This window comes from Muscardinus avellanarius, assembly GCF_963383645.1.
Source record: "Muscardinus avellanarius genome assembly, chromosome: 21".
Taxonomy (NCBI): Eukaryota; Metazoa; Chordata; class Mammalia; order Rodentia; family Gliridae; genus Muscardinus; species Muscardinus avellanarius.
The window spans coordinates 2,130,274-2,199,147 of NC_137807.1; the positions used below are offsets into that span (position 1 = coordinate 2,130,274).

General features: G+C 56.8%; 3 protein-coding genes across 18 annotated transcripts in view; 2 read left to right on the forward strand and 1 right to left on the reverse strand.

Annotated features, from left to right (window-relative positions):
- Window positions 1–1,314, forward strand: part of OGFOD2 (2-oxoglutarate and iron dependent oxygenase domain containing 2) — a gene marked incomplete at both ends in the record, with an annotated part of 3,380 nt that extends 2,066 nt beyond the window's left edge. Inside the window, 3 exons of one of the 4 annotated variants that reach the window (XM_080717489.1) lie at window positions 411–538; window positions 719–976; window positions 1,051–1,314. In XM_080717489.1, the coding sequence (XP_080573615.1) occupies window positions 411–538; window positions 719–976; window positions 1,051–1,314 (650 nt within the window). Of the gene's footprint in view, window positions 1–410; window positions 560–718; window positions 981–1,050 lie in introns of those variants that run through there. The other 3 variants (XM_080717492.1, XM_080717490.1, XM_080717491.1) reach the window with 3 other exon arrangements.
- A 1,602-nt stretch (window positions 1,315–2,916) lies between these two features.
- Window positions 2,917–4,465, forward strand: ARL6IP4 (ARF like GTPase 6 interacting protein 4; the record flags this gene model as incomplete). Of its 8 annotated transcripts, none has more annotated exons than XM_080717884.1 (5): window positions 2,917–3,076; window positions 3,416–3,736; window positions 3,811–3,928; window positions 4,262–4,331; window positions 4,409–4,465. In XM_080717884.1, 5 exons carry the CDS (start codon window positions 2,917–2,919, stop codon window positions 4,463–4,465), a joined length of 726 nt encoding a protein of 241 aa, XP_080574010.1. The 8 variants fall into 8 exon arrangements, with proteins under 8 accessions (XP_080574010.1, XP_080574014.1, XP_080574011.1 ...); XM_080717888.1 differs by having other exon boundaries at window positions 3,416–3,666; window positions 3,885–3,928; XM_080717885.1 differs by having other exon boundaries at window positions 3,440–3,736.
- Window positions 4,466–7,590: 3,125 nt separating this feature from the next.
- PITPNM2 (phosphatidylinositol transfer protein membrane associated 2) lies at window positions 7,591–40,174 on the reverse strand (the record flags this gene model as incomplete). 6 transcript variants are annotated; one of them, XM_080717642.1, is made up of 25 exons in its annotated part: window positions 7,591–7,914; window positions 8,001–8,129; window positions 8,205–8,388; window positions 8,758–8,907; window positions 9,015–9,163; window positions 9,270–9,386; window positions 9,614–9,730; window positions 9,984–10,132; window positions 10,786–10,941; window positions 11,782–11,946; window positions 12,713–12,862; window positions 13,499–13,669; window positions 15,277–15,455; window positions 15,797–16,026; window positions 17,360–17,479; window positions 17,592–17,781; window positions 19,264–19,511; window positions 22,365–22,435; window positions 22,576–22,680; window positions 25,182–25,277; window positions 25,979–26,290; window positions 30,415–30,642; window positions 32,153–32,274; window positions 33,086–33,300; window positions 40,097–40,174. In XM_080717642.1, 25 exons carry the CDS (start codon window positions 40,172–40,174, stop codon window positions 7,591–7,593), a joined length of 4,155 nt encoding a protein of 1,384 aa, XP_080573768.1. The 6 variants fall into 6 exon arrangements, with proteins under 6 accessions (XP_080573768.1, XP_080573769.1, XP_080573770.1 ...); XM_080717643.1 differs by lacking the exon at window positions 12,713–12,862; XM_080717644.1 differs by lacking the exon at window positions 10,786–10,941.
- Window positions 40,175–68,874: the final 28,700 nt, after the last annotated feature.

Genomic DNA, 68,874 nt, shown 5'->3' on the forward strand with positions numbered 1-68,874 from the left:
GTAATCCCAGTACTGTGGAGGCCGACACAGGAGGCTGGCAGGTTTGAGAACAGCCTCAGCAACCTAGTGAGACGCTGTGCAATCCAGTAAGACCCTGTTTCCAAAATAAAAAAATAAAACCGGGTTAGGGTGTAGCTCAGAGGTAGAATGGTCCTGGGGTTCCACCCCCAATACCACACAGACAAGACCAGGCCTTAGCCTGGCAGCACTCGGGAGGCTGGGGCAGGAGGATCGCGGTTTGTGGACAGCCTCAGCTAGTTGGCGAGGCCCTGTGCAACTCAATGAGACCCTGTTTCAAAATAAAGAATAAAAAATTGGGCTGGGGGTGTAGCTTGGAGGTAGAATGCTCCCGGGTTCCATCCCCAGTAGCCCCCCAATAAGACCCGGCCTGTTTGTCCGTCCCTCCACAGAGGAGAAGCGCATCTACCGGGTGCCCGTATTCACAGTGCCATTCTGCCAGGCCCTGCTGGAGGAGCTGGAACACTTCGAGCAGTCAGACATGCCCAAGGGAAGGCCGAACACCATGAACCATTATGGGGTGGGTGAGGCCTGGCCCTGGGCACCTGCTGGAGAGCGGGGGCGGCGAGCGTGGGGAGAGGGCTCCGGGTGCTGCAGGCAAGCTGCACACTAGGACCACGGTAGACCACCGAGAAGGTAAGCGCTTGGGACGAGTCCTCAGTAAGGGGCACGGCGGGGACACTCACCCGGCGCCCTCCAGGTGCTGCTGCAGGAGCTGGGGCTGGACCAGCCGCTGGTGACGCCGCTGCGGGAGCGCTTCCTGCAGCCGCTGATGGCCCTGCTGTACCCAGACTGCGGTGGGGGCCAGCTGGACAGCCACCGGGCCTTTGTGGTCAAATACGCGCCGGGCCAGGACCGCGAGCTGGGCTGTCACTACGATAACGCCGAGCTCACCCTCAATGTGGCCCTGGGCAAGGCCTTCACGGGGGGCGCCCTGTTCTTTGGGGGCTTCTTCCAGGTGAGCACGTGAGATGGATGGGGCAAGGGATACGGTGGACGTGAGTGCCCAGGCCTGAGCCCTGCCATCCGCAGGCCCCCGCAGCCCTGACGGAGCCCCTGGAGGTGGAGCACGTGGTGGGCCAGGGTGTCCTGCACCGCGGTGGCCAGCTGCACGGGGCGCGGCCCCTCGGCACTGGGGAGCGCTGGAACCTTGTCGTCTGGCTCCGGGCGTCGGCTGTGCGTAACCACCTCTGCCCCATGTGCCTCCGTGAGCCGGACCTGGTGGACGACGAGGGCTTTGGCGACGGTTTCACCCGGGAGGAGCCCGCCACGGTGGACGTGTGTGCGCTGACTTGAGCCCGGGATGGCCCAGTAGGGGTGGCGGGGGGCGCGGCGGCCGGGGGCTCTGCCGCCTTGGGCTGGAGGGGGGCAGAAGTGCGACCACGGTCACTCCTGGGATCCAGAGGGCAAGTCAGCTTCTGGGTCATTCTTTCAGGACCGGTGCCCCCGGCGCTGTTGCGAGAATCCGATGTACTGACATTTATAAAGCGACTCATAACAGCCCTCCGTGCTTGCTGCCGTCATTTCTGTCAGAGCTCCCGAGCGGGTGGCTCTGTGCTTGGGTGAGGTCCGCACGCAGCGGTGCTTTGTTGGGGCTGACAACGTAAAGGATTTCCCTATTGAAGCCTTGCGTTCTGGCTTTCCTGGGAAAGAGCGCAGGTGAGACTCTCCTCCGTTCTTACACTGCAAGAGCCAGCGGGGGCAGCCTCACCTGCACGCCCCGGACGGCGGAGTCAGCTCCTTCATTTGGTGTCTGGACCACTGCAGCCCTTTATGGCCACTGGAGTTTGCCTGTTCTGTATTTCTGGGTTAGAAAACCAAGGCGTCCGCAGACAAGCCAGGGGAGAACTGCGCGCAGGAGGGTCGCCTTCTGGGAATCAGGGAGACTGGTGATGGGGGCGTGCAGCCAAAGAAAGACGGTTGTGATGCTGGGCGTGGTGGCGCTTGGGAGGCAGAGACAGGAGGATCGTGCAGGTTCGAAGTCAGCCTCGCTGGCTTAAGAGACCCTTTTTCCAAATAAAAATATAAAATAGGTCTGGGAGTGTAGCTTGGAGGTAGAAGGTTTCCAGGAACTCCAGTACTACCAAAAAAAAAAAAAAAAAAAAAAAAGACAGTCGTGAGCCAGGTATACACATGCTTGTAATCCCAGTACTTGGGAGACTGAGACAGCAGGATTGCAGGTTCGCGCCCAGCTTCAGCAAATTAGGCTCTCAGCAACTTAGACCTGGCTTCAAAATAAAACAGGGCTATGGGGTGTAGCTCAGAGGTAGAACGCCCAGGAGTTCAATTCCCAGTACCACCATCACCCCCCACTCCCAATTAAAACAAAAAAAGCCAAAAGGCAGTCTTGGAAAACGGCGCAGCAGCCGCAGGGACAGGCGTCCGGGGCCTGAACGCTCGGGGGCGACGGGCTGGAGGCCACTGCCGGGTCCCGGTGGAGAGCGCCTGGTCCCCAGCTCGCCCGAGGCGGAACCCCGGGCTTCAGAACCAAAGTGCGCGGCGCCCCGCTTCCCGCCCGGACGGCCTCCGCGAGCACGCCGGGCCGGAAGTGGGCCGGAAGTCGCCCGCCGCGCTTCCTCCGGGGCGTGGGCCGGCCCGAGGGCCCGTGCAGGCGGAGGCAGCAGCCGCAGGCCGCGGAGGGAGCGGGGCTGGAGGCCGGGGGCGCGCGGGGGAGGTGTCGGGCCGCCCCTCGCGGCGGACGCGCGCTGCCCGCTCCCGGGGCGCGGGGCCCGGTGCGCAGGCGTCCCGCGTCCGGGTGGGGGCGGGCCCTTAAAGGGACCGCTGCGCGGGGTCCCGGAGTTGGCCGCGAGCCCGGGGTCTCCGGGGGCGGTGGCGGGTGCCCGGCGCCCCGAGGACCGCGACTCAGCGCGTCCCTTCCCGTCTCCGGTCCGCGGCGCCATGGCGCACGTCGGCTCTCGAGAGCGTTCGAGGAGTCGCAGCCGGTCCCGGGGGCGAGGGTCGCACAAGAAAAAGAAAAAGAGTAGCAAGGGCGCCTCGAGGGACTGCTCGGCCTCCGGATCCCAAGGTCGCCAGGCCGGCGCCACCCCCGGGGCGGAGGGTGAGGACCGCGGGGCCGGGAACGGGGTGCAGCAGCTTTCCCGGAGGGAGCTCAGGCCCGCGCCCCGGGCGGCCGTGGGGGCACGGGAGCGAGCCGCGGTCAGGGGCGCGGTGTCGAGCCTGCACCGAGAGACTCGGCGGGAAGGAGGCGGGCTCCTGGGTGTGGGTTGAAGAGCGGGCTCAGGCCTCACCTGGACCCCAGAAGGCGCTCCGGGGGTCGGGCAGCGGGTCTCTGTCCTGGCGAGTCCCGCTGGGAGGGTCTCGCCCCCACGGCGCCCCACCCTGCCCCAGGTCAGAGCCAGGGGGCCAAGGTGTACTTCTGGCCCTCCTGGCCTCCCAGCCTCACCTTCTCCCTGCACCACAGAGAGAAGCAAGCACGCGGCCCGGAGGAGACCACGATCCAGCTCCTCCTCCTCCTCTTCTTCCAGTTCTTCCAGCTCCTCTTCTTCCTCCTCGTCCTCCTCCTCTTCCTCCAGCCATGGCCGTCGGAAGAAGCGGGGGAAGCAGAAGGACAAGAAGAGGAAGAAGAAAAAGAAGAAGAGGAAGAAGAAGATGAAGAAGAAGAGCAAGGAGAAGGCAGAGGTGCAGCAGGCCGAGGCTCCGCCCGGCCCCTCGCTGGACCAGTGGCACCGACCAGCCCAGGAGGACGACGATGGTCCAGGTACCGCGCCACCCGTGCACGAGGGCCGGGGCCGCCCTCCAGGCCTGCCCACCACCTCCCGCCTCCCCTCCCAGGCCTGACGGATGAGCAGAAGTCCCGCGTCCAGGCCATGAAGCCCATGACTAAGGAGGAGTGGGACGCCCGGCAGAGTGTCATCCGCAAAGTGGTGGACCCTGAGACGGGCCGCACCAGGTGGGGGTGTGGTGCCTGACGGGCCTGGGCTTTTAGGAGGAGGGGCTGGCTGCGGCTCCCAAAAGGCCCAGGGTGGGGGATGGGACATCTCAGCCAGTCCACTCTTTGCCCAGCGTGAGCAGTTTCAGGGTCTGGCAGGGCTTTTTAAGCAGCCCCCGGCCAAGCCGATGGTGCACGGCGTACCTGGGCCACCTCCATCCCTGTCCCAAGGGTGTGGGGAAGGAGCACCCCAGATCCCCCTGCCTGGGTGGGGCTGCTCTGGGTGGTCGGGTCCTGCCTTTGCATTAAGGACTCCGCCTAACTCTTGCTGAATGGACACTCTCCCACCCCCAGGCTCATTAAGGGCGATGGTGAGGTTTTAGAGGAGATCGTAACCAAAGAGCGACACAGAGAGATCAATAAGGTTGGTGTTGCCCCTCTGCCCCGCGTGCCCTGGCTCTGCGTCTGATAACCGCCCCGCTTGTGTGCTTTCTTCCCCAGCAAGCCACCCGAGGGGACGGCCTGGCCTTCCAGATGCGAGCGGGGCTCCTTCCCTGAGGGCCCGCGGCAGAGGCTGGTGGATGGTGCTGCGGGCTGGACTTGGCCTGGGGCACGGGGCAGCGAGGCCGAGGGCTCCGCTTGCCTCCTCCCCCTGCGGCCTGGCTCGCTCCCAGCCCAGCCTCCTCTCAGGTACACGGGTGGAGGACAGGTCACCGGCCTCAGCACCGGCTGAAAGAGCGCAGTGTCCCAACATTAAACATTTCCTGGACAGAGACTTCTCCCATTGTTGCTTTTTGCGCTCGGGCTTGGGCTCGGGCTCGGGCTTGGGCTCGGGGAGGGCGAGGCTTAAGGCTCAGCCCCAGGGACTCCAGGGAGGAGTCCCTGGCAGTAGTGAGCACAGGCCCCTCCTGCGGCCCACTCGGCTCTGCAGGGCTCGCTGGAGAGGCGCGGCTCTTACTCCACAGAGGACAACAGTCAGAGCCGGGGCCGGGCCAGGTGGGGGCCTGCAGAGCTCTCCAGGCAGGTGTCACGAGGGCCGGCCCCTCCCCACCACGGCTTCCCGTGCCCACCTGGGTGCCAGCGCCCACCGCCACAGGAAGGAGACCCAGAGACCAGAAGGAAGCCTTCCTGCTTCTTTATTGGTTAACAGATAGTGGGGCTGTATACAGAGCACACTCCGGCCCGATGGTGCAGGGTCAGCAAGGAGGGGAGTCAGGACAGTGTTCACACGTGGCCCAAAGAGACAGACCGCACGAGGACAGACAGACGGAGGGACGCACAGGGGGCGGGGTGGGGGAAGGCTGTGATGGGCGGGGCGGCGGCAGGCAGCTCAGCTGAGCCGGGAAGGGGGGGCTCTCTCTGGAATCCCTCCTGGCAATCCTAGAGAAAGCCGGGCGGAGCTGGGCTGAGGCTCATGGGGGGCGGGAGTGGACTAAGGCTTATGTTCTAACAGGCCTGGGGGTGGGGTGGCAGTCAGTAAGGCCTGCCTCACCCTTTGGTTACCACGGTCAGGCCTGAGCCCTGCAGCTCAGCACCCAACACTGTAAACATTTTTGGTATTTAAAGGACTTTGCCCTCCCTCTCTCAGTATCTGGAGAAGCAGGGCTTCCTCGGAGGAGAGGAGAATGTGCCGGAAGGAATCTCACGGGCAGGCGGGGGAAGCAGACCTGGACACAGAAGAGAGGCTGGGAGGGGAGGCGTGCCCATCTCACCGTCTATGGCTGCGGGCCCTGGGGAGGCCCAGGGGACTATTGCTGTTGTCCCTGACATGGCTGGCGACTGGGCAGGCTGGGAAGCTCGGAGTCGTGGGGGCTGCCCCTGGGGAGAGGCCGAGCCCACGGCCTCCTGGGGCAGGAGGCTGCCTGGCCTTTATTGCAGGCGGGCCCAAGACTTCCGAGTGCTTCTCCGGATGGCTGGTCACCGAGGCTTAGGTGAGATGGGGTGAGGAGCCAAGAGGAGACACTGGCCACAGGGGCCCCTGGCCGGGGCTGTGATTGTCGGGCCAGTGACCCCCACTGGGGAGCAGGGGTATTACACTTTCACTGTAACAGTAAAATAATCATTGCTTTATACATAAAGCCTAAAACAACAAAAAAGTTACATCTTAAATAGGAATAAACCCTGAAGGTTCCATCCCCCAGACATTTTTCTCTGCACAAAATAAATAGCTTTCCCTCTGTATAGGCCACTTTCGCAGAACATTCACACGACCCTGTGGCTGTACATTATCTACACGCGGGGGACAGGTGGGCATCGGCCTGCACACTCCTCTCCCAGCCCGGGCGGCCCCGAAGCCGGGCCTGGGTTGGCCGCTTCTCGGGGATGGAACCAGCTCGCGGATGGCTGGCCGGGGCTGGGGGTTCCCCCGTTGCAGGGGAGGCGGCGGAGCCAAGGGCCACAGCCGAGGTCGCACTTGGGGCGGGGAGGGGAAGGCAGGTGCTAGAACCACGTCCAGGTAAGAAAGGAAGTCATGGCTGCCTGCCCTTAAGCTAACAAGCGAGCAGTGCCTTAGATTCGGCATTGAAACGGAATTGGCATTAAAAAAAAAAAAAAACCTAAGTATGTGCCCCACCCGCCCCAGAGTAGAAATTCAGTGGAATCGACGGGTCAGGTGAGGCGGAGAGCCCACAGCCCGCGGAGAGGGCCGGGCAAGGCCCACGGGGCCCAGAACCAGGCTGGACTCCTTCACAGTGCTGGACGTTCTCGACGTGGAGGGGCTGCGCCTGGTACTGAAAGAGTTAAGAAAAGGAGCAGCCGAGGATTGCTCGTTTAAAAAAACCTCATAGAAATCAGGTCAAGAAGTAGAAAGGCATAGAAACGCGGGCAGGCGGGCGGGCGGGCGGCGTGGTGTGGGGCCTTGGCCAGTGGCAGGCGAGGAGCAGGAGACACCATGCCCGCTCAGGCCCCCTAGCCCGAGGTGGGCCACTAGGGGGCCGGCTCTGGTGCCAGTGGCTGGAAATGACTCCAGGTCTGTGACTGGACTGGGCTCCAGGTGGGGCAGGCGGACAGGTGGGCCGGGGTCCAGGGCCGCCATGGAGCAGGCGGAGCTGCAGAAATTAAGATACGGCCTTTCTCTCCTGCTTGCACAAGGACTGGCCACACGGGAATCTTCAGTGCGGTGAACGGTCCCGGATCAGCAAAGACTGAATTTCCATGCATGTCAACGCATCTGTCGCCAGGGGAGGTGGTAGCGGGTCTTCACCCCCAAACTCGGTGCACAACCGGCGAGGCCAAACAGCTGAGAAATCCGAGTCCACAACTGAGAAGCAGGCTGGACCCCTGGTGGAGCTGCTACTGAGTGGGAGGAGACCGGGGGGGGGGGGGAGGGCTAGCAGACAGGAAGGTGTCCACGCCTGGTATCGGGGCAGACAGACGGACGCAGGGCCAGGTGTCCAGGGACGCCTCCCAGGCCAAGTGGAGGGTCCTGGCTCTTCTGTCCTCCTGGGCTGGTTGTCCTGCCGTCTTCCATGGGAAGCTGGACCACTCGGCCCTTAGGACACGAGGCAGGGCTGGGAGGATCGTGTGGCATGGCCCGTGCACTCCAGGGGCCCCAGGATGAGCTAGCTCTCAGGCCCACATCTGCGTATCCCCAGTCGCCTGCGTGTGTGCCCAGGCCAGGCCTCCCGGTGGGGCCGGAGCCCTGGCCTAGCACCATTGGAGACCACAGCCTCGCCAACGGTGCCCTACTTGGGGCCAGTGGCTGTCCCCGGCTCCAGCCGGCTGGTCATGGCGCGGCCCCAGCAGCTGGCTGCCACGCTCATGCCGCGCAGGCCCCGCTGCTCACAGTCTGCCTGGCTCTGTGTCCGCTCGTGCCGGTGGCTGGGGCCACCCGGCTGGGCCGAGATGGTGCGCAGCAGGTGGTTCCGGGAGCGCAGAAAGTCGCCCTGGCCGGGAAGACCAAAGCTGCCCTTGCGCAGTGCCATCCGGGTGGCCGTGTTGCGGGCCGGCCGTGCCCGGTGGTTGTACTTGAGTTGGGCCAGGTGGGCTGCGTAGCCGTCCGTGATGAACTGTAGGGCAGCGAGGGGGAGTGGGCTGTCAGGGGCCGGGCCCCCGGAGGAGCCGCTCGCCCGGGGACCCGGGGCGCGGGACGCACCTGGCACTGCTGCTGCAGCTTCTTGGTGGGCCGGCCCACGATGTAGATCTGCATGGGCGACAGGCTGATGGAGCTGTACACCGCCACGTCCTTGGTGGAGCCGTAGGCCGCGTGCACGCGCAGGTGCAGCTGTGGGGGACACGGGCGTGGGCATGGGCGCGGCCTCGGCTCCCAGCGCCCCCGGCCCTCCCTCCCTGGACCCACCTCGGAGATGAGCAGCTTCAGGAAGTTGGCCTTGTGCCGCAGTGGGTCGTGTACCAGGCCGTCACAGAAGGACACCACGCCGTGGGGAAAGTTGTGCTGAGCCAACCAGGCCACCACCCGTTGCTTCTGCATGTCAGGTCGGCCCGTCACGTAGATGATGAGGTAGCCCAGGTCCTGCCAGTGCCTGGGGGCGAGGGGCAGGCCTGATGTCCCACGACTCCGCCTCCCACCTGCGCCCCACTGGACCATGAAGAGCCCACCTCTGATTGGTGGGGCTCAAGCAACCTCGATGAGGATGGCACATCGTCCTGGCCCCCTGCAGGAGGGCCCCATGCTTTGCCAGCCTCCCTTCCCAGGGGAGGGAACTGAACCAGCACACAGCTTGAAGAACTCGCCCAAGGCTGTGCGCTGGTATATAGTGGCGCCGGGCTCCAGACCCAGGTTCCCGGGCACGCCGCCCGCTGTCCCTCTCCTGGCACCAGCAGGTTCTCCCTCACCTGGCTGGCAGAGCGTCCGTCTCCTGAGCCCGCCCACTGGTGACAGCAACACTCACCGCACCACGTCCACGGCCCCGGCTCGCACCTTGGGGTCGCTGCCCATGATGGACACGCTGGCGGCAAAGGAGCCATCGATGCTGAAGACCACAAACTCGGTGCCCTTGGGCAGCACGGTGATGTAGCTATCGGCAAACGTGTGGTCCCCCCTGGGCGACGGGGACGGTGCGTCAGAACCACCAGAGCCCCTTCTCCCGGTTCCCCTCTCCCTCCCCCCAGGAAGCTGTCCCCGTCCTGCTACCCCGCAGGTGCATACCTGACCACCATCTTGATGGGGTACACGCCCACCCCCAGCCGGTGCGTCTCGGGGATGGTGTAGGAGACGCGCCCGCTGCTGTTGGTCACCAGGGTGTCCAGGTAGAGCCACTCGCCCGAGGGCGGCTGCGTCATGATGTGAACGTCCACCTGGGAGCCCAGGCCGGCCGGTCACGCGCTGGCCACGTGCTAGCCGCCTGACTCCCAGGGCCCCGGCCCGGGGAGCAGGGGTCCCCGAGGTGCCCGGTGGCCTCACCTTCTCCCCGGTCAAGGTGACCATGTCCAGAGGGCCATACATGAACCGGCCCGTCACCACCTGCGGGCCGTCCTCGTTGGCCACCGCATCGTTGATTCTGTGGTTGGCCGTCACGTTCTGGGGGAGGGGAGAGCCCGCGGGGTCAGGTGGGGCCTCCTGGGCCAGCGGGCCAGCGAGGAGGCCTGGCTGGGCTCCCCGGCGGGGGAAATGGGCTCCTCTAGCTCTGACCTCACACCTCGCCAGCTCTAGACGCTTCTGTGTGGCTGGGTTTCCTCTTCTGTGCTGGGGAGGGGCCCGTGGGGCTGGGGAGGGGCAGCCGCGGCCCGGCACCCGACGAGTCTCACCCGCAGCTTCACGTGTGTCCTCCTGCGTTGCCACTTCTCCCGCGGCTGCGACGGGGTGAACACGGACACCTCCTTGCCGTCCAGCTCCAAGATGCTGGAGCTGTCATGCCGCATGACCTGGGGCAGGGCAGGCCACCGCAGGCTCAGGGGCCGAAGACAGGAGCCTGTGGGGGCCCGGGGTGCCGCTCGACCCGCAGCGACCCGCCCCGTCCCCTTGGATGCACAGGTGCATGCCTCCGTCCCCCCACAGAGACCTAACGGGCTCCAGAGCAAAGGCGCCTGTGTTCTGCACGCTCTGTGGCCGGAGCCAAGGGCAGGCCCCCTCGGCCCCCCGGCCCCCTGAGGGGCATCTCTCTGTGAGGCCGCGTACCTGTCTCAGCAAAAAGGAGACCACATCGGTGGACTCCCAGTAGCTGGCGTGGAAGAGGTGGGGCAGGGCCACGGTAGGGAAGGCCGTGAGGGCATCGGGGCAGTACAGGGCATAGTCGATCCGCTTCTGGCCCCACCACTTAGCCGCGACTGCCAGGAAAAAGGGCCGTGACTGGGGGTCCAGGTGGGGACCCTGGAGGTCACCTGGCCCCTCAGGGTGTTCAGCCCAGATTAGCCCCGCCCCTCCCCAGGAGCAGCCAGAGCAGATCTTCCAGGTCCGTGACAGGCAAGCAGCTGTGTGGGCTAAAGGCAGGGCGCAGGGGACAGGACTGAGTCTGGGGCAGAGGAGCGTCCCCGGTGGTCACTGATCCTCTCTGCCTCCCGGCCTCACGGAGATGGAGTTATAATCCCGAGCCTCCAGACAGGGCCTCCCTCAATGCAACAGAGGGGACAGAGAAGCCCAGGGCCTTCCAATGGACGGGGCCCACGCCCCGTGCATCGCGGGGCCTAGCCGGTCTCCCTCACAAACACAGGCTGTGAGGCGCACACAGGTCGGGTCAGAGATGGTGCCGTTCCCGGGTCCTGGCTCCCCCGAGATCTTCCCGTGGCCCGTGTGCTGGAGGGTCCCCCTGAATCCCAGGATGACCCCAGTCACTCCTCTGCCCCCTTCCCAGATGCCTGTGCCCTCCCGGTTAGATCTCTGCCTGCCATAGTGGGCGGGGCCTGGCGGTGAGATGCCGGGACATGCTTGGTGATGGTGACCCCAAGTTAGACGGGGGGGGGTAGTGTTGTGGTGGGGCTACCTTCTCCGATGTCCAAGTCAGGGAGGCAGGGGGCCCTCTCCAGGCTGGGGGTCACCTGCCTGGCCCGGGGGCGGGGGCTGGCAGGGGATGGGGGGGGCAGGGCAAGCAGGGACAGGCGCCTGATGCTGGGGGTGTGGCTGAGCGCCGTAGGGGTTTCTGGGAAGCAAGAATAAGGATGGGCTCAGCTATGCTGGGGATGTGGCACTGCCATCCCACCTCCTACAGGCAAGAAGATGCTGTGGGGCCGCCAGGCGGACCTCCTCCCCATAGGAAGCTGACAATGCCAGCCCCAGCAGCAGGGCCTGGTGCCCTGCTTTTCTTTTTCTTCTTCCTTCCTTCCTTCCTTCCTTCCTTCCTTCCTTCCTTCCTTCCTTCCTTCTTTTTGTCTGGGAATTGAACCCAGGGGTATTCTACCTCCAAGCTACACCCCCAGCCCTATTTTATTTTTTATTTGGAAACAAGGTCTCGCTAAATTGCTGACAGCCCCTCTAAGTTGCTGGGGCTGGCGTCAAACCTGAGATCCTCCTGTGTCAGCCTCCCAAGTACTGGGATTACAGGCAAGCACCACCACACCCGGCCACGGTGCCCTTCTGAAGTCTCCTCTCCCCAGAATCCTCCTTTTTTATACTGGGGATTGAGCTCAGGGGCGTTCTACCTTCAGGGTATACCCTGATTTTATTTATTTGGAAACAGGGTCTCAGTAGGTTGATGAATCTCACTAGTTCCAGAAACTGTCCTGTCTCGGCCTCCCAAGGACTGGGATCACAACTGTGTGCCACCACGCCCGGCTCCCAGAATCCTCCTGACCAGGTGATGTGCTGTGCCTCCACCTGGACACCAGGGACCACTGGCCAGCCCGCGGCCATGCGGCTGGCTACCAGCAGGATGCTGCTGATACCCTCCCAGTCATGGCAACTAAGACTGTCTCTGGACATGGCGCCGGCCCCTGGGGCCTTCGAGGCGGCGTGCAGTGAGGGTGCAGGAGGCTGTACTCACTCTGTGCGATGCTGGAGGCCGTGTAGCTCTCCGCCATGCCGGACACCTGGCTGGCTATGCTGATCTCGCTGGCTCTGCGCAAGCCACGGCTGGCGGGGGCCGTGCCGGGCGACGAGGGGGCCGCATGCTCTTGGAAGACCGCGTTGTGGGTCTGGAGCGCGTCTGCTGCAGGTGGACAGGGAGGGGGCCCAGGTGAGGGAGGCCCAGGCTGGCCCCCAGCTCCCTAGCAGTGGGGGAAGCCAGCGTGTCCCTAGGCTGGGGCAGGCGGGGCTCAGCCACGCCAGGGCCTGTAGCTCAGGGCTGTGCTGAGGCAGAGGACAGACGGACGGATGGACACAGACACAGTGGGGCCACCCTCTTGACCCACACAGGGCTCCTTAGCTAGTTTCTGGTGGTCCCAGCAGCCTGGGTGGCCACCCTCCTGCACTGCCCAGCTCCGAGGTGACCGCAGGGTCTTGGGCAGCTTCCCAGGGATGGCTTAGGTATGCTGAGGACACAGGAGGCAGCCACCCATCCTGCATCGCTCACAGAGGCCACCAGGGCTGTCTGGGAGCAGAGTCAGGTGCTGGAGGTTCTGGAAGAGGGGCCCATCTGCTGGGGCTGTGGAGGGGAAGGAGCAGGACCCACAGACCCCTAACTCCTCACTGGGTGTCTCAGCCCCTCTCCCGTCTGCTCCCTCCAGAAGGGAGCCAGGCTGGTCGCTGTGTGACCCTGGGACAGCCTCTGTCTATCCCTGGGCCGCACTGCCTCTGGCCTCTGGCCCACAGTGTACAGACGGGGGTCCCGGGCTAACTAACTCCCCAGGGCCTTCCTTTTGGGTCTTTGCCCTTAACGGGCGCCAGTGTCCCTTGAACCCCCAAGTAACCAAAGAGGGCGTGAGGGGCGGGTGGAGGACCAAGCGGGTGACGTCACCACAGACGGAGGCACACACACTCAGGACAGCCCAGGCTCTGGCGGGACCCATCTTGCCAGGCGAGCGCGGGAACAGGGATGCTGGTTTCCAGAAAGCCGTCCCCGTGGGGGAGCGGGGCCAGGGAGCCGCCCTCCAGAACCAGCTGGGGGTTTCTCTGCACGGTCTCCACTAGAGGCAGATGAAGAGAAAACAGAGGACAGAAACAGACACTGGTGTGGGCTGCCGACACAGACTGCTCCAGGACCAGGACGCGACGAGACCAGGGACACACGTAGGCTGAGTGGGGGACAGGTGGCTCTGGGGACATTCCCACCCCGTGTCCATCTCTGGCCGGCCATGTTGGGCCCAGCCCATAAAGCCCTACCCCTTGAGAGCACTCCTGGTTCTTTTCTGTTTGTTTTTTTTTTTCTTCTTTCAGAAATGGGGATGGAACCCAGGGGCATTCTACCTCCGAGCTACACCCCCAGTTCTAATTTTTATGCTTTATTTTGAAACAGGGTCTCAGTAAGTTGCGGAGGGCCTCACTAAGTAGCTGAGGCTGTCCTCGAACCTGGGATCCTCCTGTCTCAGTTGCCCGAGTACTGGATGACACCGCGCCCGGCTGCGCACCCCACTTTCACTCTGTCCCTCTGGGCTGGAGGAGGGAACTGGGCCCTGCCGGCCCCAGGGTATCTAGGTGAGGCCCTCCTGAGTCCCTTCAAAGGCAGTAAGAACAGTGCGCCTGCATCCATGCTGGGCATCCGCTCTGGAGAGGCGTCCAGGGCCACCCCCAGCCTGGGGACCCTTCCTGGGGGAGGCCCTCACCCAGCAGCGTGGAGCAGCCGTCGCCGAGCGGGTAGCGCTGGTAGCGGGGGACACTGAAGGGCGGCAGGGTGTGGAAGCGCTTCTCCAGCAGCGGCTCCAGGCGGGAGGCGGACGGGTCCGCGGGATGGAAGAGATTGTATACTTGCTGGCAGGCTGGCCGGAGCTGGAACACTGGGGGCAGAGAGAGGAGGCGGGCTGCAGCCGGAGCCTGGGTGCCGGGTCGGCTCGGCCTGCGCCTGTATCTGCTGGGGCTCTGCGTGTTGTGTGTGTCTATTTGTTTTTTCTGGTGTGTTTTGGTGTCAGGCTGGAAACTGGGGATCCTCAAATGTTAGGCAAGTGATCTGCCACTGAGCTACACCTGCAGCTCCCAGATTTTTTTTTTTTGTGTGTGTGGTACTGGGGGTGAAACCCAGGGGTATTCTACCTCTGAGCCACACCCCCAGACCGATTTTTTAGTCTTTGTTTTTGAAACTGGGTCTCACTGAGTTGCAAAGGGCCTCACTAAGTAGCTGAGGCTGGCCTCGAACCATGATCCTCCTGTCTCAGCTTCCCAAATGCTGGGATGACAAGTGTGCGGGCCATTATGCCCAGCCCAGATTTTTTTTTTTAATTTATACTTTGGTACTGGGGATTAAACCCAGGAGCATTCTACCTCCGAGTTACACCCTCAGCCCTATTTATTTTGAAACAGGGAGGGTTTCACTAAGTTACTGAGGCGGGCCTTGAAACTGCAATCCTCCTGTTTCAGCCTCCCAAGTACTGGGGTTAACAGGCATGTGCCACCTTCTCTGTCTAGATTGTGTGTGTGTGTGTGTGTGTGTGTGTGTATTGGGGATTGAACCCAGGGGCATTCTACCTCCAAGCCCCACCTCTAGCCCTACTTTTTATCCTTTACTTATTTATTTTTAATTTATTACTTTTTATTATTTTTAAAATTAATTAATTAATTAATTTATTTATTTATTTATTGGGTGGTACTGGGGGTGGAACCCAGAGGCTTTCTACCTCCGGGCTATACTCCCAGACCTTTTTTATATATTTTTTGGAAACAGGGTCTCACTAAGTTGCTGAGAGCCTCACTAAGTAGCTGAGGCTGGCTTCGAACCTGTGCGATCCTCCTGTTTCAGCCTCCCAAGCACGGGAATTACAAGCGTGCGCCACCACGCCCGGCATTATTTTTTTATTTTAAAACAGAGTCCCACTAAGTTGTGGAGAGCCTCACTAAGTACCTGAAGCTGGCCGCAAACCTGTAATCCTCCAGCCTCAGCCTCCCAAGTACTGGGATTACAAGCATGCACCACCATGCCTGGCTAATTTTTTATCTTTTATTTTGGAACAGGATCTCACTAAGTTGTGGAGGGCCTCACTAAGCAGCTGAGGTTGGCCACGAACCTGCGATCCTCCTACCTTAGCCTCTTAAGTATGGGGATCACAAGCCTGCGCCACCACGCCCGGCTTAGATTTTGTTTTTAATTGAGAAAGCTATCATGACACTAGAATAATCATTGTGTAAGTCTGGCGGAGTATACAACGAATAGCTCAGTCTCACGATTCCCCCTAAGCAAAGACCTAATACCTGGAAGACCCTGGGCTGGTGCCCCACTGCTGCACCCCAGCTACCCCATCTCTGCTCGGGGGTGCATTGGGAATAAATGAAGCAGTAGGTGTTGGGGCACAGGGCCAGTCCTAATGAAGCAGGAACAGGGGGTGGCACTTGGGGTGTGACCACGGCCTCACGCCAGGGGGCCACTGGGACCCCAGCCCCGCACGGCTCTCACCATCCAGGGCAGGGATGACAGTTTTCCTCAAGGCCAAGACGAGCCCCAGCGGACACCCGAAGAGGAAGAGGTCGGCGATCTCAAAGTCGAATCTGCCTAGGGCCCCGGCGCCGTCAAGCATGGTGGAGCTGCTGGAGCGGCGGGAGCCGGGCTCGGTCCGCAGCACGCTGGCGTGAAGGCTACAGAGGACATACATGGTCACGCTGGGCCTCCTTGGGGCCGGCCTGGAGAGGGGGAGCCTGGATCTGATGGCCCCCTGCTGCCCGCCCTCGTACGGCCGCCCAGCACCTGCCAGGGTGCTCAGGGAGCCTGTGCCCTTTGGGACAGTCAGTCCTACTTAGACCATGCTGCCTCCAACCCGGGACCATCTGCTTCTTGAGGCTGAAGGTGGCTCTTGGCGCGTACAAGACCCTGGTGCCCAGGGAGTCCCCCCAGACAGAAGGACTGGCGGAGACGCCCCAGGCCCTCGTGCTGACGACGGCCCCGTGCTGTTCCCCCTCCCGCAGCCCCCCGGGCCCACCTGGACAGGAAGGCGTGGTGCTGCTGGATGGTGTCCAGCTCATAGGTGGACGAGTCGCTCCTCTTGCGGGGCAGCTGCCTCTTGGGGTCCTCGGCGCCGCTGCTGCGGGGGATGTCTATGTTGCTACGGCTTAAGTGCTGACTGCCCTCCAGGCTGGAGCCGCCGCCGTTGCCACCGCCACCGCAGTGCGCGGAGCTCACCAGGACGCCCGGGGACAGCAGCTCGGCATCCTGAAACGGCCCCACGGAGGCTCGCCGCCGGGACGCTGCCCGCTGCCCAGCCCTCCCGCACATCCTGGGCGCCGCCCATCCCTCCGCCTCCAGGTCCTGCTGGCAGCTGCCTGGCCGCTCAGGCCCTTGTCCCCTGCCGCCCCCCAGCCTACCACACAGTCTTGGCAGCCTCTAGACCTGGCCTTACCTAGCCCACTCTGTAAGCAGGGGACTAGGGGCCTCTTCCCCTCGCTACTGGGAAGCGGACAGGGTCAGCTGATTGTACCTCCCAGGACCAGAGACTGTTCCACGTGGCACAGACCCTGATCTGTGGCCTGTGAAGACACCTGCTCTCCAGGGCGGGCTGCACAACCGCTCTTCGCACTCCCTTGGCACCTCTGGGCACCTGCCCTGGCCACCTCTGTCCATCCTGTCTTACTGCTGGGCTGGGTAGGATTGAGAAATGCCACCTGGGTGTGTATGCATGTGTGCATGCGTGCGTGCCTGTTACTGGGGATGGAACCCAGGGAGCCTTCAACCTCCGGGTTATACTTCCAGACCTATTTTATATATTTTATTTGAAAACTCCCAGACCTATTTTATATATTTTATTTGAAAACAGGGTCTCAAGTCGGGAGTGGTGGAACACACTTATAATCCCAGCATTTGGGAAGCTGAGACAGGAGGATCGTGGTTCAAGGACAGCCTTAGCTACTTAGGCCCTTTCAACTCAGTGAGACCCTGTTTCCAAATAAAGAATAAAACACAGGGCTAGGGGTGTAGCTCGGAGGTAGAATGCCTCTGGGTTCCATTCCTAGTACCAGAACAGAAAGAAAGAGAGGAAGAAAGAAAGGAAGGAAGGAAGGAAGGAAGAAAACAGGGTCTCACTAAGTTGCTAAGAGCCTCACTAAGTAGCTGAGGCTGGCTTCAAACCTGTGATCCTCCCGTCTCAGCCTATTACGTACTGGGAATACAGGCGTGTGCCACCGCACCCAGCTCCCCTGGCTTCTTTAGGGCCCGCCATGAACCTGTGGCTTGGGCACCTTCCCTGTCCTCAGTCAGAGAGACCTGGGTTCCCCTGGGACCCCCAGGCCTCTCCCACACCTTCCCTGGGTCCCACCTGGGGATGAGCTCTTGGGCTGCAGGCACAGACTCAGGGCCCAGGACGGTGCTTGGTGCATAAACAGAAGCCAGGAGCTTGGCTGGGCGGTGTCCACATGGGGCTAGGCAGTGGCTTGGTGCGCCATGGCAGGCAGGGAGGCAGGCGCTCTACATGTAGGAGGCCATGGGCCTCTGCGGAAGCCAGGGCCCAAGGAGGGTTATCCCACCACCCCGCCAGGCCCCGGCTCGGTACCTGCACGCTGACCACGCTGCCCCGGCGGCTGCTGCACCGGCTCTCGCACACTGGCTGGTTGCTGTAGCATAAGGCGTCGAAGGCCAGGATGCCCCCCACGCAGTCCCCGATGAGGCAGACCTGGAGGCGGGAGAGGCCCGTTTCTGCCCGGCTGGCCGGGCTGCAGGCTGGAGAGGGTCGTGTCTTCATCCCCGCTGGCCCAGCCCGTGGAGTGTTCCTCCCACCCACTCACCTGCCCATTGAAGGTCACGCCCTCCTGAGACTTGATGAAGTCCCCGTAGGCCAGGTTGACTCTCTGAATGACCGTGGCCACCGCCTCTTGGTACTGGGATGATGAGGTGGCCAGCAGAGGCAGCGCAGCCAGGGGGATGTGGTCCTGACTGCTGGACAGACAGCTTTCGTCATGGCTGTAGGGGCTGAGGCTGGGGGCGGGGGCAAGAGGCCGGGTCAGCGGGCAGCCCCAGTGTAACTCCAGGGGCCTCCCTGGACCTGGGCAGCGGGTAGACCCAGCCGCCTGGATCCAAGTGCTCACAAGAGGCGGCCAGGCCAGGTCCTGGGCAGGCTCAGGGAACCCGGCCAGATCAAGTAGGACCACCCCCCAGAGGCAGGCCAGCGTCCCCATGTTAGAAACTGAGGCTCGGTAGGCCGGGCGTGGTGGGCACACTTGTAATCCCCGCGCTTGGGAGGCGGAGACAGGAGGATGGCGCAGGTTTGAAGCCAGCCGCGCTGGCGTAAGAGACCCTGTTTCAAAAATATAAAATAGGTCGGAGTGTAGCCCGGAGGTAGAAGGGCTTCCAGGAACCCCAGTACCACCCCCCCCCCAAAAAAAAAAAAGAAAGAAAGAAACTGAAGCTCGGTAAAGGGGGGCTTGGTTTTGATCCTGGCAGCTAATAGGTGGCCCGTTTCAAAGCTGACGATTTCCCCTGGCCCGTCTCTTCCTCCCTTTAACAAATAACAGGCCCTAATCAGTGGAAGGTATGAAGATCTGGCACCTGTGAGTCTGAGACGGAACCATCTCCAGAGCCACAGTAGACAGGAACCGTCTATCTTCGGACAAGCCCACGTGACCCTCAAGAGCCAGATTTTATTTTTTTGTACTTATTTTTGTGGTACTGGGGATGGAACCCAGGGGCATTCTGCCTCCGAGCAACACCCCCAGCTTAATTTCTTATTCTTTATTTAATTAATTTATTTTTTTAATTTTTATTTTCGTGGTACTCGGGAGTGGAACCCAGGGGCTTTTCTACCTCTGGGCTATACTCCCAGACCTAGTTTATATTTTATTTGGAAACAGGGTCTCACTTAGTTGCTGAGAGCCTCACTAAGTAGCTGAGGCTAGCTTCGAACCCGTGCGATCCTCCTGTCTCAGCCTCCCAAGCGCGGGGATGACAAGCGTGCGCCACCACGCCCGGCTCTTATTCTTTATTTTAAAACAGGGTCTCACTGAGGAGCAAAGGGCCTCATTAAGTAGCTGAGGCTGGCCGAGAACCACGATCCTCCTGTCTCAGCCTCCCAAGTGGTGGGATGACAAGCGCGCGCCGCCAGGCCTGGCTTAAGAGCCGCTTTTAAAAGGGACTTGATCTCTTTGTATAGAAAGAATCCAGGGTTTGGTTCCGAACTCCTTCCTACACTGGCTTCTCTGTTTCCTCAGCAAGTCGATACATTTCTTTTCCCTTCTTCCCAAAGGCGTGCCCAGTGACTGGATGCAGCAGAGACTGGCACAGTCCTCGCAGGGACTGGCATTTGGTTACGGCTCCACGTTGCTTGGGCCTCTTTCTGGAATCCACACTTGGCCTGTCTACACAGGTTTAGCCCACCTCTGAGCAGAGAGGACTCCGCGGCAGGCCGGGACATCTGGACAGGGGACCTGAGACTGGGCGGAGGGCACGGTGGACCCCACTCACTTGGACACGAGGGCAAAGGCGTCGGCGCACACAGGCGGGCAGGGCACCAGGCGGATGGCCAGGTGGCCCAGCGCGTTGGGGTAGTGAACTCGCATGACGGTGTCGAAGACGTTGGCGATGGTGTTGGCGTCTCCCTGCTTGGAGCTCGGGTCCCCGGCCCCCGTGTCCAGGATCGTTCCCCCGTGCAGTACCAGCAGGAGCACGTGGATCTTGGAGGGAGGCGCGGCCAGCGGCGGGCTCACGTCGTCCTGCACGGGGGAGGGGGGTCAACTTGCACTCAGGCCCGCCGCGCTGGGGGAGGCCTGTCTCAGCCCAACTGCTGCTGCTTGCTTCCTTTCTCTTTGTGTGTGTTTATTACTGGGGACTGAACTGAGGAACGTTCTACCTCAGAGCTATACTCTCAGCCCTATTTTTAAAAATATCTATTTCCTTTTTCCTTTGTTCTTTTTGCAGAATGAGGGATTGAACCCAGTGGCATTCTACCTCCAAGCCCCCCGCCCAGCCATATTTTGTATTCTTTTTTTTAGGGTTTCAGTAAGTTGTGGCGGGCCTCGCTAAGTAGCTGAGGAGGATGGTTGCAAACCTGTGATCCTTCTGTCTCAGTCTCCCAAGTACTGAGATTACAAGCGTGTGCCATAACGTCTGGCTAATTTTAAGTTTTTGGTACTGGGTATAAAACCCAGAGGCATTTTACCACCAAGTTGTACTCCCATCCCGATTTTATTTCTTATTTGGAAACAGGCTCTCACTAAGTTGCAAGGGGCCTTTCTAAGTTGCCAAGGCTGTCTTCAAACCTGTGATCCTCCTGTCTCAGCCTCCCAAGTACTAGGATTATAAGCATGCACCGTCACACCCGGCTTTAGTTTTTATTCTGAGGAAGGCTCTTGCTAGGTTGATGAGAATCTCACTACTTGCTGAGGCTGTCCTCAAACCTGTGATCCTCCTGTCTCAGCCTCCCAAGTACTGGGATTATAAATGTGTGCCACCACGCCCGGCTCCCAATCGCTCCTTCTGAGAAGTTGGGTTTCCTAGGTAAAGGCCTGGGATTCGGCAGCCTCTGCCAGGCCCCATCTCTGGTCTCCTATAAGGACCAGAACCTGGAGGAGGGGGCACAGAGGGGGAAGGGGGTCGGTTCCTTTGAAAGCATGAACCCTGCTTCCTTCCAGGGGCCCACACAGTGGCTTTCACATGGGCTCCTGGCGTGGGGAGAAGGCAGAGGCGGAGCTGGCCCTGGCCCTGGCCTAGGATGGACAGTCCTAGGTGTCTATTTCCAGGCACAGGAGTGTCATCGCCCAAGTCCCAGGGGTCACTTTAGGAGTAACTGGGGTCAGCGCAGTGACGGCCTCTCTGCCTGCAGCTTCCAGTTCTCCATCCACCTGCACGGAGCCTCTTCCCCTAGCCCTTGGGTTCCCAGACCCCGCTAGACCTTGGCCTAGAATTGTGTGGTATCAGCACCAAGCCGGACTAGAGCCCAGGACTCTGCCCCAGCCTCAGCTGGGACCCGTCCCCAGGGGCGTCCTGCTCCTTGCTGTCCCGAGCTCCTAGCGTGTGACCAGGGCTGGGGGATGCCCGAGGGGGGCCATACTCGCAAAAACTGGTGAGTATTTCTGTGCCTTGTTTCCAGGGTGCTGGCATGGGGAGGGGAGGTCCATGTGAGAAGGGCTTCTCCCATACAGGGAAGGGAAGGGCCGTGTTAGAAATGTCTACAGCAAGCCGGGTGTGATGGTGCACGCTTGTAATCCCAGCATTCGGGAGGCTGAGACAGGAGGATCGCAGTTCGAGGACACCCTCAGCTACTTAATGAGGCCCTTTGTAAGGCAGTGAGACCCTGCTTCAAAATAAAGACTAAAAAACATAGGGCTGGGGGTGTAGCTCGGAGGTAGAATGCCCTTGGGTTCCATCCTAGTATGGCAAAAAAAGGGGGGTCTGGGGGGTGTAACTCAGAGGTAAAATACCCCTGGGTTCAATCCTGAGTACCGCAAAAACAAACAAGAAATATCTATGCCAGCCTATTCATTGTCCAGACGGGGAGGTAGAATACTTGGTCACCTGGAGCCGGGCGGGGCTGTGGAAGAAACCTGCGTGCACCTGTGTGGCTGAGCCCAGCTCTGGAGGCCTCTCAGGAACCCCTCTCTGCAGGCCCTGAACACAGTCTGCTCACACTCAGCCAGAGACAGGAACTCCCCTGCCCTAGCGCCCAGGGGTGACAGAGCCCCGGGGACCACGGGATTGCTCTGGAGAGCCAGGCATTCCTCTCCCCACATCCTTGGTCAGTGTCTCCATAAAGCAGCCCCGTTTGGCTAAGAAAATAAAAAATAAAAAAGCTCCGGTTTGGGGGTGATTGCGAGCAGAGGGGTCTGACTTTGGATGGTGGTACCCCAGAATAGGAGCTGGGTTCCAAATGCACATCCCAAGGCAGACCCCGTGCGTGACCCAGGCCCCTTCCGCCCTGCCCCGGGGCGGTCAGAGCTGTGTGCACTGCAGGTGGGGGGGCCCTGTTTGCTGTAGCTAGCCGTGGGGTAGCAATGGGCGATCGGTCTCCCCGGTCCACTGTCCACTGTCCCTTCGAGAAAAGCCGGCTGCGACCTCAGACCTCAAAGCTGAAAAGCCCCAGCTCGGTGCAGAGATGCGAATGCCTTCCACCCGCAGAATCCCTGGGGGGCCGTCTCCACCTTAGGGAGCTCAGGGGCCAGAGCAGTGTGGTGACCTTGGCCCCGCTGGCCAGGCCCGGCCCGGCCCCCTGTCCTGGTGCAAACAGCTCTGACCGCCCACAGGTGGCGGAGGAGGGGGCGTGGGCGCCAGCAAAGAACCCCCAAAGCGGACACAGGCTCCACAGAGACGGCTTTATTGGACACACTGAGCTGGGCCTGACCCCGCCCTGGCCCCCCGCGGCAGCCGCATCACTTTCGCCCGGGCGGCCTCTGCTTCCTCCCTTTCTGTTCTTTTATCTTCAAGCAGGACGGGCACAAGGTGAAGATCTTAGTTTTGATCTGGAATTTACAAGTATCTCATTGTACTTTCCCATGGGCCTCTGGCCCTGTCCCCTCCCGGCCGCCGCCGGGCAGCGCAGTCCTGGCCCCACCCGGTCCCCAGGCACCCACCTCGATGATACTCAGCTGTTCCACGCTGGAGGCCACCCTGAACCCAGGGCCGCTCTGGCGGTGCAGGCCATCTGCAAACAGAACTGCGCTGTGAGCTGCGGGGCCGGGGCAAGGGGGCTGGGACCCGGGGTCCCCAAACCCCTGGATGCCCAGGGCCGCGCAGAGGCGGGGTGAGAAAAGGGTGAGCCCCCCGCTTCCAGGAGCCCCTTACCCTGTGCGTCCTCTGGCTCTGGGCTCTCGATTTTGTCCATGAGATCGTTGGAACTCCACTTTGTGATGTCCTTGGGGAACATCTCCTCGGAGTCAGACAGGTCCTCTGTGGGGGCAGGGCCTTCAGCAGGGCTCTGGCCACACCGGAGCCCTCCCCCCGGGCCCCCAGCCCTGCGCTGTTCTCAGGCTCCTGCCCTATTCAGCAGGATGGCCACATGTCACCTGACTTCCTCTTTTATTTTTTAATTGTGCTAATTCACGAACATAAAAGGCACCGTTTAAGCCAAGAGGCATTCTAGTCCATTCACAATGCTGAGTGCCTGTCACCATTATCTAGCTCCAGAATACTCTCACCACCCATGAATAGAAAGATCACCCACCCTGAGGAGTAGCGGCCTCCCTCCTGCCTCCAGCGCGGCCTCAGGAGGCCAGTGTCTCTGTCTCTGTCTCTGTCTCTGTCTCTGTCTCTGTCTCTGTCTCATTTGCCTACTCTGGACATTTCCTACTCATACCATCAAAGAATATGTGAGAGCCGGGCGAGGTGGCACACGCTTGTCACCCTAGGACTTGGGAGGCTGAGACAGGAGGATCGAAGGTTCAAGGACAGTCTCTGCAAATAGTGAGACTCTCATCAACCTAGTGAGACCCTGTTTCAAAATAAAGAATAAAAAATAGGACTGGGGGTGTAGCTCGGAGGTAGAAAACCCCTGGGTTCCACCCCCAGTACCATTAAACACACACACATATACCCGTTGGTGTTCTGGGTCCCTTCGGCGGGCACTGTTGTTTCGAAGGCTGCTCAGGTTGTGGGGGACGTCACCACATTAGGCCTTTCGAGAGCTAAATCATATCCTTTATTTCCCCACTCGTATACTGATGTCTGTTTTTGTTTTTGTTTGTTTTTGTACTGGAGATTGAACTCATGGGTGTTTGACCTCTGAGTTACACTCCCAGCCCTATCTTATTTATTTATTTTGGTAGCACTGGGGATTGAACCCAGGGGCCTTCTACCTCCAAGTTACACCCCTAGCCCTACTTTATTTTTATTTTTTTGGTGGTACTGGGGATGGAACACTTCTACCTCCGGGCTACACTCCCAGACCTATTTTATATTTTTATTTGGAAACAGGGTCTCTTAAGCCAGCGCGGCTGGCTTCGAATCTGCGTGATCCTCCTGTCTGCCTCCCAAGCGCGGGGATTACAAGCGTGCGCCACCACGCCCGGTTTTATTCTTTATTTTGAAACAGGGTCTCACTGAGTTGCAAAGGGCCTCACTGAGTAGCTGAGGCTGTCCGCGAACCGCGATCCTCCTGTCTCAGCCCCCCAAACGCCGGGATTACAAGCGTGTGCCACCACGCCCGGCCTTTATTTTTATTTGGAAACAGGGTTTCCCTCGGTTGCTGAGTCTCGTTCTCGAACCTGTCTCGGCCTCCCAAGTACTGGGTTGACAAGCACGAGGCATCATGGCTAGCCTATTTTACTCTTTTTATTTTGAAACAGGACCTCACTAAGTTGCTGAGGCTGGCCTTGAACCTGCGATCCTCCTGTCTCAGCCTCCCAAGCTGAGCACAGTGCCGGCTGTGCTGTCCCTTTCCAAACCTAAGCTTCCGGCCTGCTGAAGGGGCTTTCTCCTTGCACCTGCCCGCCGGCCCTTCCGACACCTTTGAGTGGAACAGCCAAGGACCCGAGCGAGTCGGCGCACACGTCTCGCCGCACAGGTTGGCCCTGGGCCCTGTGTGCTCATTCGGAGATTAGCAGGAAAGTTAGGAGTTGATCTGTTTTCTGCTTATTGTATTTCCTAAAGCATCTGCATTAAATGCTTTTTTAACTTGCTTTGATTGTATTAATTTAACCAAGAAAAAGAAGGTAAATGCCAGATTAAGTACAAAAATGTAGAACATTCTGTTACACTTCTTATGGAAATAAATACACAGCTAGAAAAATGCCTCTGTGTGCCTGCGCATTCTTTTCTAGGGGTCTTAAGAGAGCAGCCCCCTCTCGATTTGTGGTGTTTGGGACTGAACGCAGAGGCATTCTACCTCTGAGCTATACCCCCCGCACTTTTCTACACTTTGCTTTGAAACAGGGTCTCACTAGGTTGGGGAGACTGGCCTCAAACCTGTTATCCTCCTGTCTCAGCCTCCAAAGCATTGGGATTACAGGGTGTTCGTTCTTGCCGAGCCCATAGGCACATCCTGACTTCTGGTTGGGGTGAGCCTGAGACCCCAGATTCCTGGTGATATCATACCACCTTTTTTTTTTTTTTTTTTTTTTTTTTTGCGGTACTGGGGATGGAACCCAGGGGCATTCTATCTCCAAGCTACACCCAGCCCTATTTTTTATTCCTTATTTTGAAACAGGGTCTCGCTGAGTTGCAGAGGGACCTCACTAAGTAGTAGCCGAGGCTGTCTGCCAGCGGAGATCCTCCTGTCTCAGCCTCTCAAATGCTGGGATTACAATCGTGCGCCACCACGCGCGGCTCCTATCGCCTTCTGTGCCCCGTCCCCAAGTCCTCTGGAGCAGGCGCAGGAACAGGCGATTCCCAGCTTCCCAGGTTCTCCCTGCCCTGCCACGAGTCCCGCGGGGCTGCAGAGAGCCCCAGCCTACCGTGAGCGTCAAAGAACTCATCGTCCGAGCTCTCGTCCGAGTCCCTGGCAATACTCTGCATCCTCCATTCCGAGATGCTGTGGCGGGAAGGGCTGGCTGGAAGAGAAGACCTCAGACTGAGACCACGCGGGACGCGGGGAGCCGGAAACCCACGGGCCTCGATGGGCCTCCGCGGAGGCCGTCCCGGGAGCAGGAAGGCTCGCCAGAAAAGAAGTGGAGAAAATGTTTCTTTCTCCCAACCACCTGGCCCAGCCCCAGCGCAGCCAGGGAGAACATGGGGTCTAAGTCCAGGAAGTGAGCTCAGACAGCCCCGGGGCCACTCCAGGCTCTGACCTGAACAAACACCTTAGTTGGCCACAGCAGGGCCTTGAGGGGATGAAGAGGGGAAAGAATCTGCACAACGTCTTCCATAGCGACAGCCCAGGGCTGTGGCCACGGGCTGGGAGGGTGGGGTTCACAGGGCTGTGCAAGGGGGACCCAGCTTCACCCTTCTAAGGATCTGACGCCCCGCAGCCGCCCCGCAGGTGGCCAGGCCCCTCCGCAGGTCTGGGGGCGCCCGCCCAGAGCCACCTCCCAGGGTCTTGTTGCTTGCCGACTGGGGTGGCGCCCTGGGCTTCCCCGAGGCTAGGCCTCGCCCGGCGCCGGTTAGAGAAGGGCCCGTCCCTCTGGCAGGTTTCGCTCCACCAGGTTCATGAGAAAGAGACCGTTTTCAGAGCTAAAAGGATCCAGACGGGCAGCAACAGCCGGGGGCCCCCTCGGGGACAGGGGCGGGGATGGGGACGGGGACAGAGGCTCACCTCCCCGTTTCGATGACCGTGACGACTTGGAGGACGTGGACCATTGCTTCTTCAGGCCCCGCCCCACCAGGGACTCCCCGCTGCTGCCGCCACCACCGGGCTCCGGGGGCGCCCCCGCCGCCGCGGCCTGGGCGGCCTGGTCCTTGGCGAACTCCGTGGCCTCCTCGTCCTCGCTGAACTGAGCCATCTTGCGGGACAGCATGAGCTGCGCCTCCCTCTCCAGCTCCCGGATGTTTTCCATGTTCAGCCCGTACCACTCGTCCTGCCAGCACCACGCCTGCCGGTGGGCCCGCACCATCACGCGCCGCAGGCCTGCGGATGGCGAGGAGGGGACGGAGTCAGCGCGGTGTCCGGCTCCAACCACAGCCTGTCGCTGCCTCAGTCTCTCTGTAACATGGGGCAACTAACTGGCTTCCGGATGGTCCCCCAAACGCACAGTGGCTTGCCATCAGAGGAAAGGGCCCTGCTAGGTGACGTGGCTGCTCAATCTGGGGACGTTCTTGCCCCTAGAGAAATGCAGTCTCCTGTCTCAGCACCGGGTCTAAGCTTCCTGTCAAAATTCTCCATCTGCAGCCGGGCGTGGTGGCGCACGCTTGCAATTCCCGCGCTTGCGAGGCTGAGACAGGAGGATCGCGCAGGTTCGAAGCCAGCCTCAGCTACTTAGTGAGGCTCTCAGCAACTTAGTGAGACCCTGTTTCCAAATGAAATAGGTCCGGGAGTATAGCCCGGAGGTAGAAAGCCTCTAGGTTCTACCCCCAGTACCACACACACAAAAGTAAATAAATAAATTCTCCATCTACTAGCCGGGTGTGGTGGCACACACTTGTAATCCCAGCATTTGGGAGTCAGACAGGAGGATCGCGGTTCGAGGACAGCCTTCTTCTCAGCTAGTACTTAGTGAGGCCCTCTGCAACTCAGTGAGACCCTGTTTCAAAATAAAGACTAGCTGGGCGTGGTGGCGCACGCTTGTAATCCTCGAGCTTGGGAGGCAGAGATAGGAGGATCGCACAGATTCGAAGCCAGCCTTGCTGGCTTAAGAGACCCTGTTTCGAAATAAAAAAATAAAAAAAGGTCTGGGAGTGTAGCCCAGAGAAGGGTTCCATCCCCAGTACCGCCAAAAAAAAATTTTTTTTTAATAGGACTGGGGGTGTCGCTCAAAGGTAGAATGCCCCTGGATTCAATCCCTAGGACCAAAAAAGTAAAAAAAGCAAGCATCTTGGGTGGGCTGGGTTGGGGTGAGAGTAGAGGTGACAGAGAACAGGAACCGGGGGCCCTCTGGGTTGACGGGGTGCTCTGAAGCCGGGGTACACAACCTGTCCTGAAACTGACCCGAGAGCTCGTTAATGCAGGCAAATGCTATGGTATGTAAAATCATGCCTCAACAGAAATGCTAAAAATACTTTAAGAAGAAAGAAAACCTCTGTGGCCCAGCAGAAACACCGAAGGTCCTGGCAACAGGGGTTGGGGGGGGGGCCCTGCACACCCTCCCCGACCCTGTCCCCCTCCCGCAAAAGTCTGTCCTGAACCCTGTGTCTGCCGCTTGCTCCATGTCTGTTTTTAGCAGGCCCAGGTGGTTTTCTAAAGGACGCCTGGCCGGGCCGGGCGGTGGCCGGAGTTCACGCTCACGCGGCGTGTTTCTGCCGCTGGCTTCCGTGGGTGAGCGGTTTGCACTTTGGCGAGGGTTCGGGGCTCAGGGCACCGGGCTGGCTGTGTGTGGTACTTATGTGTTGGAAACACCATGGTCTATTTATCTCTCTTCCTGCCAGGAGGTTTCTGGCTCGTTTGCATTTTTCTTTCTTTCTTTCTATTTCGTGGCTCTCAACATTCTGGAAGGCGTGTGTTTCTTCAGGGGAGAAACCTGAGATGAACCGGTGTCGGCTCCCATCCGTCTCCCGCTTTCCTGGAGAACACCAGGGGCCCCTGACAGGGCCAGGCCACGTCCCCAGGTGGCCCCGGGGCCCCCCAGCACCCACCTCTGTATTTCTACCTCCACAGCCTGACTCCTTTGTTCTGTACGTGTGTGTGTGCGGGGGGGAGGGGTACTGGTACTGAACCCAGGGCCGCTCTATTACTAAACTACACCCCAGCCCTATTTATTCTCATTTATTCACTTTTTTTTGTTTTTGTTTGTAGTACTGGGGATTGAACCCGGGGGCGTTCTACCCCTGAGATACACCCCACCAGCTACACCACAAAGAAAAAAAATTTTTTAAATTTTGAAACAAGGTCGCTAGGCACGGTGGCGCATGCTTGTAATCCCAGCAATTGGGAGGCTGAGACAGGAGGATGGTTCGCGGCCAGCATCAGCTACTTAGTGAGGCCCTTTGCAACTCAGTGAGACCCTGTTTCAAAATAAAGAATAAAAAATAGGGCTGGGGTGTCACTCAGGGTAGGATGCCCCTGGGTTTCATCCCCAGTACTGCAAAAAAAAAAAAAGTAAATAAATAAATGAAAATAAAACAGGTATTGTTAGGTTGATGAGTCTCACTACTTGCTGAGGCTGGCCTTGAACCTGAGATCCTCCTGTCGCAGCCTCCCAGGTCCTGGGATTACAGGTGTGTGCCATCACGCACCACCATTCCTGGGCTTTGAGGCAGGTTCTTACTGAGTTCTGGAGCGCTGGCCTTGAACCTGCAATCTTCCTGTCTCAGGCTCCCAAAGTCTCGGAATTACATGTCTGGCCTGGAGTATCTTCGTTCTCAGGCCTATTTGCTCTTAGAGGCCCAGCGGTGGGAAGTCTCCACTCACCCTCACTGTGGGATGGCGCCTCCCTTTCAGCCAGGCTCTCCGAGTCCTGCCCAAACCCTGGGACTTCAGACACACACACCATAATGAACCTCCATTTCCTTCTTCCTCTTCTTCCCTCCCTCCCTTTCTTCCTTCCTTCCTTGAATCCAGGGACACTCCACTTTTAAGCCACAACCCTACCCCCCCCCCCTTTTGAAACACGGTCTCACCAGGTTGTTGAGGGGCTCGCTAAGTTGCTGAGGCTGACCTCAAACCTGCGATCCCTCTGTCTCAGCCTCCCAAGGGCTGGGATTACAGGCGTGCGTCACCATGCCCGGCTCTCAGTTTCCCTTTCTGGACCTGTCTGCTGGCTTCATGGAGCTGCTCTACTCATACAGAGAAAGGCCTCCCTGGGGTGGACGGAAGGGCCCAGCAGTGCGGGGGCAGCCGAGACCTGTGCCAACCCCGGGAGTCCTCTCTCCAGGGCCACTCAGGGAAGCCAGCCCGGCGCACGCGTTCGCCGGCTGCCCCTGCACGAACGTCAGTGCTCCTGGCCATGAGATGTGACTGTGTGCTGCGCCCCCACCCCTTGGATCCGCACCCCACGATCTCGCACTTCAACAGTCCTGCAGGACCAGCACCATTACACCCATTTCTCAGAGGGGAAGAGCTGCCAGCCTTTCTGCTCTCTGAAAGGAGCACTGACTTTTGGGGGGCTGGGGAGTCGTTGCATTTCGGCCAGGATGTTAGGGGATGAGGGGGCCCAGGGATTCTGAGCACCACGTGGTCTCCCAGATCAGGAAACCCCAACCTGGTGCTCTGTGGGGGGCTGACCCCAGCGAGGTCTCCCGGAGAGGGGGACAAGCCACGGAGACAGTCAGATCCTGGGGGTGGAGCCACGATGGGCTGTTGCGGGCCAGCCTGCCCCCATGCCTGCCTGTCTTTGTGTCCCCTGAGGGGAGAGATCTGTCACTCCCGGGTTAGACAGTGGGGCCTGGAGCCAGGAGGGAAAAGCCCAGGCTCCATCTCCACCTCTCCGAGGGGTCCCCAGCACCTGCGCGTGCGCAGATCCGCTCGTGGGCAGCCAGCATGGACGCCATAGGCAGCTGTCTAAGGAGAGACCTCTGCCACTGGGGAGGGGGATGCCGCTTCAGGTGTGGTTCTAGGGTCTCTCTGCTCTTCTATGAATAGGGTACAAGTGGCTCTCAGTCATCATGGGCCAGCGGACGGATATGTGTTATACACAGCGCGGCTCTGTTCATGCCTATATTACGCTGTTCTTGTCCATGGTATCAAGGTGTCTGCCTGGGACCTCTCGTCTGGGACCAGTCCAGATGCTGACGTCAGGCCAGAACGGGAAGGCAGGGGCTGAGCGCTCAGGAGGGGCAAGGAGAGGCCCGCAGGCAGCCTCCGCTGGTCCCACCCCGTTCCCTGGGCACCTGCTCTGGGGAGGCCGCTGGGTGCAAAGGAACCTAGCCGTGGAAGAAGAGCCCAGATGGGCTGCAGGTGAGGGAGACAGTTATCAAACACAAACTGGGTCAGGGACGGCTGGAAGGTTTCCGGGGCCACTTGCGTCAGACACGTGCACCGCACTCGTGGATGGCCAAGTAAGCTAGGCAGGAGAGGGGCACAGCTGGGGTCACCTTTCGGGGCTAAGGCAGAGGCCCCGCTCACAGGCAGAGGGCAGCGCGGAGGCGGCAGGCGCTCACCCGTGTCGTGGATGAACCTCTCGATCTTGGACTGCATGCCCCAGTAGCGGAACTCCACCTTGCAGAGCTTGTAGGCGCACATGACGGGCAGGAGCTGCCGCCGGCACTCCTCGATCCAGTTGTCGGTCAGGGGCCCCCGCTGCGTCTTGACCGAGTGGAACAGCTTGGGGTCCTCTTCTGTCTTATACTCGTTGGGGGGCACGGGATCCTTGACGATGTCAATGAGGTCTGTGGGGATACTCTGTGAGTGAGGGGCCCTGACACCCCCAAGTCCTCGCAGGGCTTGAGACTTATATGGAAGGGACAGCTGCGGCCCTCCCTCCTTCCCTCTCTCCTCCTTCTTCCTCTTGTATTGGATAGCCCAACCCTATTTTATCATTTTATTACTATTTTATTTTTTTTGTGGTGCTGGGGATGGAACCCAGGGGACTTCTACCTCCAAGCTACACCCCCAGCCCTATTTTTTATTCTTTATTTTGAAACAGGGTCTCACTGAGTTGCAGAGGGCCTCACTAAGTAGCTGAGGCTGTCCGTGAACCGCAATCCTCCTGTCTCAGCCTCCCAAATGCTGGGATGACAAGTGTGCGCCACCACGCCCAGCTTTATCATTTTGTTTTGAAACTGGGACTCACTAAGTTATCACGGGCTAGCCCTGAATCCGCGATCCTCTTGTCTCAGCCTCCTGAGTACTGGGATTACAGTATGTGCCACTACGCCTGGCTTTATCATTTTATATTATTATTATTATTATTATTATTATTATTATTATTATTAGCGGTTGTGGTACTGGGGTTCCTGGAAGCCTTTCTACCTCCGGGCTACACTCCCAGACCTATTTTATATTTTTGAAACAGGGTCTTTTACGCCAGCGCGGCTGGCTTCGAACCTGCGCGATCCTCCTGTCTCCCCCTCCCAAGCGCGGGGATTACAAGCGTGCGCCACCACGCCCGGCTTATCATTTTATTTTAAAACTGGGAGTTAGCCAGGCATGGTGGTGCAGCCTTGTGATCCCTGCACTTGGGAGGCTGAGACAGGAGGATCGCACAGGTTCGAAGCCAGCCTCAGCTACTTAGTGAGGCTCTCAGCAATTTAGTGAGACCCTGTTTCCAAATAAAATATAAAATAGGTCTGGGGGTATAGCCTGGAGGTAGAAAGCCCCTGGGTTCCACCCCCAGAACTACAAAACAAAACAAAAGCCTGGGACTCACTAAGTTTTCGCGCGCTAGCCCTGAATCTGCAATCCTCCTGTCTCAGCCTCCTGAGTACTGGGATTACAGGCATGCGCCACAGCGCCTGGCTAGTTACCAAGATATTTAATTAGTTGCCAACATTTAGGGATTGGGAGATTTCACATGGAAATCCTGACCTCTGGCCTGCCTTGAGAAGCTCTCGCAGATGGGGCCTGCTTCCCACGGGGCGGCATCGGCCGGGTGGGGGGTGGGGGTGGAGATGCCGGCCTTCAGGGGCTTCTGTCCCTGGCCGCACCCCACTACCCACTGCACTCACAGGTGGCCGCCAGCCTAAGCTGGCTTCCTGAGAACATGCGCAGTGGAGGGCCAGTGATGGGGGGGCAGGGCTCCGGGAGGGAAAGGCCCTGGGACCTGAGGTGTGCGGCAGGAGCACGGGACTAGTGGAAGCCCAGTCCCGCTCCCGCGTGGGCTCAGTGCTTTGCTTGGTCTCTGATGGCCCCCAGGGCCTGTGGGGAACGTGGCCTGCAGGGCCCCCATGCCCTGCTCACCTGTCGTCATCTGGTTTCTTTCCACGGGAGACAGGCTGAACACGTCGGAGTTTTCCCCGGTATCGGTTTTATAAAAGGTTTCGATGTCAATGGAGAACTTCTCTACGAAAGGGCAGGTGAACCTAAGAGGAGAAAGTGTCCGTGGGGAGGGCGCCTGGAAGGGCCGCGGGCCCAGCAGAGAGGAGCTCGGGGTGGCCTACATGCACCATGCCGGCCCACCTCCTGGACTATCACCTTTTTCCTAAAATAGCCAGGCCAGGGTGCTGGGAGGGATGGGATGAGGGAGCGGGGGAGACAGGGCAGCTTGTAGGAGCTGTGCGTTCGGCGTCCATGGGCTTCCGGGTGGTAAGAACATGGGCGTGGTGGCCTGGGACTTGGTAGGATCTGGGTTCAGCACTCCCGGGACAGGCCACCCCATGCCCACCACCCGAAGGAGTCAGCTCTGGCCGCAGGTGAGCAACCCTTCTCGGGGCTGAAGCTGAGCTCTCTGGGCCCCCGGCAAGCTCCTGGTACTTCCCGGAAGGAAGGAAGGCAGCTAAGGAGATTGTTGGGGACCCTGTCTGCTCTCTGGTATGCAGGGGGCTCAGTGTAAGACACTTGTCACCTAAGCACAGAGTCCCGAGGAGGAGAGGACCTCTGGGCCATCTGGTCTACCCTCAGCTGGTGGTGTAGGCTGGTCATCCCTGAGCCTTCACAGATGGCAAAGGGGTCTCTGGCAACCCGCGCCTGACTCACACCTTCCCAGTCTCCTCCCTCCTGGGTCGTTGGGGTCTAGACATCTGGGGGTGCGTCCTTCCCGGGGGTACGGGGAGCACGGGTCTGGGGCAGAGCCTGGGATCGCAGGGAGCTGAGCTACCTGAGGTCTCAGACCCTGGGCGTACGCCATGAGGTTTCTTTCCACTAGACGGGACGTGGTGGTGGAGGCAGGCGTACCTGGTTCGGGTGTAGGGGTAGGCGTTCCAGGATTCCTCCACCACCCGCAGGGCCGCCTTGGGCAGGATGGAGCGGAACCAGCCAGGGATGTGCATGCCCACGTGGTACACCTTGTGCGTGTACTGGCCGGAGCCGCCGGGCCCGTCCGTGTACGGCCGGTTCTCCAGGATCTCCACGCCGTTGCCTTCGCCGTACGTCTCGTTCCGGCTCTTCTTCTGTGGGAACAGCAGCACCTGTGATGTGTGTGTGGCCAGAGCCTTCTGTACAAAGAGGGGACTCCAGAGACTGAGCCTGGGGTGGCCAGGGAGAGGGGCTCTGACCACTGCGTCTCCTCCACTGCCATGGTGGCCCCTCTCCCTAATCTAGACCCAGGCTGCCTATGAGACATCGAGGGGCCCCAGATTCTTTCTCTGCACATGCAAATTCTTTTTTCTTTTCTTTGTGGCACTGGGGATTGAACCCTCTGAGCTATACTCCCAGCCCTATTTTATTTTTATTTGGAAACAGGGTCTCCCTAGGTTGATGAGAGTCTCACTACTTGCTGAGACTGGCCTCGATCCTGAGATCCTCTTGTCTCAGCCTCCCAAGTCCTGCCTGGGATTGAAAATTATCTATTCTGAGGCTGGTCACCAAAGTCACGGCTCTGGGTGTCAGTGGTGGGCGGACACAGCACAAACTCCACAGGACTTCCTCAGTGGCTGCTGCTGACGACTCATTAAAAATTAATCCTGGCCGGGCGTGGTGGTGCACGCTTGTAATCCCAGCGCTTGGGAGGCTGAGTGAGACAGGAGGATTGCATATTTGAGGCCAGCCTCAGCTACTTAGCGAGGCCCTCCACAACTTTGTGAGACTCTGTTTCAAAATAAAGAAGAAAAAATAGGGCTGGGAGCTGGGCACGGTGGCGCACGCTTGTCATCCCAGCATTTGGGAGGCTGAGACAGGAGGATCACGGTTTGCGGACAGCCTCAGCTACTTAGGCCCTTTGCAATTCAGTGAGACTCTGTTTCAAAATAATGAATAAAAAATAGGGCTGGGGGTGTAGCTCGGAGGTAGAATGCCTGTGGGTTCAATCCCCAGTGGCACAAAGAAAAAAGAAAAATCATTCTCCTAAATCAAGCTATAAAACTCTTAGAGGAAGCCGGGCGTGGTGGCGCACGCTTGCAATCTCAGCATTCGGGAGGCCGAGACAGGAGGATCGCGGTTCGCGGACAGCCTCAGCTACTTAGTGAGGCCCTCTGCAACTCAGTGAGACCCTGTTTCAAAATAAGGAATAAATAATAAAGCTGGGGGTGTAGTTTGGAGGCAGAATGCCCCTGGATTCTATCCCTAGTACCCCAGAAAAAAAAACACCTCTTAGAAGAAAATAATGGCATAAATATTTATGACCTTGGATTAGACAAGTGTTGTGGAACCATGACACCAAAAACATAACAGCAACAACAACAACAAACAGACAAAACGGATTTCGTCAGAATGAATGGCTCTTGTGCTTCCAGGGGCACCGAAGAGGAAATGAATAGAGAACTTATATGTTGGAAGAAATTGTTGTCAACAACAAAGCTGGTGTCAGGAAGCCAGACGCGGTGGCGCACACTTGCAATCCCAGTCCTTGCGGGGCTGAGGTGGGAGGGTGGTAGGCTTGAAGACAGCCTCGGCTCCTTAGTGAGACCTTGTTTCAGAATGAAAAATAAAATTGGGCTAGGGGTGTAGCTCAGAGGTAGAGTGCCCCTGGGTTTAATCCTCAGTACTACAAAAAACAAAAAAAAAACTCATATCAGAAATTTGTACCCAAAATATATTAAAAATTTCTGTAACAAAGAGACAAACCCTCCAATTAAAAACTGGGCAAAGGAAGCTGGGCACGGTGGTGCACGCCTGTAATCCCGGTACTTGGGAAGCTGAGACAGGAGGAACGCAGGTTTGAGGCCAGCCTCGGCAATTTAGTGAGACCCCCGGGAACTTAGCAAGACCCTGATGCAAAATAAAAAAGGGTCGGGATTGTAGCTTGGAAGTGGAAGGCTCCTGGGTTCAATCCTCAGTGCCAAAAATAAACAAGGGCAAAGGATTTGAACCTCCATTTTTCCAAAGAAGACAGAGAAATAGCCAACGAGCACCTGAAAAGATGTGCAGCATCACTAGTCACTAGGCAGATGCAAACTGAGATTACGGTGAGGGTGCCTCACGCCCAAGGATGGCTAAAAAGACGTCAGCGAGAGCTGCTGTGGAGACACCGGAACCTTCAGATGCTGCTGGTGGGAGAGAAACTGATGGCGACTGTGGAAGACAGCGTAGCAGTTCCCCAAAGAGTTAAACAGAGATGCCTCCTCATCTAGCTAGCTGCTCCTAGGTATATGCCCTTTACAAAGGAAAACGTAGCTGGGCACAGTGGTGCACACTTGTGATCCTAGTACTCAGGAGGCTGAGACAGGAGGATCGCAGGCTCACGGCCACTCAGCAACAATGTGAGGCCTTGCTCAACTCACTGAGACCCCGTTACAAAATGAAAAAAAAATATATATATATATATACATATAATAAGGTTAGAGGTGTAGCTCAGAGGTAGAATGCCTCAGGGCTTAATCTCTAGTGCCACGCACACATGCACACACATACATGTGAGCACACAAAGGGAAGACATATACCCACACACAAATCTACAGATGAATGTTTATTCACCATAGCCAAGAGGCAATCAAAATGTCCACCAACAGCCGGGCGTGGTGGCGCACGCTTGTCATCCCCGCGCTTGGGAGGCTGAGACAGGAGACTCGCACGGGTTCGAAGCCAGCCTCGGCTACTTAGTGAGGCCCTCTGCAACTCAGTGAGACCCGGTTTCAAAACAAAGAATAAAAAATAGGACTGGGGGTGTAGCTCAGAGGTAGAGTGCCCCTGGGTTCCATCCCCAGACTTGCAAAAATAAATAAATAAATAATGAAAGTAAACCACAGGGCTGAGGTTATAGCCTGGAGGTAGAATGCCTCTGGGTTCAATTGCCAGCACCAGAACCCTCCCCCCCAAAAAAAAAAAAAAGGAGAAGAAAAAAGAAAAGAAAAGAAAAAAAGCGAAGGCTGGTAGTCGCCAGGGACGGGCTGGATGGAGAGCGGCTCCTTGTTGGGTGATAACGTCCTGGGGTCCATTGTGGTGAGGGTCCTGCAGCTGTGTGAATGCGCAGGACCACTGTTCTGTCCGCTCTAAAGGGGCGAACTGTCTGCCTTGTAACTTACATTTCAATAAAGCTATTGCAAAGCAAACAAAACCCAATCTTGCTTCTTAAACCCATGAGGATTTAGAAAGGTCAAGTGAGGGTGGGGAGCGGGGAAGGGCCTGGCGACCTTGTGTGGCAGAGGAGATGCCTAGGTCGTGCTAAGTGTCTCAGCCACACGTGTCTCTCCCGCTGCCCAAAAGATCAGTTTTCTGCTTATGAAAAAAAAAAAAAAGCCTCCTGTTCCCGGTGCTGCTGACTTTAAGCCTGGTGTCTGTCTCCATGGTGACATGACGGTATCGCCAAGGCTATCTTCGGTCAGCTTCCTGAACAGCAGGCGTGTGTCCGTGTGCACGCACACTCAAAGCCAACCTAAGTGTACACACGTGCACAGATACAAGTGCTCCCATCGCCCTGCCTCAGCTCGGGGGCACGACCGGCTGGAGGCACAAAGACACCACGCCTTCCAGCTTCTTGGCTTGGAAGTGCTGAATTCTCACCAGAAAAAAAGAAGAAAAAGCTGGCCGGGCGTGGTGGCACACACTTGGAATCCCAGCGCTTGGGAGGCTGAGACAGGAGGATTGCAGGCTCACGGTCAGCCTCAGCTACTTAGTGAGGCTCTCAGCAACTTGGTGAGACCCTGTTTCCAAATAAAATACAAAATAGGTCTGGGAGTATAGCCCGGAGGTAGAAAGCCCCTGGGTTCCACCCCCAGTACCACACACACACACACACACACGCGCGCGCACACACACACACACACACAAATAGGGTTGGGGGTGTAGCTTGGAGGTAGAATGCCTCTGAAGTCCATCCCCGGCACCACAATGCATACATGCATACATGATCAAAGTAGAACAGACCCTGGTCAGGGCACAGACTGGCAGATAGCTGGGTACGGTAGGCACTTGGTAAAGACTGGTCCAATGAATTATGGGCTTCCAGTCCTGTTACCAGGAATCTGGAGCCGCCATCTCCCAGGGCAGCCCGCCCGCCCCAGGATGACCCCTCGGTCCCCTCCAGCCATGGTGATCCAGGGCCTGTCATGCCACCTAGGGACAAGCTCTTCCCTGCCCACCCAAGAAGCCACCCTGGCCAGGCGTGGCGGCGCATGCTTATAATCCCAGCATTCAGGAGGCTGAGACAGGAAGATCGCAGTTTGCAGCCAGCCTCAGCTACTTAGTGAGGCCCTTTGCAACTCAGTGAGACCCTATTTCCAAATAAAGAATAAAAAATAGGGCTGGGGCTGTAGCTCGGAGGTAGAGGCCCTGGGTTCCATCCCCAGTATGGAAAAAAAACACAGGGCTGGGTGTGTAGAATAACCCTGGGTTTCCATCCCCATTAACCACACACAAAAGCCACCCTGTCGTCCTGCTACCCATTCCCGTCAGCTGCATCAGAGTGCCTTCCTGATGAGGAGGAAGGACCCACAAACCAAGAAGCCCCTGGAGCGGCAGCTGTCCAGGGTCCTGGCCACGCCCCTGGAAGGCTCAGTGACCTTGGCTGAGCACGTTCCCAGCCAGGGAGTCCCTGTCAGCCTCAGCACCACGGTCCCGAGCTCAGGCTCGGCGCTGGCGGCTCTGACATGGGGGTCTGACTTTCCCCCCTGCAGCAGGCAGCTAGTTCAGAGGAAGGCCTCTTCCAGTGAAAAATGAACTCGGCCTCTTTGCTATCCGCAGCGTAAGGCCCAGCACGGGACACGCAGGCTCCCGGAGCGTTGGCCTGGAGCCCATGCGCAGACGTCTCCCATCCATCCCGGCCTTGCTGCTCCTGCGTCGGTCCTGTCTCCAGGGACCTACTGGGGACATTTCACTCACCTCTGTCACCAGCCTCACGCGGGCAGGTCACAGAGTCGTCTGGTGGACGTTTCAACAGCATCACTATGGTCCGACTGACTTAAATGAACCATGCACACATCAAGGTATGGCTAGCGATCGTGAGAGGTGCTCACGCCTACGACACATCACCCGTGGAGACACAGGCCTCCCGGTACCACCGTGTCCTGCCAGAACCCTCTTAGAAGAGGCTGCAGGACGAGAAGCCAACAGCTCAACAGGCTCTGCGTCACCACCAAGGACGAAGGCGCCACTGCTACCCCTCTGCTGTGGCGTGTGGGTCTCCTCGCCCTCTCCCACTGCCCGCCCCCAGCCCTGACCGACACATCACGCCCTCACCTCTGAGGGGCAGCAGGGTCGCCCCAACCCATAGGGAGGCCCAGAGCTCAGCCCTGGCTCTGAGGACCTTAATTTCCCCATGTCTAAAGCAGGAAACTCGTGTGTGTGTGTGTGTGTGTGTGTGTGTGTGTGTGTGTGTAACTGGGGGTGGAACTCAGGGGCGTTCCACCTTCAGACTCTACCCCTAGCCCTATTTCATTTTTTAAATTTGGGCGCAGGGTCTCACTAAGGTGCGGAGGGCCTCACTAAGTACCCGAGGCTGGCTGTGAACCTGCCATCTTTCTGTTTCAGTCTCCCAAGTACCGGGATCACAGGTGTGTACCCCCATGGCCGGCTCAGAGGGACCCCTGTGCTGGAGATGAGTTGGGGATGTCCCAGAGGCTGGAGGTCCACCTTCCTGGACCCCGACCGTCCGCCCAGGCCAGCGTCGGGCTGCCTGCCGCGTGGGGTTCCCCGCTGGGGCGGGAGTTGAGAAGCCACGGGACCAACAGCCTCGCTGGTCCTCGAGTGGGCTGAGCTGTTTCTAGAGTGCTTAGCACCGGGGCCCGATCTCAGCCTGTCTTCCCACTCTACACATAATTAAGGGGTAAGTGGGTCAAGAGGGGATGGAGTGGCGCTTCTGAAGCAGCTCCAGAGCCAACAGCCCCCCAGAGGGACGAGGAGCGCCTCCTGCTCCTCCTAGCCACGTCAGCCAAATCCCGGCAGCTTCATCCAGCGCCTCGCAGCCGGGGGCAGGGCTCAGGATTCCCCCTGACCTGGGGCTGCAGGTGTGAGACCCGGGGACCGGGACGGAGGTCTCCTCCTGCCGGCTGCAGCCTGTCCCACTCACTGTCGGCCGGCGTGACGAAGCAGCCGGGACTGTGCAGCGTGAGCTGGTCTAAGGTAGCAGGGACCAGAGGCCCCGTGTGCCCAGAGGAGACAGCACCAGGGCCAGCGCCAGGCAGAGCGCCAGTTCATGATCGGCGTGGGCAGAGGGCCGCTGGGGCCGAGCAGGAGGCAGCTGGAGGGCCGTGCTGAGCGCTCCAGAGCAGATACATAGGGTTTTGTTTTGTTTTGCATGTGTATTACTGGGGATTGAACCCAGGGGCATTCTACCTCCAAGCTACACCCCCAGCCCTATTTCATTTTCTTGTTCTAAAAGAGTCTCAGTACTTGCCGAGGATGTCCTTGAATCTGCGGTCCTCCTGTCTCAGCCTCTCAAGCACCGGGCGACAGGTGTGTACCACCACGCCCAGCTTGGTCACTAGGGGTTTAATGAGGCGATGGGGGTAGAACCCGCCAAGGGAGGACACAGGAAGGTGGCCGATGTGTGAAAGCCAGGAAGAAAACCCACACCGGGAGCAGACTCTGCCAAGCTCAGCCCGGGCCGGCGGCTTCGGGAACAGGGAGCGGGCGAAGTCGCTTATGTGCAGGCCCGAGCCGCGGTACGTCTGCGACGGCGGACCTGGGCTTAGGCAGGGCTGCTCAGAGCCGGCACTGCAGGTGCCAGGAGCTCAGGGTTGGCAAAAATCACGATGCCACTAGTGTTTGTGGCACCACACTTGAGAGCCCGATGTCCAGCGCCACGTGGACGGTCGTGGGGAGCCCTCGTAGACGCTGGGCTGCCTGGGCCGCCCTCCCGCGGCCGCCACCCACCTGGATCATGTACAGCTGGGCGATACGGTATTCCTCCACGGTCATCGGCAGAGGAATGCGATATTCCTTTATGATCATCTTGGACTCCAAGCCTTCCCGTTGATGGGGAACTGCGAGTTGGGACTTCTAGGCGATGTTCCTCACATCGCCATGACAGAATTCGCCAGGGACCCCTGAAAGAGGAGGAAGGGGGAGGAGAGGGAGAAACAGTCACCGTCCGCAAAGGCTGACAGCCAGCAACACCAGAGCGGGAGGCCCCGGTCTAGACGACCAACGAGAGGCTGGAATTCTAGTCCCTGCCCCTGCACGAGCCGATGGTGTGACCTTCAGCGAATTCCCTCCGCGAATGTCTTGCCTCTCCTGCCCCCATTCTGTTTTTTTTTTTTAAATTGTTTGCTAAGCAATCTCAGTGAGTTGCCAGAAGAACTGAGTGAGAGGCTGTGTATAAACTCTGCAATCCACAGGTAGCCAGGGAGCATCGAAGGGCCCCCAGCCTACTCCCAGGGTGGGAGAAAGGCCACCCTCTACTTTTCATGTTTTTGGTTTTTAGTACTGGGGATGGAGTCCAGGGGCATTCTACCTCTAAGTTACACCCCCAGCTCTAGATTTTATTCTTTTTTTTTTTTTTTTTTTTTTTTGCGGTACTGGGGATGACACCGAGGGGCATTCAATCTCCGAGCTACACCCAGCCCTATTTTTTTATTCTTTATTTGAAACAGGGTCTCACTGAGTTTCAAAGGGCCTCACTAAGTAGCTGAGGCTGACCTCGGAAACGTGATCCTCCTCTCTCAGCCTCCCAAATGCTGGGATGACAAGCGTGCGCCACCACGCCTGGCTGCCGCGCTCTGGTTTTGACACACCGTCCTGAGGAGCCGCAGCCTCGGCTTCCCAGTGACAGAAGATGCAAAATGAAGGAAAACAGATGCAAGAATTAAGAAGCCAGCAGGCCGGGCCCCGCAGCACTGCGTGGCCTGGTTTAACTCATGTCACCAGGTGCAAATGGTATCCCCGTGTCCCAGCAGAGGACTGGGACCGAAAATTTGTTTCTAGCTGGGTGTGGTAGCGCACGCTTGTCCTCCTGGTACTTTGGGAGGCTGAGACAGGAGGATTGAACGTTCAAGCACCTTAGCAAGACACTGTTTCTGAATTAAAAAATTATCTGGCTGGGGTGTAGCTTGGAGATAGAATGCCCCTGAGTTCCATCCCAGTACCACAAAAAAAGAAAGAGAAAGAGAGAAAGAAAGAGAGAAAGAAAGAAAGGCCAATGAGTTACTAGTTGAGTTACTAGCATTTATTTTACATCTGGCTAGGTCTTGGAGGCAGAGGAGATAAATCAGACAAGCCAACAGCATACTTTTAGCAATTTTTTTTTTTTCAGGGCGGGGGATGGAACCCAGGGGCATTCGATCTCCAAGCTACACCCCCAGCCCTGTTGTTTATTCTTTATTTAGAAACAGGATCTCACTAAGTTGTAGAGGGCATCACTAAGTAGGCGAGGCTGTCCGTAAATTTGCCATCCTCCTGCCTCAGCCTCCTGAGCATAAGTAGGTAGGAGCACAGGTGTAAACCAGCACGCTGGCCAGCCATTCTGTGTGTGTGCGTGTGTGTGTGTGGTGTGTGTGTACGCGCGCGCGTGTGACACAGGGGATTGAACCCAGGGCATTCACCTTCTGAACTATACCTCCAATCTTATTTTAATTAATTAATTAATTAATTACAATTTTTTGGTGGTACTGGGGGTGGAACCCAGAGGCTTTCTACTTCTGGGCTATACTCTCAGACCTATTTTATATCTTATTTAGAAACAGGGTCTCACTAAGTTGCTGAGAGCCTCACTAAGTAGCTGAGGCTGGCTCCGAACCTGCGCGATCCTCCTGTCTCAGCCTCCCAAGCGCGGGGATTACAGGCGTGCGCCACCACGCCCGGCTCTATTTTTATTTAGAAACAGGGTCTCGCTAAGCTGATGGGCGTCTCACTCCTTGCTGAGAGCCACACTGACCTCCGGAGCCCCGAACCTGGAGAGAGAGGCGGAATTCCAGATAATAGTTCTAGGAAGAAATTCTTCCAGCAAATTAGCCTGCACGTAGCTACAGGCTGCTCCAGTGTGGTCCCCACAAGCTCCATGGCCTGCACACTAGAGGTCAGCTCAGGCAAAACCATTAGAAAGGAACCCACACAGTCCTGCGCTTCAAGAGGGCAGATGAGGACCACCCATCACAAGACGATGCGGAGAAGAGCGCCCGCCGCACACTCGAAGAAACGGCAGAGACAGAAGACGGCTGGGAGCAGCGGGGATGGAAGAGAGACCCGGGAGTTTAGGATGTGTGCTGCCAGGGCTAGCGCATGTGTGTGTGGTGCTAGGGATTGAATATAGGCGTATTGTACCTTTGAGCTACACCTCAAGCCCTACTTTATCATTTATTTTGAAACAGGGTCTTGCTAAATTGTTCAGGTGAGCCTTAAACCTGCAATCCTCCTGCCTTAGTCTCCCAAGTACTGGGATTACAGTACCAAATGCATTTAAAAACCTTTTTTAAAAAAGTTGTTCCAGGCCGGACGTGGTGGCGCACGCTTGTCATCCCCGCGCTTGGGAGGCTGAGACAGGAGGATCGCACGGGTTCGAAGCCAGCCTCAGCTACTTAGTGAGGCTCTCAGCAACTTAGCGAGACCCTGTTTCCAAATAAAATATACAAAAGGTCTGGGAGTATAGCCCGGAGGTAGAAAGCCTCTGGGTTCCACCCCTAGTACCACCAAAAAAAAAAAATAATAATAATAAATAAATAAAATAATAATAATAAATAAATAAGTCGTCCTTATTCTGTCAGTATAGGTCTATTTATATAAAGTCTGAATTAAACATTTGCTGGGTACTAGTGAGGGTTTGCATCAGATTTGGAGGAATTAGGGCAACTTTAATTGCATTTTTTAATATTCCTTGATTTCTGCGGAGGCAGCAGCTACTCCAGCTATCAGCCAGACCTTGTCTGTGCCTTCCAGCTGCAACCCACTTGTGGGCAAACTGCCTGATCTCTCTGAAACTTTAGTAGTGACTTAAGAGGTAGGCACGGTGGTGCACACCTATAATCCCAGGACTTGGGAGGCTGAGACAGGAGGATCGCAGGTTTGAAGATAGCCTCAGCAAGTAGTGAGACGTTCCGCAACCCAGCAAGAGCTTATTTCAAAATAAAAAATAAAAAGGGCTGGGGGTGTAGCTAGGAAGCAGAATGCCTCTGGGTTTAATCCAAGCACCACGATATAAAATAAATAAGATAAAATAAAAAAATAAGCTCCTCTGTAACAGGCACCTAGATCACAGCAGAGTGCCAAGCAGGGTCTGGCAAGAGGGTCACCATGAGGCCGAGTGCGGCCATCCTGGCTGGACCGCCGCTGCCACGTGTGGACCCTAAACCCAGCGGTCACTGGGAAGGAGCATCCAGAGGGGCATGGAGGCGCAAAGGAGGACCGGCCCCAGGGCCCCTGACACTGGATGTGGTCCTGCTTTGCCAGACCAGCGCTGGCTTTCTTCCCGGTGAGCCAGGCAGCAGCGGCCCCTCCCCCAGGCGGAGAGGCGTCGTGACTGTGATGTCTGCCACTCCGACCTGCAGCCAGCCAGCCGAACCCTCATTCAGACAACCTCGTTACGCCCACTCCGCTGCCTGGGCGCGAGACAGACGCGTCTCATCTCGGCTCTGCTGGGGTCGTGATGGCTTAGACAGAATTATCTGTTCTGCTTTCCACAGGGCACCTCGGGTCTGGCTCAGGTAGAGGAAAAAGGAAAAACAGGACCTCGGAGGCCCCTCTGCAAGGAAGCCACCCCAGGGATGCCAGACCCCAGGCGCACCAGCTACAGACCCCAGCGCAGGGCGGACAGGACCTTTCTGGGGCCCCAACATTAAGGAAGCCCTGTGGTCCAGAGTCCCCCAAGGACCCTCAGCCCCAAATTCTTTAGTGTCTGATGAAGCCACAGGGCCAGAGATGGTGGTGGCGTGGGGCCATTTGGAGCCATGGAGGAGCAAGCAGGACCCCAGAATAGGGTGCGAGGTGTGAGCTTTGTCCAGACCAGGGCTCCGGGCTGTCGCCCTCGGAAGCAAGACCTCCCGCGGCATCTGCAGGGCCCTGGCGCCAGCACGCGGCGGGAGTCGGGGCCCGGCAGCAGGGAGCCCGGCCTGGGAGAAGAGGGTTTATAGAACTGAATCTGTTTTTCCGTGATTCGCCGGGGTTTGACGTCACAGCTGGGATTTGAGAGGAGGCTGAAGGGTGGCTCCGGCCAGCGTGATCCAGCTGTATACTGGCTCTGGCTTCTGGAAGCTCCGAGAAGCTGAGCCAGCCGAGCTTTGACCTTGGCAGCTGTGGGGAGGGGGCTGGCAGGGGAGAGAGGGGCCGGGGCAGGGGACCCGCGTGTAGGGACAACCTCCTCGCTGGCCCTGGGGTCTCCCAGCCTCCTGCTCCTAAACCTTCTCTGTTCTGTTTCCCAAAACTACTGGTCCCCAAGCAGGGCTGAGGGGGGAGCAGTAGTTAGGTTCGCCCCATGCCCGCCCCCTCCATCCATCTGTATTTAGGGATGGAATCGGGGGGAAAGGCCACTCGTGGGGACAGGGGAAAGCGGCAGGGAGGCGCAGTCCCCCTGGCCAGCAGCTGCTAAGCAGGGGCAGGGATGTCCCCCCAAACCCCCTAGAGTGGCCCCACCTTTGTTTGCCAGGTATGGGTGCCCCAGAAGTAGGCTGGCTTGCTTGTCCGTCCGTCCTTCCTTCCTTCCTTTCCTCTCTTTCTTTCTCTCTCTTTCTTTCTTTCTTTCTTTCTTTCTTTCTTTCTTTCTTTCTTTCTACTGGGAATTGAACCCAGGCTCATTCTACCTCTGAGCTATACCCCCAGCCCTATTTTTTATCCTTTATTTTGAAAAAGGGTCTCACTAAGTTGCGGAGGGCCCCACTAAGTAGCTGAGGCTGGCCGCAAACCTGCGATCCTCCTGTCTCAACCTCCCAAATGCTGGGATCACAAACATGTGCCACCATGCCCGGCTTAGAGGTTTCTTTTGCAGAAAGCATTTCTGAGCCACAGAACAAGCAGGGAACCTGCTCCACTGACCTTCACCTAAAAAATGGGAGAATGGAGGTGGTGGTACCCTGACTCAGGACTATCCCTCTGATCAGGGAAAGGAACAGGGAGGCTTTGAGCAGGACGACATAGCCTCTACCCGGTCCCCAATGACCTCCACCTTTTTTTTTTTCTTATGATGGTGCTGGGGGTGGAACCCAGGGGCATTCTACCTCTGAGCTATACCACCAGCTATTTTTTAATTTTTATTTTGAAACAGAGTCTCGCTAGGTTGATGAGAGTCTCAAACTGCTAAGACTGTCCTCAAACCTGCGATCCTCCTGTCTCAGTCTCCCATGTAGTGGCATTATTAGCAAGCGCCACCTCCTTTCTGAGCCCCTCCCCACCTCAGGGAGCCCAGGGTGACCGCCGCAGTCACCCGAAACCCCACAGAAGGCCATAGATCATCATGGGCAAGGAGTGCCAAGCTGAGGTGGCTGCCAAGCCGCAGAGGGGCTCGTCATCAGACCTGCCGCCCAGTGGCTACCTAGGGGCTCCACGGGGTGCAGGGCTCCGTGGGGTATGCCATCACAATACTCCAACTCCGAAGACAGCCCCAGGAGGCAGCAGGGACGCTCCACACGGCACGGGAGCAGTGAGCATCTGGCCCAAGGGCCACTGTGCCAGCCTGAACCTGGGCATCACTCTAGGAGAGAGCGCCCCAGGCCTGGGGTCCGCAGGAGCAGGACCCCTGAGATTCTGGGCAGCCAGGAAAACTTCCAGAGTGCCGGGGTCCTGGGACCCACTTGCATGGAGTCAGTCGGCTGGGCTGCAGCTCTGCCCCAAGGCTATCTTGGACTCCATCTAACCCCCCCCAAAAAAAAACCTCAAGCTCTCAGGAAGCCACGGTTGGGGGGGCGTCACCAGGAGCTGCTGCTCAAAGAAGGGGCCCCCGGGGACGATGTTAATACCTGCTGGGCCTCAGCGGCTGTCCACGCCCCTGGACTCTGGCCAGGCCTGCTGGAGGGCTGGAGGGCCCGGCTCCCGCAATCCTCCTCCACTATCACCCACATCCCTCCTCCTGGCGTCTCCACTTTCCTCAAAGTCTCTCCATCGTGCAGGACTCTGCTGCACCCGTCTACCTGCCGCCCTTGAGAGGGGAGACTCAGGCCCCCACTGAAGGCCGGCACCCCCTGGTCATTTGGGGACTTCTGTGGTGCTCTCCTCTCTCTCTCTCTGGGGCAGTTTCTACCTCTCTGCTACAGAGCCCTCAACCAGCACTGAAACAGCAAAAAGCTCCCGTATTTGCAAAAGCCCCTCGGCCCCCCAAGCCTGACTTCATCGCTTCCCATTTCTCTGTTCCTAGTTATTTATTTACGTATTTATTACTAATTTGTGTGTGCGTGGGGGGGTCAAACTCTGGGATTTTCTACCTCTATGCTACACAACCAGCTCCCCAGCCCTATTTTAATTTTTTTTTATTTGGAAACAGAGTCTCGTTAGGTTGACGCGAGTCTCACTACTTGCTGTGGCTGTCCTCAAAATTGCGATCCTCCTGTCTCAGCCTCCCAAGTACTGGGATGACAGACGTACCACCATGTCTGGCTAGTCACTTGTCAGTACCACCAAAAAAAAAAAAAAAATAATAATAATAATAATAAAAGAAGCTTGCAAGTGCAGCTGCAGATCCCCCTTGTGGCTGGTAGGCTGCGGTCGCGGCCTGGGAGGAGGTTCCTGTCTCGACAACATGTCCACCAATAAACCTCCACCCAGTGCCTGCGGTGTGCAAATTTCCAGCCCAGGGCTCTTGGCCAGCTCATCTGGGGACCCACCAAGTGGCAAGTGAGGGTTTTTTTTTTTTTGTTTCCCCAAACCAGCTGGTGTCACGAGACTCTGGTGCAGGTGGCTTTATGGTGCCTACAGAGGCATGGACGGCATGGTGGAGTTCCGGGGGCCAGGGTGCCAAGTCCTCCTGATCTTGGGACCAGGGAGTCACTCAGACCCGCGGGTCAGACCTGCTAACTAGCAGGGCACAGGCCGGTGTTCCTGCACTGAGACCATCAGAGTGCCCACAGCTCCCAGGATGGGCAATCGATTGGAACACACCTTAAAAAGATTCAGAGCCAGATGTGATGGCGCAAGACTGTAATCAAAGTACTTGGGAGGCTGACACGGGAGGGTCACAGGTTTGAGGCCAGCCTCAGCAAGAAGCAAGATTCTCATTAAGCCGGGCGTGGTGGCGCACGCTTGTAATCCCCGCATTTGGGAGGCTGAGACAGGGGGATCGCACAGGTTCGAAACCAGCCTCAGCTGGCTACTTAGGGAGGCTCTCGGCAACTTAGTTGAGACTCTGTTTCCAAATAAAATATAAATAGGTCTAGGAGTATAGCCTGGAGGTAGAAAGCCACTGGTTCTACCCCCAGTACCACCAAAAAAAAAAAAAAAAAAAAAGATTCTCATTAACTAGCGAGACCTTGTTTCAAAATAAAAATAAACCGGGCGTGTACGCTTGTATTCTCGGCATTTGGGAGGCTGAGACAGGAGGATCGCGGTTCGCGGACAGCCTCAGCTACTTAGTGAGGCCCTCTGCAACTCAGTGAGACCCTGTTTCCAAATAAAGAATAAAAAATAGGGCCGGGGGTGTAGTTCGGAGGTAGAATGCCCCTGGGTTCCATTCCCAGCACCACAAAAATAAATAAATTAATTAATTTAAAAAATAGGGATGGGTATATAGCTTAGAGAATGCACCTGGGTTTCATAAAAATAAAAAATAAAAATAAATAAAAATAAAAAATAAATAAAAATAAAATAAGGCTAGGAATATAGCTCAGAGGAATGCCCCCAGTTCAAACCCCAGTACTGCAAAATAAATAAATTAATTAATATAATAGGGCTGGGACTATAGCTCAGAAGAATGTCCCTGGGTTCAAACCCCAGTGCCTCAAAAATATTAAATAAATAAATAAATAAATAAATAATAGGGATGGGTGTGTAGCTCAGAAGTAGAATGCCCCGGGTTCAAAAAAATTAAAAATATAAAATATAAATAAAAATAAAAAAAAAATACAAATAAAATAAGGCTAGGAGTATAGCTCAGAGGAATGCCCCCAGGTTCAAACCCCCAATAATGTGCCAGGCGTGGTGGCACATGCTTGTAATCCCCGCGCCTGGGAGGCTGAGACAGGAGGATCACACTGGTTTGAAGCCAGCCTCAGCTACTTAGTGAGGCTCTCAGCAACGTAGTGAGACCCTGTTTCCAAATAAAATATAAAAAAGGTCTGGGAGTGTAGCCCAGAGGTAGAAAGCCTCTGGGTTCCACCCCCAGTGCCACCAAAAAAAAAAATAAACAAACCCCAGTGCTGCAAAATAAATTAAAAAATTAATAAATAAATAAAATAGGGCTGGGACTATAGCTCAGAAGAACATCCCTGGGTTCAAATCCCAGTGCCTATAAATAATAAACCAGCAAACAAACAAACAAATAAAAAAATAAAAATAGGGCTGGGACTATCGCTTGGAGGAATGTCCCTGGGTTCAAACCTCAGTACCTCAAAATAAATAAATAAATAAATAAATAAATAAATAAATAAAATAAAATCGAGCTGGGGTGTAGCTCAAAGGCAGAATGCCCCTGGGTTCCATCCCCAGCACCACCATTGAGTAGCACCAGGCTGCTCCCTCTCCCTTCAGAGCCGCCATCCCGTGCCCACTAAGCGCCCGCCCCGGGGCCTGGGAGCGGCTGCTCCTTCTGGTCTCTCTGGCCTCAGTCCACAAGTTGTGCCCTCCGTGTCCCCCCTGCAGAGTGGCCCCCGCTGGCTGGCGGCTGCCCCCTCCGGCGCTCCCCGGGGAGAAGGAGCCAACCCGCGTACGTGTGCAGACTGCCTCCCTCCACGGGGACTCGCCGGCCTCGTCTGTTGCTAGAACTCCAATAGCTAGAAGCAGGTGCATCGGGTCCACCTCCCTAGCCACTCAGCACCCAGTAGGTGCTCAAGAGAGCTGCTCACAGCCAGAGCCCTGGCTCCCAGCTGCTCTGTTCTCTAAGAATAGTGCAGCTCCCTGCCTGCCTGCAGCCGCCGCCACTGCCCTGTCTCCTCCTGACGGTGATGGCACCACTGCCAAGTCCCTGTCTCCTCCTGATGGTGACGGCGCCACTGCCACCACTGCCCTGTCTCCTCCTGACAGTGATGGCACCACTGCCAAGTCCCTGTCTCCTCCTGATGGTGACGGCGCCACTACCACCACTGCCCTGTCTCCTCCTGACGGTGACGGCGCCACTGCCAAGTCCCTGTCTCCTCCTGATGGTGACGGCGGCACTGCCAAGTCCCTCTCTCCTCCTGCTGGTGACAGTGCCACTGCCACCACTGCCCTGTCTCCTCCTGATGGTGATGGCACCACTGCCAAGTCCCTGTCTCCTCCTGATGGTGACGGCGCCACTGCCACCACTGCCCTGTCTCCTCCTGACGGATGGCACCACTGCCGAGTCCCTGTCTCCTCCTGATGGTGATGGTGGCAACTGTGACTCAGACTTTTCCAGGAGCCAGACCTGCCTCCCCTAGGGGAGTGTACACGGCCGGAGTAAGAGCCAGGCAGACGGTGCCTGGATGCACCCTCTGCGGTGTGGTGGTAGGGATGGGGAAGCTGGGGCCACCTCGGCCTCCTCCAGTGGGGTGAGTTTGAGTTTGGGGGAGTCGAGTGTGGTCTTTAGTGTGACCTCGCAATGCCAGGCAGCTCGGAAACCCTTAGAATAATGGTCATGTGGCCAGGTGCAGTGGCATATGCTTGTTATCCCACTACTTGGGAGGCTGAGATTGGAGGATTGCAGATTCAAGGCCAGCCTCGGCTAGTAGTGAGGCTCTCATCAACCTACTGAAGCCCTGTTTCAAAAATATGAACAAGGGAGCTGGGCGTGGTGGCGCACGCTTGTAATCCTAGCATTCGGGAGGCTGAGACCTGGAGGATCGCGGTTCGCAGACAGCCTCAGCTACTTAGCGAGGCCCTCTGCAACTCAGTGAGACCTGGTTTCAAAATAAAGAATAAAAAATAGAGCAGGGGGTGTAGCTCGGAGGTTGAATGACCCTGGGTTCCATCCCCAGAACCCCCCCCCAAAAAAAAAGAAATATGAACAAGAGCCAGGCATGGTGGTGCCCACTTGTAATCCCAGCATTTGGGAGGCTGAAACTAGAGGATCACTGTTCAAGGACAGCCTCGGCAACTTAGTGAGGCCTTTTGCAACTCAGTGAGACCCTGTTTCAAAATAACGAATACAAAATAGAGCTGGGGGTGTAGCTTGGAGGTAGAATGCCCCTGGGTTCCATCCCTAGTACCGCAAAAACAAAACAACAACAACAAAAATCATCCAGCTGATGACAGATGCCATACCTCTCCAGGGACGGAAAGAAAGAAAGAAAGAAAGAAAGAAAGAAAGAAAGAAAGAAAGAAAGAAAGAAAGAAAGAAAGACCAACAACACTGGTCAAACCTGGACAGCCCCAGGAGTGCCTGGGAAGGAAAGGCCCCGGCTAGCTGGTGACTCCGTTTGGCTGCACGGGCCGCGCACTGCTCAACGCTGATTGCCGACATTGGCATGGAAAACGGTTAGGCAGAGCCGGGAAGGGGACGGGGCCTGGCCACTCCAGGGAGGCTGGGCTGGAGTCTAGCTCTCAGCCCACAGCCCAGAGAAGAAATCGGCCCTAAGTGGACCCAGGCCCGCTCTCCCCTCTCTTTCTGGAACTCTAACTGAACGGTGGTTGAACTTTCTCCTTCTGCACCAGTCTTATCCCGACCAGGGCTTGCTTTTGTGTCTCTTGTGTTCTGTAGAATTTGTTTCTCCCTTCCTTCTTTGTTTTTTTGGTGGGGGATTGAACCCAGAGGCATTCTACCTCTAAGCCAGGCCCCCGGCCCGATTGTATTTCTTATTTGGAAACAGAGTCTCACTAGGTTGCTGAGGGCCTCGCTAAATTGCCAAGGCTAGATGGGAACCTGAGACCCTCCCCTGTCGGCCTCCCAAGTACTGAGATTATACATTGTGCCACCAAGCCTGGCTTCCTTCCTCCCTCTCGTCCTCCTTTCCTCCTCCTCCTCCTTCTCTCTCTCTCCCTCTCCCTCTCCTTCCTTCTTTCCTTCCCCCTCTCTCTTTCCTTCCTTTTTCTTTTCTTTTCTTTTGTGGTGCCAGGAATTGAATTCCAGGGTGTTCTACCTCTGAGCTACACCCTCAGCCTCATTTATTCTTCCTTCCTTCCTTCCTTCCTTCCTTTCTTTCTTTCTCTCTTTCTTTCTCCGGTACTGGGCATGGAACCCAGGGGTATTCTGCCTCTCAGCTACACCCCCAGCCCTGTTTCTTTATTCTTTATTTTGAAACAGGGTCTCACTGAGTTGCAGAGGGCCTAAGTAGCCGAGGCTGTCCACGAACCGCGATCCTCCTGTCTCAGCCTCCCGAATGCTGGGATGACAAGCGTGCACCACCATGCCCGGCTTTTATTTTTTTTAGAAACAGGTTCTCACTAAGTTGCGGAGAGCCTCATTAACCTGCTGCGGCTGGCCTCAAATGCACACTCCTCCCATCTCAGCCTCCCAAGGACCGGGATGCCAGGCCTGAGCCGTCACCGCACCTGGCTGCATACTCTCCTGGCAGTTGGCTCCCTTCCGCGCACTCGTCCCTGGCCCAGCGTGGACTTCTCTCCTATGGTAAAGTTCGTTGGGTTCTGTGCTGGATCTGCTTTGTCATTCCTTAGAGCCCGTGATTCCTGCACTCTCTTCCGCCGGGTCTTTGCTTAGTCACGCGCCATCAGCGCAGCCGCCTTCCTGGCTGGGCATCAGTACTGCAGTGGCTGAGGTCATCCCCGGGGTCCGTCTCTGGCTCGCGCTGGCCCTGGCTCGTGGCGCTAGGTCTCCTCTTGGGTCTGGTTTTGTTTGTTATTTTTCCGGCACTGAGTATGGAACTGGGGCCTGGCGCCGGCCACCCTCCGCCCGCTGAGCTTGAGTTTACCAATTTATTTGCCAAAGTTGGCATATACTATTCTTTTCTTCTTCTGGAGTCATACCGTCTTTCTTTGTTAGTGTCTCTCTAACAAAAAAAGACACACTAGATATAGAGAGACACTAACAAATATATATATATAGATAGATAGATAGATAGATAGATAGATAGATAGAGAGGGGGGGCAGAGACAGAGAGAGAAAAATATATATATAAATAAAAAAAGATGTGCAATGCCAGGCCCGGCTCACGTGGCTTCTGATATGGACAACCGTGCGTGGATTAAGTGTACACTAGACTTCGGGGCCCGGCCTGCAGCAGTCCCACCTGTGACCTGGCTGTGGGGACAGTACGTATTCAGGGACAGCAGGGCCACTGACTTAGTCTCCCTTAGCTGCCAGGCTCAGCCCATCACTCTAGGGTGAGTGATTATGAACAGCTTGATTTTTTTTTTTTTTTTGCAGTACTAGGGAAGGAACCCAAGGGGCATTTTACCTCCGAGCTACACCCCCAGATCTATCTATATATTTTTTTATCCTTTATGTCAAAACAGGGTCTCATTAAGTTGCAGAGGGCCTTACCAAGTAGCTGAGGCTGGCCGCGAAACCAGGATCCTCCTGTCTCAACCTCCCAAATGCTGGGATTACAACCATGTGCCACCATGCCCAGTCTTTTTTTTTTTTTTAAGTCAAGCTGGGTGTGGTGGCACTGGCGCGTCATCCCAGTACTTTGAAGGCTGAGACAGGAGGATTGGAGGTTTGAGTTCAGCCTCAGCAACTTACTGAGACTCCCTATAAATTAGAGAGGCTCTGTTTCAAAATAAAATAGGTCTGGGGGTAGAGCTCAGAGGTAGAATGTCCCTAGGTTCAGTCTCCAGTATCACAAAACAAACAAATTTTTAAAAGTCAATATAGTGAGTTGGGTAAAAATTATACATAAAACTTGAATTTTCCAATTTATGCGCAAATGTTACATAGACAATTCTTTTCTTCTTCTGGAGTTATATTCTCTTTGTTGGTTAGTGACTTCTGCCTTTTATTTTTAAATAAGACTTTCAAAGTTTTATCTCTCTTAGTCATCAATTTTTGGAATTATTGATGAATCTAACTCCTCTCTCTCTCTCTCTGTCTTACTGGGGATTAAACCCAGAGGCATTCTACCTTTGAGATAAAACTCTAGCCCTATTTTAGTTTTTATTTTGATACAAGGCCTCACTAAGTTCTGAGGGCCTCACTAAGTTGCTGAGGCTGGACTTGAACCTACAATCCTCCTGTCTCAGCCTCCAAGTACTAGGATTACAGAAACACTTCTCTATGCCTGGCTTAACTTCATTTTTAATGATTTCTTTTTCCCTTCTTTGAATGTATGTATTTTTCTAGCATCTTGAATTGAAAACCGAGTTCAGCAATTTATAGCCTTACTTGTCTATAAATAAATGAGCTTAGAGCTATAAATCTCCCTCTGAGCGCCGATTCGGCTTTATTTACCCTTTTTTACTGCCGTTTATTCGAAACACTGCAGCTTAAAATTTTCGGTCCATCTTTCTGGTCTTGTCCATGGCGTCTATTCCATGAAAGGCGTATCTTTGCACGTAATATAGGTTTTTAATATTTGTTCTTACCATTTTTGGAGCAGGAAGAGAAGGCAGTCAGATTGCTTGTTCTACAACCATGACCTCCCCTCCTATTTAAACTTCTTAGGGACTTTTTTTTAACCTGGGGTCAGAGAGAAGGTGGTTCATTCCTCCTCTGGTGGCAGTGGCCAGGAAGCCATGAGCAGCCAAGTCTCCGTCCTGGGTGACACGAGCACTCTACCTGGGTTCCCTTTCTGCCCGAGCCAGCTCAAATAGGATTTCTGTTACTCCCGACCTGAAAAGTCCTGACTAATCACAGGATAATGTATCTTCTTCTGACCTTCTGCGTGTTATCCATGTACCGGGCAAATCCTTTTTTTCTGAAAGGGCAGGGAGATACATTTCCCTCTACCCCAAGGTCAAACATGATGAAAAGCTTGCAGTCAGTTAAGTGATTTTCCCCCCTTCCTGTATAATCGTTCTGAAATCCTGCAGTTAGCCTCTGAATCCAGTAAGACCAGGCATAATCTGGTCCTGGAAGAGACACAGCAGCTGTCTAGGGATGGAGGGCACGGGTGCAAAGCAACTGATATCCATGTTCTGGACACCCAGCACCATCCATGACATGTGGGCCCTTTCTGTGAATCTGGGGAGCTGCAGGGGGCACGGAACCCCCTCACAGGGTCTACCATCCAGGAGGCAGCAGATGCCCTCGGCTGGGCCGCCTACGGTGCACACAGCAGCCCACGGGCTGGGTGCTAAATAGATATAACGCTTGGGACTAAAATAAACCCCGGCGCGGTGACATCTTGGTGCAGCTTGGTGGGAACAGCGGGCTCCCGTGCACACACGTTCCACTCTTCCCGCCTATCTGTAAATTGGTCACACTTGAGCAGACTTGGCTCGATTCACGGGCTCCTGGACCATTGTGAGGGCAGCTTGGGCGGGCGATGGGAGCCTCGGCTCAACTTCTAAGCCAGATCCTTTCAACCCATCCCACGCCAGGCTCTCTCCAGCCACCTTGCCCTGGCCCTGCCGGGAGGGGCAGAGGTGGGGATGGCAGCCCCCAGGAGCCCCTCAGCAAGAGTGTCCCTGATATATTAATATGAGAGGGGTTTTTTGTTTGTTTTTTTGTTTTTTACACTAGTAAGGATTGAACCCAGGGGCATTCTATTTCCAAGCTACACCCCAGATCTATTTTTTATTCTTTATTTGGAAACAGGGTCTAAGTTGCAAAGGGCCCCACTAAGTAGCTGAGGCTGACCTCCAACCTGTGATCCTCCTGTCTCAGCCTCCCAAGTACTGGAATTAAAAGTGTATGCCACCATCTCCAGCTAATATAATAGTTTTAAGAAACACACACATACACACAAACACACACAATACACTTGCAATATATATATATATATATTTGGGGGGGGTGGAACTCAGAGGCTTTCTACCTCCAGGCTATACTCCCAGACCTATTTTATATTTTATTTGGAAATAGGGTCTCACTAAGTTGCTGAGAGCCTCACTAAGTAGCTGAGGCTGGCTTTGAACCTGCGCGGTCCTCCTGTCTCAGCCTCCCAAGTGCGGGGATTACAAGCATGTGCCACCATCTCCAGCTAATATGATAGTTTTAAGACATACACACACACACACACACACACACACACGCAAGATATAAGTGAAAGCAAGATAAAGAGAAACCAGCGGGTGTCGCGGCGCACGCCTGTCATCCCAGTACTTGGGAGGCTGAGACAGGAGGATCGCAGGTTTGCGGCCAGCTTCAGCAATGTAGTGGGACCCTCAGCAACATAGCAAGCCCCTGGTTCAAAATAAAACAATAACCTAGCTGTGGTGGTGCCTGCCGGTAACCCCAGTACTTGGGAGGCCGAGACAGCAGGATCTCAGGCTTGAGACCAGCCTCGGCAACTTAGGACAGCCTGGGCAAGGCCCTCTGTAACTTACTGAAATCCTGTTTCAAAATAAAAATAAAATAGGGCTGGGGGTATAGATCAGAGGTAAAATGCCCGTGGGTTCAATCTCTATAACCACAAAAACACAAAAACAAACAACAAACAACAAGCCAGGCACGGTGGTGTCCCCCTGTAATCTCAGTACTTGGGAGGCCGAGACAGGAGGATCGTGGGTTCACAGACAGCCTCCGCAATGTAGCACGACTCTCAGCCGCCTAGCAACCCAAACAAAAAATAAAAAGGGCCGGGCGTGGTGGCGCACGCTTGTCATCCCAGCATTCGGGAGGCTGAGACAGGAGGATCGCGGTTCAGGGACAGCCTCAGCTACTTAGTGAGGCCCTCTGCAACTCAGTGAGACCCTGTTTCAAGATAAAGAGTAAAAAATAGAGCTGGGGTGTATCTCGGAGGTAGAATGCCCCTGGGTTCCATCCCCAGTACCAATAAATAAATAAATAAATAAATAAATGGGCTGGGGGTAAAGCTCAGAGGTAGAACGTCTCTGGGTTCTATTCCCAGTCCCATAAAAATAAATAAATAAAAAAGCGCTCAGAGGTAGACTGGCCCGGGATTCTCTCGCCAGTCCGAGGCGGGCTAGGAGCTGAGGAGCACGGAAGGTGGCAGCTTCGGTGCGGCACCTTTCTGCCCTGTGTTCACACCCCGCCAGCTGCCATGTGTGTTTTCCTGCGGCGCTGGCTCCGAGAACACCTCCCAGCCCCTCAGCCCTCCTGTGATCCAGCTCTGAGCAGTCCCAAGAACCAGGCGAGTCCCAGGCCCTGTGGAGGTCAAGGCATCAGTGGCCGTGGATCGGGCTGCAGGCCTGGGGCCAGGGTGGGCTCCAACCACTGGCTCCCGTGCAAGGCTCACCCCAGCTGCCTCCGGGGGTCTGGGAAGGAGTGCTAATCCCTGAACCTGAAAGGGCTGCTGTCTGCCCCCCAGGCAGCCTCGGAGGCAAAGGCTGTTCAGTGTAGATCTGTCCCCATGCCCCATGCCGGCTGTCACCTCAGACGGGTATGGGGATGATGGACTGCCTTAGGACCCACCTTGGAGCCCCCTTCTCAGGCCGTGTTGGGGCTTCTCTGCCAGAAACTCCTGCCAACTCCAGGAGGCCTGGAGCAGGGCACTACCTTCTCCCACAGACGCCCAACACCTGAACTGCCCAGCCCTCCTGCGCTGATGGAGAAAGGCTTTCCCCACCCCAGGTGACACTGGACACTGTCAGGGCCTCTCCCAGGGGTCCCTGAGCCAGGGAGCACAGCCTTGGGGCGGGGGTCTGGCTTTCCCCACACCACGCCATCCGTCTGGGGCCAGTGCACAGGTCATTAAGGACCCCAGTGACCAGAGAGACAGATCTTCACTCTCAGAGCGAGCCAGGAGCTGACAGTCCCCTGAGGACCAGGCAGGCGAGGATGGGAGCAGGGCCCCACTTGCTGCTGGGCCTGGGGCATGTAAAGCGGGTGCGAAGCTTCCTGACAAGAAGCCAGAAGAGCGGGGAGCCTGTTCCCAAGCTGTTCCCGAGCTGGAGAAGAGCTGCTCCAACTCCGGCCAGGGGCTGGACCCACGCGTGCCGAAATCGGCTCTGTTGTCCAGAGGCCCTGGGTCTATGACATGGGGCCCCAGCCAGCGCCCTGCACCCAGGGCCCATCGAGGCCAGGGCGCTGGGGGTAAGAGCATCGCCCGCCCTCGCTGAGGAACGCGCCCAGGATGAGAAGGGGGAAGAAGTTCTGGTCCTGATCATCACCCCAGGAGGAGCAGCCGGCAGGCCACCCACAGGCCCAGGGGGGACAGCTGTGGTTGCTCCCCAGAGGCAGGGAGGGGACTGGGACCCGCAGGCCACACAGATGGGGGCGGCAGAGGTTGGGAGGGGACCACATTCTCTGCATGGCTCCTGTACACCCAGGCTTGCTCCTCCCAGCTTACACGATGCCTTCAGCCCTGAGTAGCTTCTTTTCTAAGTTGTGTGGTTTTTGTTGGTTGGTTGGTTGGTTGGTTGGTTGGTTGGTTGGTTGGTACTGGGAATGGAACCCAGGGGCATGCTACCTCCGAGCTACACCCCCAGCCCTAATTTTTATTTTTTATTTTGAAACAGGGTCTCACTGAGTTGTAAAGGGCCTCACTAAGTAGCTGAGGCTGGCTACGAACCTGCAATCCTCCTGTCTCCGCCTCCCGAGTGCTGGGATTACAAGGCTGAGACCAGAGGATCGCAGTTCACGAACAGCCTCAGCTACTCAGTGAGACCCTGTATCAAAATAAAGAATAAAAAATAGGGCTGGGGGTGCCGCTTGGAGATAGAATGCCCCTGGATTCCATCCCCAGTACCACAAGATAGAAATTAAATAAAACACAAAATAGGTCTGGGGGTGTAGCATAGAGGTAGCACGCCCTTGAGCTCAATCCCCAGTGCCACAAAAAACCCTAACTGCTGGGCGTCCTGGCAGATGCTGCCGTGGGGCAAGTGGCAACCCCCGGGTCCTGTGAGTGGCACTGATTGGCTCCAGGAATTCCAGCGGAGCGATCCTGGGAGAGTTGAGAAAAAAAAGATTATCTACAACCAGTAAAAAAAAAAAAAGTTCAGCAGGGCGTGGTGGCGCACGCTTTTAATCCCCGAGCTTGGGAGGCTGAGACAGGAGGATCGCACAGGTTCGAAGCCAGCCTCAGCTACTGAGTGAGGCTCTCAGCAACTTAGTGAGACCCTGTTTCCAATTAAAATATAAAATAGGGTTGAGGGTGTAGCCGGGAGGTAGAAAGCCCCTGGGTTCCACCTCCGGTACTACAAAAAAAAAAAAAAAAAAAAAAAAAAAAAAAGCGCAGAGTGAGCCAGGCACAGTGGCGCACACCTGAAATTCTTCACTTGGGAGGCTGAGACAGGAGGATCAGAGGTGTGTGGCCGCCCTCAGCCACTTATCAAGATCCTGTTTCAAGAATTTAAAAAGGGGCTGGGGCTGTAACTCAGAGGCAGAATGCCCCTGGGTTCAATCCCCAGCCACACACACACACACACACACTCACACTCACACACACGAGTACTGAGCTCTCGCCCTTGAGCCCACACGAGTGTAAGACGGGTAATCCTGCGTATTCCAGCGGCAGCCAATAATCAAACACAAGGAGACTTGTGCAGTGAATCCCGTGAGTATAGAATACATACAGGCTATAAATAGCCTCGCTCGGCCTATAAATAGCCTCACCTCAGTTCAAGAGGGATGGCGCTGCCAAGTGAGCCGTGGGGAAGTATTTGGTTTTCGGGGCGTGCAGGATTTGGGAATCGAGCTACGGAACGGCGGGTGCACGCGTCCGTTCCCACCAGGAGTCCCGGCGAGCCCACCGCGCCTCCGCCAGCTCCAGCTCGCAGGGCTCAGATCAGGGTGACATGCCTCGCCCTTAAAACCTGCTCGGCCCTCTGACCTTGAGGGACACAGTCCAAGGACATTAGTCACATCCAAACCCAAATGCACGGGCGTGCAAGCGTGCACACATGAATAGCAATGGCTATAAATACAATCACAGCAGCGTGTGCAACGGACGGGAAGGAGGAGCGGGAGCGCAGCTCTGGGGATGGAATAGCCCCGGCCAAACCGGCCCGCGCCGACTGCAGCCCGGGTGAGGGTCCGGGCTGGCTCGGTGAACACACATGTTCTAGCCTCTGCGCGGGCAGCAGCATCAGGAGCCCAGGTTCAAATCAGTCGCCCCAGCTGTAGCTCATCAGCTGGGGCCTGGCCTGCTGGCTGAGCTATGTTTCTGTGTGTGTGTGTGTGTGTGTGTGTGTGTGTGTGTGTGTGTGTGTGCACGCAATACTGGGGATTGAACCCAGGGCCATCCTATTTCTGAGCTACATCTCCAGCTCTTTATCATTTTTATTTTATTTTATATTTTTGGCAGTACTGGAGGTTGAACCAGGGGCATTTTACACTGAGCTACACCCCCAGCTTTTGAAACAGGGTCTCACTGAGTCGCGGAGGAGGGCCTCGGTAAGTAGCTGAGGCTGGCCGCGAACCTGCAATCCTCCTCTCTCAGCCTCCCAAGTACTGGGATTATAAGCGTGCATCACCACGCCCGGCTTCTTTTTTATTTTGAAGCAGGGCCTCACTGAGTTGCTTGAACCTGCAATCCTCCTGTCTCAGCCTCCCAAGAGTGGGGACGGCAGGCGTGTGCCATTCCCCCAGGCTGTCAGTGGTATTATATTATTACTCATGAGAATACCTTTAGATGGCTAGGAGAAATAACTCCCTGGTATTACTTTGTCAGGGTGCAGTCACCAACCCTCCCAGCACCTATTGGGACCTCCTAGTAACACTGGGAGGTGGCCAGCCGTCTCTTTCCCCCTTTCAAGTGAGAAAATCAAGCCAGGCGCAGCGGCTCACGCCTGTGATCCCAGCCTTTGGGAGCCTGAGACAGGAGGATTGCAGGTTTGAAGTCGGCCTCAGCAGTTTAATGAGGCTCTGAGCAACTTGGCGTGATTCTGTTTTCAAGTAATCTATCCAGGTTATCCAGGGTATAACCTGGATGTAGAAGGCCCTTGGGTTCTACCCCCAGTAACACAGCGGAAGAAAGGAAGGAAGGAAAGAAGGAAGGAAGGGAGGGAGGGAGAAAATCACAGGCAGGAGCGATGGGGACTCAGTCAAGGTCATGGGGCAAGTCAGGGACAGAGAAGCCGTAGGGAGCTCTGGTCTTGGACCAGGGTGACACCACGCCCATCCCCAGCAGTCAGCACCCTGAAGCCAGCAGCTGGAGCGGCCTGGGCCCTGCCAGAGGCGCAGGTGGTGAGCAGCGCCCTGAGGCCCGGCCTGGAGGGAGGCACGGGCGGGGGGAGGGCGAGGAGGAGAGGCGGTGGGGGGCGCAGGGGCTGAGTCATCTTCCAAGTGGTCCAGGCCCATCCGGCGCGCATGCGCCTTCTGGCTCCTCTCTGGCGGGGAGCCGGGGGCTATTTTGGGAGGCTCTGCACGCAGCCCCGCCACTTCCCTGCCAGGCTGACTAGGTCGAAAACAAAACCAGCCCCGCATCAGCCGTGTCAACAGGGTGGGAGGCGAGGAGGCGTGAAGAGCCCAGAACAGAACAGCAGGCGCGGGGGCGAGCTGGGGGCGGGCACGGCGCCCCCACCCTGCAAAGCAACTTGAAAGAAGGGGAGGGAGACGTGGAGGCTAAACCCAGCCGCAGGGAGCAGCCCCAGAAGGGTAAGATGGGTTGGCGCAGGACTGAGTTCAAACCCAAGCTTTGAAGCCGGGCATGGCGGCGCACGCTTGTCATCCCAGTCCTTGGGAGGCTGAGACAGGAGATCGCAGGTTCGATTCCCCGGCACCACACACACATACACAAAAAGATATGACTCATGCTTTAAAGTTCACCCTTTTCTAGTATAATAGTTCGAGCTGGGCACGGTATAATCCCAATACTTGGGGAGGCGCAGATGGGAGGATTGCAGATTGGAAACCAGCCTCAGCTACTTAGTGAGGCTCTCAGCACCTTAGTGAGACTGTTTCCAAATACAAAATAATAGTAATAATAATAATAATAATAATAATAATAATAATAATGATAATAAGTTGGGCATGGTGTCACACGCTTGTAATCCCAGCATTTGGGAGGCTGAGATGGGAGGATCGTGGTTTGCAGCCAGCCTCAGCTACTTAGTGAGGCCCTTTGAAACTCAGAGAGACCCTGTTTCAAAATAAAGAATAAAAAATAGGGCTGGGGGCATAGCTCGGAGGTAGAGTGCCCCCAGGTTCCATCCCCAGTACTACAAATAAATAATTAAAAATAAAAAATTTTTAAAAGGGCCGGGGAAGTAGCTCAGAAGCAGAGTGCCTGTGGGGTTCAAACCCCAGCAGCCCCCCACACACAGAACTTCGTAGTCACTCAACTATCCCAGCCTCAGTTTACCTGTCTGTAAGGACAGCCGCCGTGCAGGGCTGGGAGGGGTTAACTCTGCGGTGAAGGCACAGTGGGACCCAAGCATGGAGTGAAGGGTAAGAATGGGTGCCCTCCCTCGCACCGCCACGCCCGGTCACCCCTCCAGCCCTGCCCAGAGTCGCTTCAGGCCATCTGTAGCCCCATCAGGCCGTCCGGCAGCCCCATCCTGCATGCTTCGGCCGCTCACAGGAGCCCCGGACATTACGAGACACACATCCTACTTGTGTGAACACAGGGCTGACGCAGTGTCCACCGGGTCTATGAGGTCAAGCCCAAGGAGCTAGTCAAAAACCCTTCCAGAAGGATTGTGGTTTGTGGTCAGCCTCAGCTACTTAGTAAGGCCCTTTGCAAAATAAAGAATTTTTTCAAAATAAAGAATTAAAAATAGGCAGGGAGTGCAGCTCGGAGGTAGAATGACCCTGGTTCCATCCCTAGTACCGCAGCAAAGCAAAACAATGCCCCTGGACTCAATCCCCAGTACCACTAAAGAGGAGGAGGGCAAGGAGGAGGAGGAGGAGGAGGAGGAGGAGGAGGAGGAGGAGGTGGTTGGATATGGTTCTAAAATCTAGCTGAGACCCTACACTGACCCCAAGGGAGGTAAACGCTGCTCAGCCTAAGAACTCTCTAGCAATGCCTCGCAGGTGGTGAGCATTCTGGAAAGTCGCCAAAGGGACAGGCGAAGCAGCGAGGAATCGGCCAGCCACTGGCTGTAGCTGACTTCTGGGTTCACAGATAGAAACATCTGCTTCCCAGGGATGGAGCGCTCTGCCCACCCGGAGCCCGCATCCAGCAGACATCTGGAGACGGACGGATGGGCAGGGCCGGCAGCGCAGGCTGGAGGACGGAGGCGGGAAGGGCAGTGCCTCTGCTGGCCTTGGGGAGTACCTGACCTCATCCCTGAGCTGTCCGGTGGGGTCACCATGCCCTGAGGTCCTCCTGTCTCAGCCTCTAAAGAACTGGGATGGCAGGTGTGCACCGCCACGCCCACTCAACCCTCCTTCCAGGACCCCCGAGAGCAGGTGTCTGTGTGGCACACTCCCCAGAGAGGATGCCCTCCGAGCCACCTCCCCTGCTCTGATCTCTGATTCCGTTCATGGAGGCAAGATGCTCTGGCTGGTGAAGGGGCAGAGGCGCCGCCAGTGCCCCCTGGCCCGCGTGGCAGGCCTGCCCTGATCTGGGGACATTCGGCCCACCAGAGGGAGGAGACTGAATAGTACTAGTACGAGCTCCCCAGCCCCGACTCCAAATTCCAGTCCACCAGGAAAGTCAGAATGTGACCTTATCTGGAGATGGGGTCTTTGTAGATGTAATTAAAAGATCGTGAGATGAAATCATATTGGACTTAGAGAGTGCTCAAAATCTAATGACTAGTGTCCTTATAAGAAGAGAAAGCGGGCATGGTGACTTGGGAGGCTGAGATAGGAGGATCACAGGTTCAGAGCCAGCCTTAGCAACCTAGCAAGGCCCTCTGCAACTCAGTGTGACCCTGTTTTAAAATAAAATATAGCCAGGTGTGGTGGCTCACACTTGTAATCCCAGCATTCGGGAGGCTGAGACAGGAGGATCGTGGTTTGTGGCCAGCCTCAACTACTTAGTGAGGCCCTCTGCAACTCAGTGAGACCCTGTTTCAAAATAAAGAATAAAAAATAGGACTGGAGGTGTAGCTCAGAGGTAGAATGCCCCTGGGTTCAATCCCCAGTACCGCCAAAAATTTTAAAAATAAAGTAAAATATAAAATAGGAGTGAGGTGTAGCTCAGAGATAGAATGCCTCTGGGTTCAAACCCCAGCACCAGTTGGGCGTGGTGGTGCAGGCCTGTTAGCTCAGTAGTTGGGAGGCTGAGACAGGAGGACTGCAGATTCAAAGCTAGCCCCAGCAACTTAGTGAGGCCCTCAGCAGTTTAGTGAGACCCTGTTTCCAAATAAAGAATAAAATAGGGCTGGGGGTGTAGCTCGGAGGCAGAATGCCCCTGGATTCAATCACTAACACCACACACACACACACACACACACACACACACACACACACACCAAAGTAAACACACAGAGGAGAGGCCAGCCACAGTGGTATGTACTTATCATCCCAATACTCCTGAGACAGAAGGATCACAGATCTGAGGCCAGCCTCAGCAACTCAGTGAGACCTGGTTTCCAAATAAAAGAGGCTGGAGGTATAGCTCAGAGGTAGAATGCCTCTGGGTGGCTCAATCGGAGGAGGAGGAGGAGGAGGACTACGACGATGACGACAGGCGGAGCCATGGGAACTCACAGGCAGAGACGGAGCAAAGAAGCCGCAGCCAAGCCAGCCCTGGCACCACCAGGAGCTGGGAGAGGCCAGGGAGGAGTCCCCGAGTGATCCTTCGGAGGGAGCACTGCCCTGCACACCTTGGCTATAGCTCTTAGCCTCCAGAGGGGTGGAGAATACCCGGGACGTGCCATGAACGTGACCACGGTCTGAGCCACCAGCTTAGGACGTTCTGTCTGCCCTGGGATGGGAGACCGCACATGGGGTTCTTCCTTCCTTCCTTCCTTCCTTCCTTCCTTTCTTTCTTTCTTTCTTTCTTTCTTTCTTCTCCTTCTCCTTCTTCCTCTCTCTCTCTCTCTCTCTCTCTCTCTCTCTCTCTCTCTCTTTTTTGGTAGTACTAGAGATGGAACCCAGGGGCATTTGACCTCCAAGATACACCCCAGGCCTATTTTTATTCTTTATTTTGAAACAAGGTCTCACTGAGTGGTGGAGGGCCTCACTAAGTAGCTGAGGCTGTCCTCGAACCTGCGATTCTCCTGTCTCCACCTCCCAAGCACTGGGATTGCAAGCGTGTGCCACTACGCCCGGCTGTACACGGGGTTTGGGAGAGCATCACCTACCTGGGGCTGACTGCCTGTGTGTCCCCAGCGTCCTGGCTGGGAGGGCGACCCCGGCACAGGACAGAAGTCCTGTCCTGGGAGGGCAGGACTGAGCCAGCCCGTTGCCAGGCTGTTGCAGCCCGATAAGCTCAGGGTACTTAATGAACCCTGTGAGAAGCGGGTCTGCGTCCAGGCTCTTAAGATTTGGGGGAAACGGCGGCTCAGCCTGCAGCGCGCTGGCCTCCTGTCTGTCACCAGCCCCTCTGCTCTCCCCGTTCCCTGCCCTGGCACCCAGAAAAGCCTTCTCTAGGGTTCCCCAGGTCAGATCAGGCCAGCCCGGCTCTCCCCAAAACCCCGGCTGCACCTGCCCTGAGCAAGCAGCCTTCGGCGCTAACCCAGGGAATATGTCCTAACCAGGAAGAAATGTTCATGAGATCTGAGATACACAAGACCCCCAGGCCATCCCGCGGCTCTCCAGTTCTGGAGGACCTTTCAGGCTGGAGGCCAGGAGTTGCTAAGGCTTTGGGGAGCTTTAGGACTGAGCCCAATGATTTTTCTGAGACCCAGGATGGGGCCAGAGGCAGCTTCATGCCAGCCCCAGGGACACGTGCCAGGGGACAGAGTCAGGACTGGCCTGGGACTGGTAGTGTCAGGCAGGGCTCAAAGGACACTCATGGCTGAGTCTGGCATTTCTCAAACCTCAGTACAGGGTGTGCTGCTAGAGAAACTGTGAGCCTGGGTTTTTTTTGTTTGTTTGATTCTAGGGACTGAAGCCAGGAGCGTCCTACCTCCTAGCTACACCCTCAGCCCTATTTTCGATTGTTGTTGTTGTTGTTGTTTTGTGGGTTTGGGGATGGAACCCACAGGCATTCGACCTCTGAGCTACACCCCCGGCCCTATTTTTTATCTTTATTTTGAAACAGTGCCACACTAAGTAGCTGAAGCTGTCCGCGAACCGCGATCCTCCAGTCTCAGCCTCCGAATGCTGGGATGACAAGCGTGCACCACCACGCCCGGCTTTTGCTTTGAAACAGGGTCTCACTAGGTTGCTGAGAGTCTGGCTAAGTTGCTGAGGCTAGCCTTAAGACTGCAATCCTCCTGTCTCGGCCTCCCCAATACTAGGATTGCAGGTGTGTACCACCCCAGCGAGCCTGGTTAAACACGGCTTCCTGGCTCTCCATCCCAGACCCACGGAATCACCTTTCTGTGTGAGGGGCCCTGGAAGCAGGATTTTAAATCAATTCCCAGGGCTAGGGGGTACATTAGAATTTAAAAAAACAGGAGCCTGGTTCAACCTTGTTCACGTATGAACGGAGACAGCGGAGACAGGATGAGCTTGTGGTCGCACTTGAGACTGGCACTGGGCTTGTCCCTGTGGGCCTGGAGCCCCCACCCCGAGCTCACAGAGCCCTCTGCCCCACGCCACGCTTCCCCATCCCTCCAGCCGCTGGAAGCCCCCCACCCCACCCCAGGCCCTTTGCATCTTCGCTCTAGGCCTCCATCAGACCACCCCGGGTCTGTTTTGAGCTCCAGTCCTAAGCTGTTCAATGCGGTCCCCCAGGGCTTGGCCAGAGCAGGAGCTCGGTAAAAGAAAATGCCCAGCAGATATTTGCTAGGTGATATAATTGTCATTCCAAACTGTCCCCAAACTGCTGGCTGACCTCGGGCAGGTCACTTCTGTGCCCCTGCGTGGACCAGATTTGGTGGTATGGCCGGGCGTGGAGGTGCACACTTGTCATCCCAGCATTCGGGAGACTGAGACAGGAGGACCACGGTTTGTGGCCAGCCTCAGCTACTTAGTGAGGCCCTTTGCAACTCAGGGAGACCATGTTTCAAAATAAAGAATAAAAAACAGGGCTGGGGGTATAGCTCGGAGGTAGAATGCAAAAAATAAATAAATAAAAATAGGATTGGGGGTGTAGCTCAGGGGTAGAATGCCCCTGGGTTCAATCCCCAGTACTGGAAAAAAAAAAAAAAGGCTAGTGGCATAGCTTGGAGGTAGGATGGCCCTGGGTTCTGTCCTGGGCACCACACACACACACACACAAAAGCAAAACAACCCTGGGTCTATGTGGCCACCTCAGTAGGCTCTTCCCGCTGCCTGCGGCAGCCCAGGCCTCTCTGTCCTGGGATCCAGGTCTTGGAGAGAGGACATCAGCCCGCAGTTAGTAGAGGCCCAGCAGGCAGCTGAAGTCAGGTGGCAAGAGTGTTTTAAAATTAACCATTCCTGGCTCCCTGTTGGCACGGCCCTGACAAAGCCCGTTCACAGCCACGGGCTGCGACCATGGTGTGCCCAGGAGCTTTGCAAGGGCACAAGGCGGCACGCAAGGTGAGGGACGGAGGGAACACGGCCACGGGGGACGTCGCCCCTCTTGTCCTTCCCGGCCTCCTGGGGACACAGTCTTTAACCCTAACATGCAAGTCAGGAGGCAGGGGAGGGGGGGCGCTCAGAGAGGCCAAGGGCTTCCCAAGCCGCACGGCCAGGCTGTGCCAGGGCGGCAGGGAAGGGGAGAGGTCCACTCCAACACAGCCCTGCGCTGGGAGAGGCGATGCGGACCCGGAGAGGAAAGCTCCTCTCGTTAGAGCAACAAGGCAGGGAAACTGAGGAACAGGGTGGGAACAGCCACAGGGGCAGTGAGTTAAGGCTGACAAACAGCTGCGGACACGACGCCAGCCCTTCACAGGGTGACGGAGTGTGTTCAGGCCCCCGGTTCATCCCTGTCCGCTGGGCTTGGCTTGTCGGGGAGGCAGCGGTGGCTGGGGGTTCCCATGGAGCAGCACGGGGACCCCAGACACTCAGACTTCAGGTCTAAAGGTCCCACTCAATGGGTGCCAAGGGTCTGAGGCCAGAGACGGCCACAGTGCCCACCCAGTGGGGAACCTGCCGTTGTGCACTAGACCCCAAAGAAGCCAGTCCCTGGCTCGGATCCAATTTCCGCTCACCTGGAGTTCTGAATGAGATCCCGGGGAGCAGCCAGGGACCCTCAGGAAGGAACCGAGCCCAAACCCAGACCCAGACAGCCATAAAGGCCCTTTAAGAGAAAGGCCTCCGTCGGGAGCCTGGCTGGGACCTGAAGGACGCAGCCTCACCCCAGGCCCCTGTCCCCTGGGGCTGGCCGGCACCGCAGCTGCCACAGGATGGGTTTGGGGGGCATTAACTTGGTGCCTTGTGGGGTCCCTCAGTACAAACCTCTGTCATGACCTGCTCTGTCCACCTTTTAGGAACAAACTTTAAGTGCCCACGGCTCCCCGCACACACCCATCTTCATGTAATCTCTAACTTACAAAAAAGAAAATGTTGCAAAACCAAACACAGCAAATCCTGGCGCACTCTACCCCAAACCGTGCCGGCGGCGTCTGGGAGGGGTCGCCGGCGCGTCCACGAGGGCCCTGCCCAGCCCGCTACAGCCAACACCCAAGGCTTGCGTCCAAGCAGGCCACACCTGCCTCCACGTTACCAGTGGTAAACTGAGGCACGGGGCTCTGCATGCAGCGACCCTCCTGCTACCCGGCGCCACCAAGGCCTGAGCGCGCGGCGTGAAAGAGATCTACCACGCGGGCCTGGGGACAGCACTGGGTCCTCAAGTCCCTAAAAGGAAGAGTCACGCCACGCCCACGGGGACAGCGAGGCCGGGGCGGTCCAGACTGCACAGAGCCGAGATGTAAGTGAGGCTGGGAGCCGTGGGCTGGCGGGGGGCACGCAGGCCAGGCCCGGTCCTCTCATCGGGTGCTCAGGGCAGGGCTGGGACGGTCTCTCCCAGAGCCAGCAGCCTGCTCCGAGCAGCTCCACGCAACGGAACACACACTGGGGGGCGGGGCCCAGTTCTGGTCCTGCCCTGGCAGGGCGGGCTGCAGGGCCGTCTGAGGTGCACGCACGCACACACACACACCATGCACACCACACATATACATACACATACCATGTACACCACACACACCTTGCATACCATACAGATATATGCACACGCCACACACACGTACCACACATAGGCATATAACAGACACCCATACACCCATACACCATGCATACCACATTTTCCACACAGATACACACACTGTACACATGTACAACACAAATGCACACATGCACCACACGAGCACATCACACAGACCTCACATGAACACAGATTCACATCGCCAGCATGTGTAACACATGCCACATACGTGTTCATGCATGGGCTGCACATAAAAGAACACGCCACACGATACACCTGTACATGCCACATATGTATGTACACACCACCCCACACATAGGCATGCACCATACACATACACACACATGCTCACATCACACACAGTACACATATCACACAATATCCCCCACATAAAATACCACACGCATAACACTAACACACGTGCACACACATGCATCACACACAAACTCACAACCCACACATGTGTACACACATCATACCCCCCACACATGCAATATAAATCCCCTCACACAAGGCACATACATCATGCCCCATGCACTCACATGCACACACACC